The sequence below is a fragment of the Camellia sinensis genome, chromosome 6 (assembly GCF_055761805.1).
Source record: "Camellia sinensis isolate YWXY chromosome 6, ASM5576180v1, whole genome shotgun sequence".
NCBI lineage: Eukaryota > Viridiplantae > Streptophyta > Magnoliopsida > Ericales > Theaceae > Camellia > Camellia sinensis.
The window spans coordinates 36,834,900-36,906,988 of NC_138966.1; the positions used below are offsets into that span (position 1 = coordinate 36,834,900).

General features: G+C 37.5%; 2 protein-coding genes and 1 pseudogene across 14 annotated transcripts; 2 read left to right on the top strand and 1 right to left on the bottom strand.

Moving 5' to 3' along the window:
• The first annotated feature begins 25,455 nt into the window (after positions 1-25,455).
• On the top strand, positions 25,456-41,463 carry LOC114307428 (plasma membrane fusion protein). 13 transcript variants are annotated; one of them, XR_014332233.1, is made up of 11 exons: positions 25,500-25,843; positions 25,984-26,091; positions 27,159-27,289; positions 27,823-27,923; positions 28,215-28,353; positions 28,503-28,562; positions 34,869-35,043; positions 36,046-37,662; positions 39,373-39,490; positions 40,010-40,098; positions 40,339-41,463. XR_014332233.1 is itself a non-coding variant. In XM_028252838.2 (7 exons), the coding sequence occupies exons 1-7, from the start codon at positions 25,615-25,617 to the stop codon at positions 36,048-36,050; spliced, it is 693 nt and encodes a 230-aa protein (XP_028108639.2). In that variant the 5' UTR covers positions 25,461-25,614; the 3' UTR covers positions 36,051-36,311. The 13 variants fall into 13 exon arrangements, 3 of the variants coding, with proteins under 3 accessions (XP_028108639.2, XP_028108638.2, XP_028108640.2); XR_014332232.1 differs by having other exon boundaries at positions 39,373-39,451; XR_014332227.1 differs by lacking the exon at positions 28,215-28,353 and having other exon boundaries at positions 25,461-25,843.
• Positions 36,814-40,950, bottom strand: LOC114307427 (Leucine carboxyl methyltransferase). The gene is made up of 2 exons (XM_028252836.2): positions 40,569-40,950; positions 36,814-37,682 (listed from the first exon to the last, which is right to left on the bottom strand). The coding sequence occupies exons 1-2, from the start codon at positions 40,948-40,950 to the stop codon at positions 37,054-37,056; spliced, it is 1,011 nt and encodes a 336-aa protein (XP_028108637.2). The 3' UTR covers positions 36,814-37,053.
• A 12,610-nt stretch (positions 41,464-54,073) lies between the features above and the next one.
• On the top strand, positions 54,074-56,265 carry LOC145793270 (uncharacterized; annotated as a pseudogene).
• The last annotated feature ends 15,824 nt before the right edge of the window (positions 56,266-72,089 follow it).

Sequence of the window (72,089 nt, forward strand, 5' to 3'; positions counted from 1 at the left end):
GTAAAGGCTTTATGTGTTATGTGTGCATTCATTTCACATTAATTCGTGCAATCTTGGCTTCTCGACCATCATGCATCGAGATGCGTGATTGGTGGCCCGATGGTCGAGAACTACACTCCCTTGAGCTCATGAAATGATAGGGAGGGTGGTTGTGCACACATATGTTGCAAATACATTGCTATGCCCCTTCATGTTCTCTGTTGCAGCAAATTGGAGAAGTGCAGCAAAAAGTGGTCGGCAGACCAGTAAAAGTGGCTGGCCGACCACTTTTTCTGGCCTGCAACAAAGATAGGTGGTCGGCAGGTAGTTGGTAACACCAACAACTGGTCGGCAGCCCTCCTGAGGGTCCCCAAGGTGAGTTAGAAGCTACCTGGAGCTTAGTGCAGTGTTCTGAGAACAGTTGCAAACAGAGGCAAATCGGGGCATCGCGATGGATTTCCGAACGAGGCAACCAAGCATGCATGCACTCTTCTCCCTCTGAGGACATCTCTTTACTGCTTTACTAGACTGATTTGATTAGCTAGTTATGCTTTGGTTCTGTACTTAAGTAGTTAAGGCGTTTAGCTGCTTATTTGTGTTGTAATAACTAGTTAGTTAACTTGTTAGTTAATTAGTTTCGTTTTGTACTTAATTAGTTAGCTTGTTAGTTAATTAGTTTTGTGATGCAATAATTAGTTTAATTAGCTTAGATTAGCTAGTTAGCTTTTTATTCGGACCCTCCGTCGAGAGGGCCAACTGTTGTAATAAGCGTGTATGTGTGTGATGCATGTCTTCCAACCCCCATTTCTTTCTCCTTTTTACTTAACCGCTTACGATGTTTAGTTTTAGGGCATTTTTCAATTAGCATCCTTATGTTCGCATACGTGCATCATTCATCTGTTTTGCATGCACCGGGCTCGGCGCATCATACAAACTGCATTGTATTTCAATACATTTACTTGAATACGTGTTCAACAGCATGTTATCAAGTTGCATTCACATGACATCTTAAGAATAGCCGAGCCTATCTTAGTTGCATTTTTGCATGTGTTGCATTAGCCATTTTAACATGAACTAGGATCATGCATGATTTCTAACTAGTTCTTTGTTTTGGCTCGGAGTACACTGTGAGTGTTTATGCTTTAGCATCCTTGCATGTATGTAAGTGACTGCCATGTTAGCATGCTTGCCATGAGGCTATCTGCTTAACTGATATAACTGCATGAATGCCTGTGGATGAAGGTTGGATTGCTTAAATTGGAACAATTCATCGAAATGTGAGTTTTAAGCCCACTTGAGGGTGGCAAAATCTACGACTTAGCCTACTTGCGAGTAGCAAACTTCAAATCATTTTCACAAATGAACATGCAATGTTTTGTTCCAACTTAGGCGATCTAGTCTATACTTGTATGCTGCACGCATCACATAGTAATTCTAGGTTAATAACCGGAATAAGAACACATGTGTTTTCAAAAACAACATATCATGCTTAGTAAAGGCTGATCTTTTGATCGGGCGAGCAGGGGTGCTCATTGCATGACCTTCCCTTCTCGTACCCAAGTTCCCGAGCCGAGGCAACTTTGGTGATGACGGACATATGGCCTTAGGCACGAGTCAGGGTTTTCAAAATTTTCCAAAAACAAAACATTTAGGTGGCGACTCTGTATCTGGCAAAGAAGTTCATGTTTGGCACTTCTTTATTAAAAATCGATCTTCTAAAAACGATTTGCCGAATTTTGGACTCTTTGGTGATTTATCAGTCTTGCATTGCACTTTGTGAGATTAGATTCAGAACCGTAACACGAGTCTGAACTATAGTAGCTAAGAACAAAACGATTCGCGCCCTTCGCGTGTGGAGCAGATTTCCGGGTGGTCTACATCACCCCACAGCCAGTTCAGCAGGGTCTGTTTCAGTGGCCAAATCAAACTTCAGAACTAATTCCAGGGGCAACAACGGGAATGAAGCATTGAGGCAAGGGAGAGTATTCGCCTTAGTGCCTAGAGATGTGCAAAACACTGAATCAGTAGTGTCAGGTATCATTTCTATTTGTGCTTAGAATGCATATGTGCTGATTGATTCTAGTTCCACACATTCATTCGTATCACAAGCTTTTTCCCAGAAATTAACTAGACCGTTAGAACCTATGAAATGTTTGCTATCTGTATCTACACCATCTGGGGGTTCTATGATGTGTGCTTATGTTTATCCGGCATGTGATCTTATAATTGGAGAGATGACATTGTATGTTGATTTATTACCTTTGAACATCGATTATTTTGATTGTATTCTGGGTATGGATTGGTTGACTAAATACAGTGCCACCATTGATTTTGTGAATAAATCTGTCATATTTCGTCCACCCGATATGCCCGAGTTTAGTTTTACTGGAAATGGGGTAGTCCCTCCGCCATATTTGATTTCATTTATGAAAGCCAAAAGGTTGTTAAGAAAGGGGTGTTGGGGCTATTTGTGTAGCGTGTTGTCTGTGCCTTCGGACGGTGCTAGTGTCGAAACTATTCCTATGGTTTGTGATTTTCCTGATGTATTTCCCAATGATCTACCCGGGGATTTAACTGATACGGAAATAGAATTCACCATTGATGTATTACCTAGAACACAACCCATCTCCAAGACTCCGTATAGGATGTCGACTTCTAAATTGAAAGAACTAAAAGTCCAACTTCAGGAACTCTTAGACAAGAAATTCATTCGTCCGAGTACCTCACCTTGGGGTGCTCTAGTGTTATTTGTCAAAAAGAAAGACAGATCCTTGACACTCTGTATTGACTATCGGAAACTGAACAAGGTGACCATTAGAAATAAATATCCATTACCCCGAATAGATGATTTGTTTGATCAACTCCAAAGAGCTAAAGTGTTCTCTAAAATTGATCTTCGATCCGGTCATCATCAGTTAAAGGTTAAAGCAGAAGACGTGGAGAAAACCGCATTCAGAACTAGAGATGGACATTATGAATTTTTGGTAATGCCTTTTGGGGTAACAAATGCACCTGCAGCTTTTATGGACCTAATGAATAGGGTTTTCAAACAATATCTTGATGAATTCATTGTTGTGTTTATTGATGACATTCTGATTTATTCTAAAGACAGGGAAGAACATGGGAACCATCTGAGAACTACTTTACAGATTTTGAGAGAAAAGAAATTGTATGCTAAATTGTCCAAATGTGAATTCTGGCTTGACAATGTAACATTTTTGGGACATGTAATCAATGAGGATGGTGTTTCTGTTGACCCTCAGAAGATTGAAGCTGTTGTGGATTGGCCTAGACCGACGAATGTAACAGAAGTTAGAAGTTTTCTGGGACAGGCTGGTTATTACAGGAGATTTGTGAAAGACTTCTCAAAGCTTGCGATGCCATTAACACAATTGACACAGAAGAATGTACAGTTTGACTAGAACGATCAACGTGAATCAGCCTTCCAAGAATTGAAAACCAGGCTGGTGACTGCACCAATCCTAACCTTACCTAATGGTACTGATGGGTTTCAAATTTACAGTGATGCTTCGTATAAAGGGTTAGGCTGTGTACTGATGCAAAATGGGAAAGTAATTGCCTATGCTTCTCGACAACTTCGCCCTCATGAAAAGAATTACCCGACTCATGACCTTGAACTGGCAGTTATGGTGTTTGCCTTGAAAATCTGGCGTCATTACTTGTATGGGGTAACTTGTGAAGTGTATACCGATCATAAAAGCTTGAAATATTTCTTCACCCAAAAAGAATTGAACATGAGACAGAGGCGATGGTTAGAACTGATCAAAGATTATGATTTGCAAATTTTGTATCACCCAGGGAAAGCTAATACCGTAGCAGATGCTTTGAGCCAAAAATCAATGGGAAATTTGTCATGTCTGCTTACTAGCCAGAGAGAACTGTTATATGACTTGGAAAGGAACGAGATTGAGATTGTGATATGTGAACAGGGCGGAATACTAGCCGCTATTTCCGCTCAGCCTGCAATCATTGAAGAAATCAAAGAAAAGCAACTTGAAGATGAATACTTGAAAAAGGTTGTAGAAGAACTTGATTCCAAGCCAAGGCCAGGGTTTGTGTTTGAGAATAATGTGCTGAAATTTCAAAATCGTCTTTGTGTTCCTAATTGCTGTGACTTGAGAAAGCGTGTTATGTCTGAAGCCCACAATACTAAGTTTGTTATGCATCCAGGGAATACAAAGATGTACCATGATTTGAAACAAAATTTTTGGTGGCCCGGAATGAAAAAGTGTATCGCAAATTTTGTGGCTAGATGTCTACATTGTCAATAGGTCAAAGTTATACATCAACGACCCGCCGGTTTGTTACAGCCGCTTCCAATACCGGAATGAAAATGAGAGCATATCACCATGGATTTCATTGTGGGATTGCCTCGCTCTTCTCGAGGTATGGATTCTATTTGGGTTATAGTTGATCATTTGACTAAGTCTGCTCATTTCTGTCTATTAAGACTATTTATAATGCGGATAAATTGGCTAACATGTATGTGAATGAGATTGTGAAATTGCATGGCGTGCCAATGTCAATTGTATCTGACAGAGATTCAAAGATTGTGTCAAGATTTTGGCAGAGTTTGCAACAGGCTCTGGGAACTGAACTGAGGTTGAGTAGTGCCTATCACCCATAAAAAGATGGACAAACTGAACAGACCAACTAAACTTTGGAAGATATGCTCAGAATGTGTGTATTAGACTTTCAGGAGAGCTGGGAGACCTATTTGCCGTTGGCTAAATTTGTGTACAACAACAGTTACCATTCAAGCATTGGAATGGCTCCTTACGAAGCTTTGTATGGAAGGAAATGCCGATCTCCAATATGTTGGGCTAAAGTAGGTGATAGACCTTTGTTGGGACCGGAACTTGTGCAAGAGACAACTGAGAAAGTGAAACTAATCCAGCAACGTCTGAAAACTGCACAAAGCCATCAAAGAGCTATGCAGATGTCCGAAGATGAGACAGTGAGTATGAAGTTAGAGATCACGTGTTCATTAAAGTGACCCCTATGAAGGGTCAAACTCGGTTTGGTGTCAAGGGCAAGTTGGCGCCAAGGTATGTTGGACCTTATGAAATTCTCGAGAAGATCAATCTAGTATCGTATCGGGTAGCCTTACCACCAGTTATGGAGCATATGCATAATGTCTTTCATGTCTCTATACTTCGGGATTATCTGAGGGATCCGTAACACGTGATTGAGCCGACTCACGTCCTTTTGAAGGATGATTATACTTATGAGGAAAGGCCTATTCAGATTGTGAATCGAAGAATAAAAAGACTAAGAAACAAAGAAATCCCGTTAGTGACGGTGGATTGGCAGAATCATGGGGGAACTTATGCAACTTGGGAGAAAGAAGAAGACATGATGAAAAGATACCATGAACTGTTTCCTTTAAATTCAGTGTTCTTCCAGAATGAAGGTAACTCGAGTTTGGAGGACCAAACTCTTTAAGGGGGGAAGATTATAACAACCCCGACCCTTAATTAACGTTAATTCATGCTTAAGTGTGCCTAACAAGTGATTAAGAAGAAATCATGAGTTAATAACATGTGTATTGCATTATTAATGTGTCTCTATCTGTTTAGCATAGAAAGATATGTTCATGTTTTAGTTTTGATTTGCGAATTAAAGGCCTTATCAGCATCCGATACAGAAATTGATTTGATTTATGTGTTAATTAGAATTTTTAGGATTGTAGTAGGTTCAATTGAAAATTCATTTCGGAATGATTAAATAAGATTAAATTAATCCCACTTAATTGCATATGACTTTAGCCAATTAAACACCATTTCTTTTATGAGTCCACTCACCTCTTCTCATCCACTTACATACACCTTTGAGCCTATTCTACAAATGAAAAACGTGAGAGGGAGAGAGAGAGAGAGAAGGAGGATTGAAATCAAAAGCAAGAAGAAAGGAGAATTGCTAGGGAATTCAAGGAGATTGGGGAGGGACCTTAGAGAATTCACCAATTAGAGCTTCATTGAGAGGGTGAGGTATGAATTCAATACCTAGATTATGTAATTGTGTTGTTAAGACATGAATTCTTGAGGATTAAGTTGAGTAATTTAGGATGGACAAAAAGAATGAGAGAACATAGATCATGTCATGCATGCATGCATGTTTCATAGCATTTTGAAGTTGATTTTGAAGAATTCCCTCATGCATGTCTTGAATTCACCTCAATTTTGGGAAATCATTGAGTTTCATGTTGTTTTGTAACATTTGATCATGTTTTGAGGAGCTTTGATTCAAAGAATTGCATGCATGTTATGTTCATGGGTTATTCTTGAGTTTCAAGTAGAATTTTGTACAATTGGCATGCCTTTGGGCCATGGTTTCTTGAAAATATCTTTAATTCATGTTGCTTTAGGGTCTTCATGTATTTTCTCAAGTTTTGGCTTAGAAAAATTGAGTTTGAAGCTTTAAAGGTTGAGTTTTATGCTTGAGGATCAATCTGGAAATTCCAAATTTTTTATCCACGCTCGAGCGGAGGACTTCACGCTCGAGTGTATACTGTGAGTACATGCACTTCTGCTCGAGCGTCGAGAGTCACGCTCGAGCGTGAAAAGCATATGCCCAGAAGTTCATGTGTTTTGCAGTCCACTCGAGCGAGGGAATCCGCGGGCGAGCAAGGGTCTGAGTCTCACGCTCGAGCGTGGGTCGAGCGTCCATCGAGCGTGGAACACATGCAACCAATACTTTTTCAAAAGTTTGCAGTCCGCTCGAGCAAGGTAAGTCACGCTCGAGCGGAGCTTCATTGTCTGCATGTCCACTCGAGTGGGAAAAGTCACGCTCGAGCGTGGACCCTATTTTCAGCAAGTTTTAAAAAATGTTTTCCAACACATTTTAGCATCCTTATTCCATCATAGGCATTCCTAGGCCATGATTAAGACCCCATAATGAGGTTAAAGGCTAGAAACACACTAAGAGCAATGAATTAAGTTATGTTCAGTTTGAGTGTAGGAATTCAACGTATGTATCTATCATGTTATGTAGGTCACACGCCTTGAGATAAGTGAATTGCCCACTTTGTCATCTAATTGGAGTTACCTATTATCTGTGAGTAATAACTCTGTAAAGTTATGTTTAACTTTAATTATTTTCTGATGATACGAGATGATAAGTTTCTGAAATGCTATGTTCTGTATGAATGAATGATTGTCTAATTTTCTTTGAAATGTAATTGCGGCATCCTTAGCAGAGGCCCTCACCCAGGGGACATAATACTGTGGCTTATGGTCATGAGGCCCTCGCCCGGGAGAAAGAATAAGTGGCCCAGGCCCTTGCCCAAGGGAAATAATACCGAGGTCTAGGCCCTCGCCCGGGGGAAACAATACCGTGGCACAGGCCCTCGCCTGGGGAAAATAATACCGTGGCCCATGTATGAGATATGTTACCCGGTACCGGAGGTTCCTTTATGAAACTTGATATGCTTGACCAAAGAGACATGTTTAAGCTAATGGATGTACCACACATGATTGAACAAGGATAAGACTATGATTCTATTTCACTATCTGATTATGATCCTGAAATGTTGTGAGACAAGTTATGGACATCATTCATTAAAGTCTTTACTTTGTTATTATTCACTGGGCTGTCGCTCACTGTTTATATTATGTATGTAGGTGAGCAAGAACATGACTAGACCCAGAATTGACGGCCTAAGTTTCAGTTTTGTCAGCCAACCATTGTGCCTCCCAAGGAGGTTCCGAATGAAGTCAAGTTTCATGGCTGTTTTTGTAAACATGATAGGCTATGTTTATACTATGTTGTGTTTGGTCAAAATGTCTGATATTATAAGTTGGGAAATGATGTGTAAAGTTTGTAACACTGCTATGAAGTTTTAAGTTATTTGTTTCATGTATTTCCGCACAGCTCTATGAACTATGTATGTCTTGATTATTTGCTTCCGCAGCCCCTGCTATATGTTTTTATGCCAAGAGGCCTTTGGTAATCCAAAGATTACTAGCCGGTTACGATGCTAAACCCATAAGGGCAGGTTTGGGTCGTGACAGTCTCCCAATTTCCATGGAAGTCTAAGACACACATCCTTAACATGTCTTCCAAAGTTTGATTTGTTCGTTCAGTTTGGCCATCTGTCTGTGGTTGGTAGGCACTACTTAATCGCAATTCAGTCCCTAAAGCTTGTTGTAAACTCTGCCAGAATCTTGATGTAAACTTAGAATCTCTATCAGACACTATAGATACTGGTACACCATATAATCTCACGATTTCATTTATATATATGTTAGCTAACTTGTCTGCGTTATAAATAGATTTGACAGGTAGAAAATGAGCAGACTTAATTAAACGGTCAACAATGACCCAGATAGAATCCATACCTCGGGAGGAGCGAGGCAACCCACAATGAAATCCATGGTAATGTGCTCCTATTTCCATTCCGATATTGGAAGTGGTTGTAACAAACCAGCAGTTGTTGATGTTCAGTTTTAACTTATTGGCAGTGTAAATATCTAGCCGCAAAATCTCCAATACCCTTTTTCATTCCCAGCCACCAGAAATTTTGCTTCAAATCATGATACATTTTCGTATTTCCTGGATGCATAGCAAATTTGGAATTATGGGCCTCAGTTAGAATGCATTTCCTCAAATCATCATGGTCCGGCACACAAAGGCGACCCTGAAATTTTAACACATTGTTCTCAAGTACAAACCCGGGCCTTGGTTTTGAGTCAATTTCATCCATGATTTTTTTCAAGAATTCATCTTGCGGTTGTTTCTCCTTAATTTCTTCAATGATTGCAGGCTGAGCAGAAATAGTAGCTAAGATTCCACCTTGTTCACGCATCAGAATCTCAATTTCATTCTTTTCCAGGTCACATAACAATTCCTTCTGGCCAGTGAGCAAACATGACAAATTCCCAATGGATTTTCGGCTCAGTGCATTTGCAACAGTATTTGCCCTCCTTGGATGATACAAAATTTGCATGTCATAATCTTTAATCAATTCCAGCCACCTTTTTTGCCTCATGTTCAGTTCCTTTTGGGTAAAGAAGTATTTTAAGCTTTTATGATCTGTGTATACTTCACAAGTCACTCCGTACAAATAATGGCGCCAAATTTTTAAAGCTAAAATGACGGCGGCAAATTCAAGGTTATGGGTTGGATAGTTCTTTTCATGAGGGCGAAGTTACCGAGAAGCATAAGCAATCACTTTCCCATTTTGCATTAACACACACCCCAAACCTTTGTAGGAAGTATCACTGTAAATTTGAAATCCATCAGCACCATTAGGTAGAGTTAAAATTAGTGTAGTTACTAACCTGGTTTTTAACTCTTGGAAGGCAGACTCTCTTTGACCATTCTAGTGAAATAAGACATTTTTCTGGGTTAACTAGGTCAATGGCATAGCAAGTTTTGAAAAATCTTTCGCAAATCTTCTGTGATAACCAGCAAGTCCCAGAAAACTTCTAACTTTTGTCACGTTGGTTGGTCTTGGCCAGTCAACAATAGCTTCAATTTTCTGTGGGTCTACTGATACACCATTCTTGTTAATCACGTGTCCCAAAAATGCTACATTGTCGAGCCAAAATTCACATTTGGACAATTTTGCATATAGTTTCTTTTCCCTCAGAGTCTGTAACACGGTTCTCAAGTGATTCTCATGATATTTCCTACCTTTGGAGTAAATCAAGATATCATCAATAAATATAACAACAAATTCATCCAAATATGATTTAAACACCCTGTTCATAAGATCCATGAAAACAGCAGGTGCATTAGTCACCCCAAACGGCATTACCAAAAATTCATAGTGACCGTATCTAGTTCTGAACGCAGTTTTCTCTACATCTTCTGCCTTAACCTTTAACTGATGATACCCGGATCTAAGATCAATTTTAGAAAACAATTGGGCTCCCTGAAGTTGATCAAACTGGTCATCTATTCGGGGTAGTGGGTACTTGTTTTTGACGGTTACTTTGTTCAACTCACGGTAGTCAATACATAGCCTCAAAGACTAGTCTTTCTTTTTGACAAATAACACTGGAGCACCCTATAGTGAAGTACTCGGGCGAATAAACTTTTGTCTAACAGTTCTTAAAGTTGGACTTTTAACTCTTTCAGTTCAGATGTTGACATTTTATATGGGGTTTTAGAAATAGGTTGTGTTCCAGGTACTATGTCAATTGTAAACTCAATTTCTCTGTCAATTAAATCCTCAGGCAGGTCATTAGGAAACACATTGGGAAAGTCACAAACTACCAGAATAGTTCCCACACTAGTACTATCCGAAGACACAGTCAACACACTACACAAATAACCTCGACACCCTTTTCTCAACAATGTCTTGGCTTTCATAAATGAAATCAAGTATGGTGGAGGAACTACCCCATTTTGAATAAAAGTAAAGTCAGGTATACCAGGTGGTCTAAATATAACAGATTTACTTGCACAGTCAATGGTGGCACAGTATTTAGTTAACCAGTCCATACCCAGAATACAATCAAAATGATCAATGCTTAAAGGCAACAAATCAATATACAATGTCATATCACCAATCACAATATCACATGCCGGATAAACATAAGCACATATCATAGAATCCCCAGACTGTGAAGATATAGATAACACATATGGCATAGGTTCTAATGGTCTAGTTAATTTCTGAGAAAAAGCATGCGATACAAAAGAATGCGTAGAACTAGAATCTACCAGTACACATGCATTTTGAGAACATATAGGGAGTATACCTGACACCACAGCTTCGGTGTTCTGTACGTCACCAGGCATTAAGGCAAACACTCGACCTTGCCTTAGAGGTTCTTTCCCAGTATTAGTTCTAGCATTTGTTTTTGACCCAGAAGCAGATCCTGCTGAACTTGCCACAGGACGATTGGCATTTTCTGACCCGATTGGACAATCCCTTATCATGTGGTCCGTCTTGGCACACCGGAAACAAGCACCCGATACCCGATGGCAAACTCCTGCATGTCTCCTCCCACATTGAGTACAAATAGGCGTAGACCCACTGCTTTGACTTGAGCTACAATATGTCCCGCCAACCTGCTATACAATTGATCGGCCTCACACATTGTGTTTTTTACTTCTCTTTCCTGTTCAAACGCCAGTTTGGGCATGATCAGATTCATCCAGATAATTGGGTTGAATATCCTGCTCCATTTCCTATTCGTGCCTCGCACTTGGTTCGGTACCTCACCGCTTGGAGGACGAGAGAGCTACTAGCCCCTACTGCTAGCTTCAGTTATGCCCTTTCTGATGAGTACTTGGCTTGGCTTGAGGATGAGGCACAAGTTGGACCATCCTTGGCTACAGAGACTTCCGAGAGTGCGGGCAGGAGACAAAGGACTATCACCTGACTTATCTGTGCCCTTAGTTTATTGTTTTAACTTTTCTTCTCAAGTTTTTATGATGTAAAAGCAACTTTGATTTAATCTAAAAGTTGTAGGATGTATTTGTGCTGAAATGATGTAATTAAAGTTGTGAGTACTGAAAAATCCTTTTTGGTCCGAAGAATGGTCTGTGTTGCAAAAAAGTGAAATTTTGAAAAAATCAACTTCATTAAAACCCTTCAAAACAATTTTTGCAAGCGGTCATTACTTAACACACATAGAATCAATCCTCAAGACGTGCAACCCTGAATCAAGAAGATCATAATTGCCCACAATTGCATTCACCTTTGCCACTGCTCTATCTTGCAACTGGCCTTCTGCTAAATAGAGATAACACAACCAAGCTAACAGATAACGAAAAAAGATGGACCGATCAAACAAATAGATAGGACAATTGAGTTGAAAATGGTTATGGTTGAACTTCGAGATGAAGTTGCCTGCGTATCCTAAAGATGGGAATCAGGCCTTATGTAGTTCGGTTAGGTTCACTTGAGTATTAACTCTCTCTTTTTGCGCTTTAACTTTTGCCAAAACCGCCCTTTCGGGTTTTCAACCTTGCGAACTCTATTTTTCTTTATTTCTAATTTTTTTCATGCTCTAACGTTTGCCTAGGTCGCCCTTTCAGGTTTTTGGCCTAGCGAGCCTCTCAAAGATAATATTTCTTCAACTTGTCCATGTTGATTTGTTGCGAGAACTCCAAGCCATCCAAATCCATAAGGATGATTGCTTCTCCTGACCAGATAGATTTGATAATATAAGGACCAGTCCAATTGGATCGAAACTTGCCCCCAAGGTCATAGATGGGAGCTTGGTTGTCTTTGAGCACCATATCTCTTTCTTTAAGGTTTCTGGATTTGACTTTCTTGTTGAAGGCTCTGGTGTAGCTCGACTTTTCGTGCTCCCTTTCGGAAGACGAACAAGCCCTATAGTATCGAACTCCCGCGGTTCTGAATCTGATCTTATAAGTGCAATGTGAAATAGATAAACACCAAAGAGTTCAAATCCGGCAAATCTTTTAGAAAATTGATTTTGAATCAAAATGCCAAAAATGGACTGCTTTGCCAGATACAGAGTCGCTACCTAAATATTTTTGGAAAATTTGGGAAACCCATGACTCATGCTAAAGGCCACCGTCATCATCAAGATTGTTCCAGCTCGGGAACTTAGGTACGAGAGGGGAATGTTATGAATTGAGCACCCCTGCTTGCCTGATCAAAGATCGGCCTCTACTAATCATGATATGAATCTTATCTACATTATATGCTCTTGTTCTGATTTATTAGGCTAGCATTACTATGCGATGCGCACACACACAAGTATAGACTAATTTGCAAGGATTGGAACGCTTGATTTATGTTCGTTTACAAAATTATTTCCAATATGTACCACTTGAAAAAGTGATCGCATATGAACATTAGTTAACTTATTCCAATTCAAGCAACTAGCCTTCATCCACAGGCATTCAAGCAGATATATCATTTAAGCAATTAGCCTCATAGCAAGCATGCTAGACATGGCAACAATCACACACATGCAATATGCTAAAACACAAAAATGCTCACCTCGTACTCCAAGGCAAGCCAAAAGAAACAAAAGAGTTAGAAAACATACATGCCCCTAACTAATACAACATGACTAATACAACACATGCAATAATGCAATTACTAGGCTCGGCTACTAATATGGCATATGAAGCAATTTGATAGCATGCGGTCTAAGCACGTATTCAAAGAAGCGTTAAACTAACAATGCAAGTTAGAATGATGTACCGAGTTTCAGTGCATGCAAAACAAGTGAATGCAAATCATGAAGTATGCTAAACAAAACATGATGCCATAATCTAACCATCATAAGCAAGTAAATAAAAGGAAGAAAAACGTGGGGTTGAAAGACATACATATTATTACAACATTGTGCCCTCACGCAGGAAAGTCCAAATAAAGTAACTAGCTAAACTAATTAAAGCTAATTAACTAACTATTACAAAACGAAATCAATAAATTAGCTAAGCTACTTAACTAATTATTACAAGAAAAAATTAACTAGCTACAACTAATTAATTACAAAAAATATCTAAGCTAAGTAATTAGACTAAAACAATCCCAGGGAGTAAGGAGTGCTTATGCATGCACGGATTTCTACCCGAAAAAGCCATTGTTCTATTGACAAGAAAACCCTGTTGCACAGTAGAACACTTGCACTGTTTTTCTTCCTCAAAAACAACACTGTTTCATTTCAAAAAGCTACTGCTGGATTTTGCAAAGGTGGCCGACAAGCTAGAAGTGATGGCCTACCATCCACAGAAGGTGGCCTGTCGGCCACTGATGATTGGATTTTCCTGCTGCAACAGAGAACAAACAGAACAGGAACAGGGCATTCTTAAGTGTTTGTTTGCACAACTCACCACTCCTTATCATCAAACAGTTTAAAAGAGTGGAAAATTTTGATTCACAAACCATCAATGGATGCAAATTCATTGCATGATGGCTTATGAATCAAAAGTGTGCCAGTTCAATGAATGCAACAAAACAAGACTTTCAAAATTACCTCCCTATCATGATGATCAAAGGAAGTAGTTGACAATGAATCTTAAGTCGTTTGCATCACTCATGAGTATGAAACGACTCAAGACTCAAGGGTTCAATTAACGTCCAATTGAACCTTAACCAAGTTATTATCTTGCACATTTTTTTAGCCTCAATTTTATTACTCTATTTTAGTAACCTTTCAATCCTTTAATCGATTAAGTTCAAAAGTGAGTTTAAGTTCTCTAAAGCAGAGAAATGTCAAACCAAAGGTTGGCTTAAGGCATGAGAGAGATGTCATGCCGTTGATAATGAACCCCTAAAAGGGATTAAACCATTAAGCATGACAATCTCAATCTCAAGCTTAAAAGAACAAGAGGTTTGAAACAACTCTCAAAGAAAAACAAAAGCCAAAAAAGGAGGGAGGTTGTAGGAGTGATTAAAGGTGATCACAAGTAAGGAAATCATGAAACAAATGCTATCAACTCAAATAGGATAGTGGCTAAGACCTAAACCACCAAACCTATGAAAACAATGGCACTACAAGTATACAATACAAGGCTCAAATGCAATGAACACTTAAAAACAGTCCTAAAACAGTGCTAAATAAGTCCTGAAACATGCTGGAAGTAAGACAAAAATAGCTAGAACAATAAGCTAAAACATGGATCATGCTAGGCTAGTAAGCAAGACACAAGGATGAGAGGTTAACTCCTCCAATTTTGGACTTCAAAATAACATTTTAGCCACTAAAATAACTCTGAAAATCAGTGTTTAATAGCTCAAAAAAAGACACTGCAACTATGGAAAACACTAGGGAAAAGGCCTTGAAAGCAAGGTGTAAAGACAGGTGAACCACCCATCAACCCTTATTAGGTTTAAACCATAAGTTTCAATTCAAAAATACAGAGTTTATGAAGAAAAGAGTAAAAGAGAAATAAGGAAGAAGATGCAAAAGTTATACCTCTTGAAAGAGAGGATGCTTGTAGTTAAACAAACTTGATTCTAAATACCTTTAAGTTTCTGAAATTAGCTTTGAAAGTTCAACAAAAGGTTCAAGAACAAGCTCCAATGGTGTATGTATTGTATATGTATAGCTAAAGAAGGTTTGAAGGTCAAAAGATGAAGGAAGATGGAAGGTGGTCTTTTTAGCTCTTCCAAGCTTTTGGAAAATTTGCTGACCCCTAATTCTAAAGGGAGAGGTCGAATTTATAGAGTTTGAGCCAAATTGATTAAAAATATCTTCAAAAAACAACAGTTGGCCAATTCCCGCCAACTATCTGTTTGGTGCTATTGTGACCCGGTCAGGCCCAAAAACACACAGTCGGGCCTAAAAAGTAACTCTGGAAAAGTTTTCATTGAGACCCGGTCGGGTCTAAATGAAACATGGCCGGTTTTAAATGGACCTGGTCGGGTCCAAAAATCTACATTTCAGGTCCGATTTCAAACGGGCATATCTCCCTTATCCGTACTCAATTTTAGGTGATTATTGAGTCTAAATTGAAGCCCCGGAAGTCTAATTTCCAATGATGGTGGCCTCACATCTAAATTATAAGTGGTCAAAGAGATATACCTAATTTAGTGAAGACTGCTCATTCTATCTTAACTGACTAATGCCCAACCTTTTCCTAAACTAGTTTTTTCTCCTCTCCTCCTATTTCCTCCAACTCTAAACCTATAAATAAGATGTTTTTAAATATTTTTCAAACATTTCACCTCCCTTTCATGTATCTCCACTTTGTACTTACTCGATTTACCGAAAAGTGCAGTATTTTAAACGAAATGCGAGCCTCAGAACATCGTAGAAGCATTTGGAAATATATTTTGAAAGAAGGGTTTTAAGGTCTAAAATAGTTTGGCCAAAATGGGTTGAAAGATTTGGGATTAGAGCTTGAAGCCAAATTTCTTCACTGAGAATTCAAAAGATTGCACAATGTAACTTTCATCATTGGGTGTTTGGAATAAAGCGCCCAAGTCTTAAGGGCGGTCAAAAATGGGGTGTCTACAGTCTTCTAATGCATTTGATGAGCCTCAGAGGTAATTTGATTCTAGGTATTTGGAATCTTAGGCTTGCATCATAATCTCTGTTCTCCTATTTCATTTCCTTATTATCCTCTTCATCAGTGAGGAAATCATCATCAGATAGTTTATCTAGATCATTATCAAAAGCTTTTTCATTTGTCTTTATTACTGTGAGTGTGTTGGCTTTCTTGGCTTTCGAAGGTTGAAAATGTAATTAGAGCGTGCCAGCAAGGTTCAACAAGTCCTTACAAAAATAATAAATGCCAACCAATTAATCAAACAATTGCTTCGAAGTTTTTTTAGCCTCAATGAAGAGGACTTTTACTAGCGGCTTGTTTTAGAAGAAAATTCAGAAGAATTAATCACAAAAAGTAAAAGAAAGAGGGAGAGAATAGTGTCAAAAAATAAATTTCAGTAAGTAAATCAATGTTTATAAATGTACCTTCGCACTTCCATAGCCTCAAAGGGGACTATAGCATGAACATACTAACTTAGAACTACTCCTAGGAAACTGAAATGCAGTGCGGGAAAGTAAATGACTGGAATGTAAAGAACTAGAAAGTAAGTAACTAGGAAAATAAAGAACTGGAAAAAGTAAAGTAAAATAAATTGGTTTCTAGATCTGGTTCTAGTCTTGTAAATGTAGCCATCAATGGCTATTTATAGGGAAATAAACTTCTAGTAATAACTACCCCAACAACCACCTAAAACTATCCACTCTTCCATCTTTCTCCCACAATGCCACATATCCCTCCATATCTTCCACTAAGTCACTTTGTCCATCATATTCTTCACATGTGCTTTAACTTCTCCCACCTTGTCTTCCATGTTCCACCATGCAAGGCCACTAACTTTATAACTTCTCTTAACTCCTTATTGATCAAGAAAGTGCCACGTGTTCTGCAATAATAATAATAGTAATAATAATGATATTATTATTTATGGTGTCAACATTATCCCCCGCGGCCCTTTAAAAATAATGTTTATTTGAATTTTTAAAGAGCCAAACCAAGCACAAAACTGATATAAGTAATAAAGTGCTTTGAATACCACAACAGCACCAATGAAGTGCTTCGAAAAGACACTACACTGAAGGCATATGCTTTGAATTCAATATGAGTGCTTCAAAATGATCAAATCGAATCAATAAGCACCAATTTAATTTGGACACAATACATACCAATCATGTTTGGTATGAGTCATGAGTATGAGTCAAGAGTAGAAGCTTTGTACTTTCTTAGATGGCAAGTTCAAAATTTCAACACGAGATACCAATTTGTAATCAATGAATGCATGCACTCTGTATGGTGTTCAAAAATCCTGTCTAATACTTCAATGACATGGCAACACTACTATGTTCTTTGAAAAAATAAAAAAACCTCTTTGAAGCTCTTTCGGAATCCGTAAAGCTTCTTTGGCACCCTTCGAAGCTTACTAGAAGGTTCATTATAAAGAAGGACATATTAAAGCCTCCTTGGAGCTTCTTCAAAGCTAATTTAGAATGCTTAGAAGCCACTCTGAAATGATTTGAAGTTTACCGCCATGAAAAAGTAGCAAATGTCTGACTTGACAGTAACCAATATCATGGCAAAAAATTATGAGATGTCTCGAATTCTTGAAGAGTTGTAATTCAAAGGATGAAAGCCATCCTCTAAAGGTATTACTAGAGGGCCAAAATCATCCTTCAAAGGTTGAAGTTGCCAACAAAGGACTAATTACATCCATGGAAATATTCAACAAAGCTTCGAAGGTTCACAACCACCATTATTTATTTATTTTATTTCTTCGAAACTATTGTTGATGCAAGATGGAATGCTTCAAAGCTAAAAAATTATGGCAAAAAGGGCTTTTCAAGCACACACATTGACCAACAACAAAGCCAAAATGATAGTTGTTTACATATCCACTTCGAAGATATTCTGGAGTATAAAAACGTCATGTCTAATATATAGCAGAGACCAGCTTTTGGTCAAGAATGATGGTTTTCACATTGCATGGTAGAAAACAACAAACATGTGAACTTATTGTATTTTTTACAAAGCCTCTTCTTCCTTGGCCAACTGTAAATTTGTATTGGCCATTTTTTCACATATAACCATGAAAATAGCCAGGACCATTATTAGTGGCCATTTCCATGCTTCCCATTGTGAAAATGTAGGAAAAAAACTCAACAAATATATTTTCTAGACTTTGATATTTTGTTAACCACTTGATCAAAATTAAATTTTGATGTGAACGACAAATCCAAAATGGATTTTGAACAACGAAGATAGTGGTATATGGTGGTTTTGGAAATTCAAATATTTTGAGATTTTCCAAATCATCAAAAATTTTAAATCTACTAACTGTGAGTTGCTCATCATTTTTAACCAAACTTGGTTTAAAAACATGCTCCCTAACAAGCTTTTCATGACTTGGCTCTCTACAAATGGATGTATGAACCCCTCGAGCTATATATGGAACATCATTCTTAGCCATGTTTGACTCAAGAATATGCTCTTTCGTTATGTTAATTTTATAATTTGGCTCTTTAAAAATGGGCTCTTGAACTCCTCAAGCCATTGATGAAGTTATTTTTTCACATTTTGTAAAACCCCACAAAATTCAGGCATTAAAAACTTGACAAGAATGGTTGATAACTCATGTCTCCATTAGCAAATTTCCATATCAATTTGATGAATTACTCCAGTTAAATGGTGTATTTTTTCTTCTACCAAATAATATGATAATGAAGTAATAACTTGAAAATTTTCTTCATCAAGAAAATAAATCTCTTCTTGAGGATCCAAAATTTTTCTTTTACGCCAATATATTTCATATTAATAAATTTGAATGGAAAAATCCAATTCGTTTGTCATTTCTTCTTCTGTGCCTTCTTCAAGGCGCTTATTTTCTCTTTGTCATCTTTGTCTAACCATTATAATGATAGTCCCACTGGGCGTACCAAAAATATATGTTGGCTTTTTTAACTTTCGAAGGTTGAAAATGTAATTAGAGCATGCCAGCAAGGATCAATAAGTCCTTACAGAGATATATTAAATTCCAACCAATTAATCAGACAATTACTTCGAAGTTCTTTTTGCCTCAATGAATAGGACTTTTTCTGGTGGTTGGTTTTAGGAGAAAATTCAGAAGAACTAATCACAAAAAGTAAAAGAAAGAGGGAGAGAACAGGGTCAGAAAATAAATTTCATTAAGTAAACCAATGTTCACAAATGTACTTTCGCACTTCCATAGCCTCGAAGGGGACTACAGCATGAACAAACTAACTTAGAACTACTCTTCGGAAACCAAAATATAGTGCGGGTAAGTAAAGGACTGGAATGTAAAGAACTGGAAATTAAGTAACTGGGAAAATAAAGAACTGGAAAAAGTAAAGTAAAATAAACTGGTTTTTGGATCTGGTTCAGGTCCTGTAAATGTAGCCATTAATGGTTATTTATAGGGAAAAAAAATTCCAACAATAACTACTCGATAACTATCTAAAACTACCCACTCTTCCACCCTCACTTCCACAATGCCACATATCCCTCCATGTCTTCCACTAAGTCACTTTGTCCATCATATTCTTCACATGTGCTTTAACTTCTTCCACTTTGTCTTCCATGTTCCACCATGCAAGATCACTAACCTTGTAACTTCTTTTAACTCCTGATTGATCAAGAAAGTGCCATGTGTCCTGCAATAATAATAATAATAATAATAATAATAATAATAATAATAATATTACTATTTATGGTGTCAACAGAGTGCTTGCTTGAAAGATCTCATAGGATGATCTTCTTGAGAAGGAGATGGTGTTCTTTCATTCATCTCTTGATCTACAATTTCTGTTGAGGTGCTTTTGATCTTCTTGGTGTTGTGCATTGTAACGCCCAGAAATAAATACTATAACCCATCCATAACATTAATAATAACAACAATAATAAAGTAATTATCTTCCATTAGTTTCCAATTAAGTTTACAAAAAAGTAACATATGTAGATATACATTCACAAGCCAATCCCTGAATCTATAGCATATGTTACATAATAGAAATGAACATCAAGCAATTAAGAAATTCCCTAAGGACTTACAGTTTTTCCAAAATAGTGCTTAGCTACAACAAAATGGATTTAAATCCCATGCAATTAAAGCCCTAGGCTTGTACAAGTGAATACAATAAAATGAAGCCTTTGCTTCCAAGTCCTCTCAAGCTATTGCCTTGGTAGATGCATATCATCGCACCTGAAAATGGTTTTCCCACATAGGGTGAGTCAAAGCCCAGTAGAAATAATCTAATACAGTATATGAATCTTAACAAAGATATAAGGGTAAAATGCATATGCAATGCTCGCAACAAAACATTTTATATCCTTTTTCGAAACCATGCACTTCCAGGTTCATGCCACAATTCAAGAACCATTTCCTTTACATTAGAAATAGGGTGTGAATCACAACTCTGGTCATCTCTAGACAAGCGTCACATTTCACGAAAATTTCGTCTACGGGAACTGTAAACCGGCATTCATGTAAACGTAGGCTATACAAGCACTGCTGTTGCCATTTTACGGATATTTCATCCACAAGATCGACACCCATGTATACGCGCGGTTTTTAAGACTTTCATCGTGGACACATAAGCCAACTTATTTGATGTAACAACAACTTTCTCCCAGATTCACCCCTTTCTCTCAAGACAATATACATTTTCCATGTGTAAAATGTGAAACAATGCCAATGCAAATGGATGAGAAAATAGTTTCAATTTACCTAATCCTCATGCAATTTCTATAACAGTCATAGCTATCCTCTACCGATAGCCCCAAAACAAATATCTCTAAACAATTAGATAATTTCAATAAAGACAAACTTTTAAAATTTCAAGATGTGAGTGATAATACATATCCAACTCCACCATTCTCATTCATAACAACTCAATTGCACTATTTCAATATCAATTTCATTTATGACTACAAAATCAACATTTGAAATTTCTAGGGCAAAATCCCTCTTTCCTTTATAAACCATTTCTCAATAAACCATTTGAAAACCCATCCTTTTGATTTTGAACCAAAACCTAAGATTTGTTCAAAAATCCACTCTTTTACAATGTTGCGTTATAAAAACAAATAAACAAGTTAAAACTCATAAGGAAGTGCAGAGAATGCCTATCTCAAGCTTAGATGGTGGAAAAGAAGAACTCGGAAAAACTCAACGTCAACGAAATCACAAACCACTCGAATCAAAAGAAAGCCCTTGGCACGATCTACATTCTATCTCAGAGGATTATAATGAAAGGATACCTCCAAGTGAGTAGATCTAAGGATCTAAGTGGGAAAAATAGAGTTTAAAGAGAGAAAAGGGTGGTTTACGGTTAAAGAGGGAGAAAAAGGAGTAACAAATGGAGGAAATGTGCTTTTGGTTCTATTTATAGGGACTAGGTATTAATAGAATAATAGCTCCAAAGTCAAATGAAAAGAACAAGTCAAAAATTACCAAAAAGTAGGGCCCAAGCCGAACAAAAATCAAGAAAAGACTCACAGAGGTCAACCCTCAGGACAGTGGTGTTGGCCCTCAAGAAGAAAAGCTGAGATATAAATGTTGGCTACAAACAAGGGTTGACCCTAACCATGGTGTCGACCCTATTTTTCATTAGACAACCTAGAACAAAACAACAAGGAAATGTTCGACCCTAGGAACCCATGGTGTCGACCCTATTTTTCAGTAGAAATTTCCAAGATTGAGCATCAAGATAGTGTCGACACCACCCAGACTGATGTCAACCCAGAGGCCAACAACAGGACAAGTGTCGACACCTAAGACTGGTGTCGACCCCAGAAGTAGAACAAAACAAAGAAAATGAGGCAATGTCGACACCACCAATGATGGCGTCAACCCTCGAAGCCAAAACCCAACATGAAGAGATAAAAGGACGACCGCTACGGATATGGTTTTCCAGATTCAAAAGTAATAAATGGGTCGGGTCTAAGCCTGGATCGCTATATGCACTGGATGATCTTCTTCCTTTAGTGATTTGCCATTTTGGTTATCATCTGTTAGTACGATGGCTTCTTGTGCAGCCATGGTGTCACGACCCAAATCTAACCCTAAAAGTTTAGGCCATGACCGACTTGTATTTAGGCCTCAAAAAAGAGAAAAAAAAATCACAAAATTCAATAATGGGGCCTAAAGCAGAAGCAAATAAATAACAGAACATCCATTGAGCAATGCTTATATGCCAGGATTAAGCATGTCATATAAAGAGTTCACATTCACAGTTCTTTTGTATACAAGTCCAAGTCAGACAGGTACATACAAAAAGTTCATGACCCAAAATTACATATTGACCAAGTGTTCAATAAAAACTACCAAAGACTTAACAAAAATATGGTATCAAGGAACTCCTCTGTTAAAAAAAAAAAAAAAAAGGTTCCAATTTATGGAGGCATAACAAAACAGGTGCATCAAAAGTTTCCTGAAGCTGACCTAGGGCTGGCCTCCAAGCTGATCACCTACATAAACTTATATAATTACGTAGTGAGCAAGGCTCAGTGAGTAATAATAATGTAAGGAGGTTTATAAATATGAGCATATGGCTTGAAGAATAAATATACAACATACACATGTCTGAACCATAATCATATTCCAAAATGGCCTCGGGCCCACATAAGACGGAGCGACCTTAGGCCCAACATAATACGGAATGGCCTTAGGCCCAACATAATACGGAACGACCTTAAGCCCAACATATCAACAGCTATTTCGAACATTATAGGGTAGATGGAACATCGGCATGTCTCCATCTCCCTTGGCCTTAGGGCCTTTAATCATAAACAATCCATATCAGACATAACAGCCTCAGGCCCGTCATACATAACGAAAACAGAACGACGTCGGGTCCATTTCATGTGCCCTTGTAGTCCAATGTTCAATCATTCCCAGTAAAACATAACTTGTATAAAACATGTTAAAATACATAAGCGTAACATATCGCTACACTACTATTACTCACAGTGATTTGGTCGAGCAACGGTCCCTTCCGGCAAGTGACCTTGAGCTAAATCTTTGAATTAATCTTGTAATTTCTTCAATCTCCAAGCTCTTGGTTGAATTCTCATTTCTCTCTCTCTCTTTTCTCTTCTTCCTTTCTCTAGAAACTCTTCCCAGGAGATATTTTTGTTTTATTTAGTCTAAATGTTAACTCTAAGGCGCATATATATCTATACTAACCAAGGTTAAGCTTATTTGAGCCTAAGTTGGGCTTAATTAAAAGGTTTAGCCAAATAATTCCAATTAATTCATTACGAATCAAATTTTTACAAAATTTCATATTAAGTCTTACAAATCATGCTAATCATAACTATCAAGTCAATTTCGGTTAATCATGCCTTTAAAGCTTTCAATTTTCAATCCAAATGTTGTAATTTCAACATATTTCCTCATAACCAACAGATACAAATTGATAAACATGTAATTCACAAATTAAACACATGGAATTTTACATCAAACACAGCCACACATATAATCTCACAAATAATGAGGGAATTAAAGCATATGAGAGGGTCGAATTATTACACATGGTCTGGCTGAGATACTTTTTGAGAGAGAAATAGCTTAGTGCACAAGAAGACTACGATGGTTGGCCTAATATCACTTATGTGATTTTTCAAAAAACCAAATTAAGGGCTCACTTTATATAATAGTAAGTGTGGATAGTATAGATAGATATTGTAAATATAGGGGTTTAGCATGTGCTAAAATATTATCCTATTTTAGTTATAATTGTCTTATTTGGATTACATCATCTCAAATTCAATTCATATTTTATATTTTTTTTATAAAAAATTAAAAAATATATTTATTTAAATCATTCTAAATATTCCAATAGTTTGTAAGCTAGGGAGGGTGGGGGGAGTTGGGCTTAAAACATTCTTCTCAAGCCTGACTCATATAATATTTGAACTTAAAAAATTTGTCCAAGCCTCGCTTATGGGCTTAAGCCATAATCCCAAAATGAACGAACTTAGCGGGCTATCGAGTCCATATCTACCGCTAGTAGGTAATTAGTAGAATTTTAATTAATTTATTGTATGTCTCTATTATTATTATTATTATTATTATTATTTTTTGTGCTTGTTAAAACATTTTCAACCCTTTATTCCCCTCTTCCCCCTCTAAAATTTGTTAAAAATTTATATAGTTTTTTTTTTTAATTTTTTTTTATATAATTTACTCAAAGAGTGTAAATCAAGTTACTCATCAAATTTTTAAAATACTTAATCTATTTCAAAAATCTCATTTAATTAATTCAAGTATAATTCTTCATATTTTAACAATTTTATTACAAATAAAAAACAATAATTCAGTGTGTTTGGTTTGAAATTTTTGAATTAAGTTTTTTAAAAACTGAGTTTTTTTAATTTTTGCCTTTTTTTTGTTTTTAGTAAATATTTTTAAAATTTTAAACATTTTTTTAACTTTTTTAGATGCACCTTACTTAGATGTATCTAAAAAGTAAAAAATTTGTGAAAAAATATTTTAAAAAATTAATAAATACATAAAAATACAAAAAATGTACTGAATTCTTTTTTTTTTTGTATTTTTGGTATTTAGTGAATTTTTAAAAGATTTTTTTCACATATTTTTTACTTTTTAGGTATATTTATGTCAGGTATGTCTAAAAATTAAAAAAAAATTACTTAAAATATTAAAAAAATTCAATAAAAACAAAAAAATACGTAAAACAAAAAAAATAGAATTTTCTGAAATATAATTTGACAAAACATAATAAAAACCTGAATCATACAAGTTTAACGAAAAATTGAATCTCATAACTAGGAGTGTTCGCGATTCGGTTGTGATTAAGGAACTTTAATCCGCCATTCGTTCGCCGAATTAGCTGATTGGAAAAAATCAATCCGCATTCTTCTGCCGGATTGACAGATGCGGATTGACGGATAGTTACAAATCGATTTGGCGATTTAAATTTTTACAATTTTTAAACATAATACAACAACTTGTTAACATTTTTTTTGAATAACAATCCAACTCAACATAACCAACAGATTATCAAGTAAATTGTTAAATATCAATAATAAATACGTATAAGAAAATCATGTATTATCAAAACTATTTCATTAATTTTTTTTATTCAAAAACTATTTAATTTGATTTTTTAAAAATGACAAAATTAAACCTTATATTTTTCACACAAAAATATCAAATATCAACACTTACCATTTGATAAAAGGACTTCTAAATTGAAAATAAATTGAAAACACAATAGAATATTTAAATTATTTTTCAATTGAAAACACAAACAGAATATTTAAACAAATTAAAAACACAAAATCTTACAAATTATTAGGAGTGCTCGCTGTTTGACGGTTCAATTGTAATCAAAAGAACCTCTAATCTACCATCTGTCCAAAATTAGGCAGATTGAAAAAAATCAATCTGTCACCATTCTCTTATCCTCACACATCTATCTAAAATGCAACAAATCAAATCAATTTAATCAATTTAAATAAATCAAAATATTCGCGGTTCAACCCTACCCACAACCATCAAAATTTTCCCTTCCAAAAAAAACCACCAAAATTTTAAATTGGATGTAGGTTTTGGTGTAGAATTGGGGGAGAGGCCTAATTTCAATTTCAATAGTAATTGAGAATTTTAAATGAATTGGGCGTGACCAAGAAAGAATCCTACCCACCATGTCACCGCCGCCAAGTGCCTGCCTTATCGCCTCTTCCTCCGCCGTCGCCACCGCATTCCCGCCAAAACCCCTCATTTCACCACCACCACCATCGAACGATCAAAACCATAAACTTCGTCGTTTTAGAATCAATATCTTCCGCAGAGAAGCCATTGCAGTCTCATTCCTAGCTCTCGTCCCTTCCCTCCATCAACCTTCCCCTGCAGTCGCATTCTCTATCGGCATCTGTACGCAGTCTCTCTCTCTCTCTCTCTCTTCACTTTCTTCTGCAACAATTATTTTCGTTTTTGTGTTTCTTTGTTGAAAACCTAAACCTAATTTTTTTGTTTTTAAAATGTGTGTCGATTCTTTTATTCAAATTGCTCAGCAGGACCAAAAGATTGGCTGAGAGAGCAAAAGAAGAAGTCTTCCAGGTTCGTCTTGGCTCCCATCGACGCTTCCCGCAACACTCTCCGTGCTGCTTATCTCTTACTAAGTTCCTCTCTCTCTCTCTCTCTCTCTCTATATATATATATATATATAATATACATACTATCAACACTATTATATAAAACACACAACACTGTTGTGTGAACATCTGTTTTCTCCATTTTCAATTGGTGATTCTATTTGCACACTACACTTGGTCTCAGTACACACCTATTTCTGCTGTTTGAATATCAACTTCGGAGCAAAATACAAATGTTCAGATTTCTACTTCCAATCTAAATACAAATGTTCGGATATCAACTATTGAATGCGATTTTTGTTCGAACAATTGATTTTTTATATTCAAACATTTTGATTTTGTTCAGAAGTTGATATTCAAACAGCATAAATAGTGTGTATTGAGATAAAGTATGGTGTACGGATACAATTACCCTGTTCAATTGGTGTAAACTGAAACACTTTTTTCTCCTTCCCAAATTACCATTTACAACTGCTTAGGTTTTGATTTTGAATTTTAAATTTTAATAAATTTTCATTTTTTTTAATTTTTTTTTTTTTTTTTATCGTACATTCAATTGGGTGAACATGTCTTTTGGTGTCTTGAAGATTTTGCTTCTCCTCATGTCACATGGCACGCATTTCTCTATTATCAAGAAAAATTTAGATAGCTAAGTGCATGGGATTTGAAACCAAGACCTTGATCTTGGAAAAGAAAATTTTTACCACTTGAACCACACACATACTATGATATTAATTGATTTATCATTTATTTTTTTTTGTACTTACTTGAATTGCACATGTATCGTGTGTGCCAACTGCTAGTATTATATAAAGCATACACCTCAATTACTTTTTCACAGATGCCCTTTCACCTAAAAAGTGCCACTTCTTCCCATTCAGTAACTGTGACATTCAATAACCCTTTTAATGATTTTCCTCCTTCATCAAATTGTTCAAAATTGCTAATTAGTTTTCTTTGATCATCAAACTATCCAAAAGTTAAATATAAAATTATCACATCGTGTTTGCACCACTGCTAGTGTATATATATATATATATTTATAATCTATGTATGTGTTGTGTAATATGATTAATTTGGATTGCAATTGACAGCAAAGGGCGATTCTGATTATGGAGACAAAGACTTGGAAGAAGTTCAGAGGTTGCTCAGATCTGCTACTATGGATTGCGTTCCGCAAGAGAGGAATTCTTTTGTTACCTTTCAAGCTAAAACAGGAGTTGAGGTTTCACATTCTTTCTGTAGTACTACTCTTCTGGTTTTCTTATGGTTTGGAATTTAAACCACAATCTCAGATGTATATGGAAAAAATTTTAAGCTCATCTTCACAATTGGGTTTTAAAAATTCTATTTGTCAAGAATGCAATAATATTCCTCTAGACATGACATGTAAGAGGGACAATTTCATGGTTTTATGATTGTTTGGGTTATTGTTACATGAACTTGAAGAAGATGATTTCTTGAGGTTGTCTCTTTCATGGTTTTTGCAATCCAATTGGATATTGGAGAACTGGAGAGAAAGGAAACCATTTCTTACTTACCGCAAAAAAAGGGGAGAGAGTGAGAGAGAGAACACTTGAAATGCATCAAACTAGGTCATGGAAGATTATGAGATATGGGGAATGCCAATTTTACATGCACCTAATTACATAAATAGTTTAGTGGAGCATCTATAAATAACTAGAAATAGGAGGAGAGAAAAAATGCTTATTTTATTGTCTTAAACTCAATTATCAGGTTAATTTGTGCAATTCACAGGTTTGTACATTCCGCTTGGTTGTGAAGAATGCATCATCATTACTTGATGACAATGATCCAATAAAATTGGAAGCTGAAGCTAGTCTTAGGGATCTCGTAAGGTATGCTAGTGATGTCTCGTATTTTCCTAGCCCTATTACTTGGATCTTTAGGCATGCCAAGATGCACAGGTCATTGTAGAGGGCTTTTAACTTGTCTTCGATGCTTTCCAATACATGAATGTTGTTTGCATTTCCGGCCAAGTGATAGTTACTAATTAAATTGTATGGCATATCAACTTACTCATTAATAATATTATGGCTTTGTTCGGTGTGAGTTGAGTTTCATATTACTTATACTAAATATTTATGAATTTAGGCTTTTGATTTGGTCATTTCCTGTCTCTTCTACAGGCATCAGCACTTAATAATGTGCAGTGTCTTACAATAGTCATGGTCAATTTGATTGAAAAAATAGTTAATGATTTTCCTAAGTTGATTTATTCAATTGCTGCTGATGCAGAGCTATTTCAGTGGCATAAACCATGAATATGTGAGTGTCACGGAACAAACATTTTTCAATGTACCAACTTGTGTGAAAAGAATCCATATATTTCAAAGCTTTTGCCTGTATATTAAGTGACTAATCTTATTTTTGAGTTGTTTCCAAATGTGTATAATTTTTTTTAAACATGATTGCAGGTCATTTACCTCTCTCAATGCTGTGGCAAATGATGCTGATATCCAATTACCTTCCAGTAGGTCTGTGTATTATATGAAATTCAGAAATTGTTACAGAAGTTTTCAGTCATTTTGGAATTATTTCATATGGGTGATGGTGTATGGAGGTGTTTTTCTTTGTTGCCACTTAAACTACCTTGTTAATCTCATTACAGTTGTCATAGAATATGCCGACTTACAAATGGTTGCCACTCACCTCAACTCTGGGTTGAAACGTGATTTCGTCTTTTAGTTTGTCGAATCAGTCAACATCATCACAACCACAAACCACCTTTGTCATCAGCTTCATTACAATTAATTAACATAGGAAATGCCAGTAGAAGTAATTCTAGTAGCAATTGATGTTATCATTATACAAACCTTAAAATGATCACATACAATTGAAGTTAAAAAATTTCGTTTTAGGCAAAAACCCTGTTTTCTTCTCCTCACTGATATAAAAAGAAAAATTGTTCTGGAGTGGAGTTTCGGCTTGATCTGGTAAGGGAAATGCTTGGAGTAGTGAATGGAACTGGTATATTCCCTTGCTAGCTGATGTAAAATTAGCTGTTTAGAAATAGTACAGAGGTTGAGCTTTATTATGTTGGAGTCGAAGAAGGATTATGGTGTTTCACATTAGCTAGTGGATGATTTTTGTGACTTTTTCTGGTGTAACTGGCAGTTATCAGCTCATAGTTGGTTAAACCTTGAAAACAACCTTTCGAGAGGCACAAATATAGGTTTTGGCTAGTAGCATATGTTATTCAAAGTGGAAAGTGCAGGAACCATCATTTGATCATACATACCATTCCATTTTATGGTCTTTTTTATGTGTGCCATAAATTATAAGGGAAATACATGCGACTGACTAATCCATTAGATGTTGGCAGGGTGGAAGAGATAGCACTTGTCTAAGGATGGTCAACTTACTCTTATGAAGGATATTTTATTGAGCTTACTTGCGTACTTTATATCCTTGTATACCATTCCTCTTTTGATGGCAAGGAGATTAGAGAAGTTGCAGTTGGATTTTTTGTGGGGGTGTTACGGAGCTGCTTAAATAACATCTTATGGTTTGGGACACAATCTGTACTTTGACAAGGGAGGGTCGGTTGGGATTTGGGAATTAGGAGGTTGTATATCTTTAATGCGTGCTTTGAAAATTTGCAAGTGAAAGAGATATATGTTGGAGGAGGGTGTTGACATTTGAGAATGGTATTTTTTTTTGGTCATTGAACCACTTTGGAGGTAACTATGTCTCATGGGAGAGGCTCTTGGACCGGTGTTCATCAATTTTGGGATGATTTTTTGAAATTTGTGAATTTCAAGGTGGGGATGGGAGATAGTGTGGAGTTTTGGGGCCAAAGGTGGTGTGGAGAGGATGTGTAAGAAAGAGCATTTCCTTTTGTTTTCCTCCATGCCATTGATAAAGAAATTCGAATGGCTAAATTATCTTTCGGTGCGGGTATTCAATCTTTTACTTATTTTTTTTTTTTTTTTTGGGGGGGGGGGGGGGGGTTGATGTTGGGTTGAGAAGGAATGTGCAAGACTTGGAAATGGATAAAATGTTCAACCTTCACAACATGCTTTGGCTTCGTTTGGGAAGAAGGGTTGGGTTGGGTTTGGGGCTATTTTAGCCACAAAAAGATAAAATAGGTTTTTTAGCCCAGTAAGACAAAACATCACATCTAACCTATAATCATTACATTCTTTCTTTCACAAAAAATCAAAAAAGTCAAAAAATCCTTTCCAAATGAGACTTTTTATCCGTAGGCTAAAATAGCCAAAAAGCCAACCTACTTCCCAAACAAACCCTTTATGGGCTTAGAGGCGTTTGTAAGGAATTATTAGTATGGATTGTTGTTAAGACAGAGATTTGAGGTTAAATCCTTTTAGGGGCTTTGATGACAAATAGAGGGGTGTCTTGCCTTTGGAGAGGCATTTTGATGGTTGGAACTCCATCTAAGGTTGTTTTCTTTGTGGAACAAAAAGATCTTGACTATAGATTAATTTGATTAGGAGGCAATAAAATATTATAAATTATTGTTGCCTTTGCGAGTGTGATAGTGAATATCTTTTGTGGGAGCCGAATAATTTCAATTAGGAAGCGGCCGACTTTGTTCAACGTTTGGCTAAAGTAATTCGGCCTTGACCAAGGACAAAGCCGAATAAAGAGCCGATCAGGGCTTAACATTCAATAGGAAGGCTGAATAGGTAACCACATGCGAGAGATCGAGAGTGGGCCTAACCCTCAGGCCCAGAGGTAATATAAAAAGAGAGGAATGCCAACTAAAGCAGGTATGTGAGAATAGACAAAATAACTTGAGACAGAAGCAAATTTGAGAGAATACTAACTTGTTTGTCGGAGTGCTAATTCTAGCAACTCTGACCGGAGTGTTCATCCCTTTTTCAGGTAGCAATCAGAGGATCAAGGACGTCTAGCTGGATCTTGGGGTATTTCCATACCACTTCTCTACAATTGGCGCCGTCTGTGGAAATATTCAAGCGCATCCATGGCTGGCGTAACAGATGATCCTCCGGTAGTTGCTGACGACGTTACACCAAGAGATGACATCACTCCAAGAAACATGCTTGGACCGAAGAATATCACCGTGCTACGGGCCTTGAACTTCGACTCAATAGCTCAGACCTCACCCTCAACTTCGGTGCAAGAGACTATGCAGACAATCATGGATCAAGCAAAGCGAAATGAACAGCGTCTAAAAGATATGATGGTTGAAAACAAGCGGCTGTGCCAGGAATTGGCCCTAGAGTTAGCCAAATCCCAGCAGGTCACATGCCATGATCGGGGTTGATCCCCAGAAAAGAAGGATGATCGACGACGTCGACTTCGGAAACATGATAATGGCAGTGATTTTGACTCACCATCTCAAGAACCCAAAAAGAAGGGACGAGTTGATGTATCTAGTTCATCTGAAGGAAGTCTGTACGTACGGCATAAGCGAGGGAAAAGAAGTGATGATTCGGATGAAGAAGACATGCATGACCCTTTCGTGCGACGCATCACAAGGGTTGTGCTGCCCAAGAAGTTCAAAGCACCGTCGTTCACCCTATATGACGGAAAATCAGATCCCATTAACCATATTCGTTATTATAAACAAGCGATGACGTTGCATGCTGATGATGAAGCCCTCATGTGTCGAATGTTTCCAAGTAGCTTGGGACCTTTGGCCGTCAGATGGTACTATAAACTGGAGCTAGCGTCAATAAGAAGCTTTCATCAATTCCAAAAATCCTTCAGGGTAAGATTTATCACCAACGAAGTTCAGCCGAAGCAGACCGACTCTCTTTGGGCCATGCAAATTAAACCAAAAGACTCTCCGTGAGTATTCGGCGCGTTATTGGGAATGTTTCAACTTGATGGATGATGCCTGCAATGATTCCATGGCCATTACCGCCTTTAAGATGGGATTACATCCTGATAGCCCCCTACGCAGCTCATTGACTAGAAGGCCTCCCAAAACAGCTTAGGCGTTAATGAAAAAAGTTGAAGAATATTGTAAGGTGGAAGATGATGCCCTGCGTGTCAACGCTAGGCAAAAAGTTGCTAAATCAGCTTCGTCTGGTCCAGTTCAACTGATAAGCGCCGTGCTATCAAGGATCCCCGAACCTCGGACTTGGGCTAAACGAGACAAAAGGTGTGATGCGCTGTTCAAGCGATCAGTGTTCGCACCGATCAAATGAACAGTATCAAGTGGATAGCAGGCGCACAAGACGTTCAGATAAGAAATACACGAAATTGGCAGAGCTGATCGGTAAGATCTTACCCAAAGTCCAACACCTTCCATTCTTGGCAACTCCGACCGGAGTGTTTATCCCTTTTTTAGGTAGCAATCAGAGGATCAAGGACGTCTATTTGGACCATGGAGTATTTCCAAACCACTTCTCCACATCTTTCTACATGCTAATTGCATGCACCCTAGAGATGCGGTGGGGATCTTGCATGGCTGGTGGGGAGGAAGGGTGAAAAAGCATAGACGAGGAGTGGTTGTTACATATGTGCCTATATGGGGTGAGCGAAACAAGAGGACCACTCAAGGAGTGAAGGAGACTCTTTGCATAAATTTAAGGGTTTCTTTTTGGATAAATTGTATAGTTAACTGCGGAAAGGATTTCTCAAATATTAATATTCTTATAGATTTTGTCGACTCCCTTGACTAGTAAGCATTGATAGGCTTTTTTGTCTTTTGATTGTATAGGCCTTCTTTTGTTTGGGCGGTGAAAGTTTATGGCTTAACTAGTTTTCTTACATGGGTAGCACCCCTTTTGATGCTTTTAAAAATAATTTGCTTTACTTATGAAAAGAAAAAGCTCTCTCCACTTGAACCATGTCAACTCGGTATTATTGTTGATGAGCAACTTTGTTTAACACTAATTTTGTAGTAGATAGACTTAGTGAGTAGATCTTAATCAGTTATGGGTTCTAGTTTGGGTGGCCGATGATTGGAATGTGACGGGCCAGTGAAAACATTAATTGCTGAAGCTATGGTGGTTTGATCTTGTGTGCTTTGGTTATAATTTGTTGCTGTGAGGAGAAGGGTAGTGACCATGGGTGCTCAGCTGGTGTTTTCATAACTGGAGGTGTTGCCGGTGCTGCTATCGTGAGATAGAGGGTGACGGCAGCATCATACACGTTAGAGAGAGGACTAGACTGGGTTGACTGCCTCACCTTCACGTGTATGATCTATTTGTTGTCTCTATGGGCTAGTTGATGCCACATGGGCTTGATTTCAATGGGTTGTACTTGTATACGGATGTCAATGGAGCAGATTTTCTTTGGATTTGGCAATCCCAACCCCACACAACCTTGCCGCCCCCTGTTTCTGCCCCGACCACGGGGCAAAGTTTTTCCCTTGCTCTCACACATTGGGTATTCGAACCCGCCCTGATCACCTGACTAAACCAGACTAGTATGCTCTTATCATAATAGAGAAGTTAAACAATGGTTGAAGCAAAAGTGATATTTTTAGTTGTCTTACATAGATTTTATTACATTATACAGACTTCTTATAGAGTATTCGTTTCTTTTCTTTTTAGATTCAAGACATCTTATAAACCTGTCTTTTAGACGTTTAGCACATATTTTTATTAGAAATTGATACTTCTTATATCCAAGTCTTATAATCTTTAATTTTTTTTTTTTTATTCCAGGCAACTTGTAAACCTGTCTCTTAGACTTTTGGCACTTTTTTATTAGAAATTGATATTTCTTATATCCAAGTCTTCTAGTCTCTAATTTTTATTTTCTTTTTAGTCTTCTAGTCTTTAATTATGGTACATACTTCTGTAGTTTTTAACACTTAGCACAATACTAGTCTTTTAGACTTCCAGAGCTAGAATATATATTATCACTTAAATATATAATATAAAAATATAATGTTTACTTACATATATGGGTTAGGGTCGGATCAAATGATGCATCCCCTCCCCCATTTCAGAAGGAGAAAAATGCACATGCTTTCGCTCCATTTTTTTATTTATTATTGGATAGGGTAAAATCTGCCCCATTCGCATTAGGTGGGGTCAGGTCCTCACGGGGCCCGGGCAAAATGGCCATCCCTATACTTCTACGGTTATTTTTATTTTTATTTTTGTTTTATCCATGTATTTGTGTTAGGTCTAGCCAGTTTGAGCTTTGAGAGGGTTATGTTAAATGGCTAGGTTTGGGTCATTTTATCTCTTGCTTAGAGAAGTGTACCCCATTGTGGTATTTATCAAAAAAAAAAAAAAAAAAAAAAAAAGAAAGTGCATCCCATTGTAGGTTGTATGTACTTGCAGGTATGTGTTCTTAGCTTCGTTGTAATATCTTGTTTTTTTGGACACGTCACTTATCCAAAAAAAAAAAAAAGAAAAGGGTTTGACATTTGCAACAAAATAAACTCGATTTTAATTTTGTTAATTTAAATCCCAAACTTTTGATTTATCTAAACCATTTGCCTCAATGAAAAATGGTATTTTAGACATTTTATGTATAGATACATTGAGTTAAAATACTAAAATATCATTTTTCTGTCGATGTTACTTAATGGAAATATGCTAATGGTTTGAATTGAAAACAAATCAAAAGAATAGGGTTTAAATTGATAAAATTAAAAATCCAGGGTTTATTTTGTTACAAGGGTCATTTTGGGAATTTTATTTATTTATTTTTTATTTTTTTGTAATTTTCTCGCCCCAAAAAAGATTTTGTAGATCTTCACTGTGAAGTTGAATTCTGTAATAGTTAAATCTCCCATCCATAGAAGTTTAAGTGAAACTATGAGCCTCTCAAATGTTCCATTTACTATTCTTTGCTAATACCAAGTTTATTTGTCTCCTTTGATACAGGCAGAAGGTGGCAGATGCACTCATGGACACAATTTCTTCCCTAAACAAATTCGAGCAGGGTGTCATGGATTGCCTTGAAATTTGATCGTTTTATTTCCTCCAGAGTTAAGATATTGTGGTTCATGTTCTGGGTGAAGGTTTCTAAAAGTTGCTTCTATCTATAGAGTTGAAGACAGTGAGTCGGCCCTTAGTCACCTGTTCAAATTTTCCGTGTAGCTTAGGATTTTGGTTGAACTTCTCTTCTTTGCTAGCCAGTTTTGTTTTTCTCAGTAGATTGTCTATTATTTTATATATGCATGGTATCTGCAGACTCATTTTCTATACCGGCCTTTAGGTCTCCACTTGCTGTTTCTCATATTGAGTTATTGAAATGACCCTTGTAGTTGTGAAATTTAGTTTGCCTCAAGCCACATTGATCCACATATTTGGTAGTTGCTCTTGACTTCCTCTTTGACAAGGTTCTGGAAGCACTTGTCAAGGATGTTTCATTCTTTAGTAGTATTATTTGGGACTGTTGCTGTTGTCTATGATTAGTTATTCATCGTCTGGTTCTGTGACACATTTTGTCAATTTTTTGAAGTCCTTGCTGGTGTATGGTAGATATAACCACACAAAGCTCTCTTTCTCTCTCTCTCTCTCTCTCTCTCTCTCTCTCTCTCTCTCTCTCCACTTAAATTTCTGGCTGAATTCAAGCCTTCCAGGTGTCTGTTTTATTGTTCCACATGAAAAGATGGGACATTGGTGAAAGAAGATTGCATTACTATACCCTTTTGGGAAATGTGGCTTAAATATAATTGTGCTGGTTAACTATAGATGAATATATATACATTGGACCAGATCGAGAGACTGGTCTGGGTCTCCTGCTATATTAACTATTAAGAATATTTATCACTGCTCTAGCTTTGTTTAATCAATGAAGGTTATATGAATCATTTAATTTGTGTCCTACATAACATGTTAAAAAAGAAAACTAGTGATTTTCATTGAGCCGTTATGTACTTGGCAAAATTCACAATAATTTCCAATTATTTGTCATCACTGCATTATAGGAGATGACCAGTTATAAATTTTCTGACATGATATCAATTATTGTCTAGTCTAATATTTTATGAAGTTATGATGATTTCCTGAAGCTAAGTACCAAGTTTTACTTATTGTACTCTCTCTCTCTCCACAGGATAATTGGGCTGAATGATCCAATCGTTCACACAAGGAGTTCATATGCTGCTCTAACTATCTCTTAATAGCGTCATATGATGTACCCATGCTACATTTTGGTGGCCTGTTAAATTGGTAAATGTTCTTTCATATGAAATCTGACAGAATGACACATGACAAGAAAAGGGAATGATGTCATACCTGATGTCATACTTGTAAATGAAATTGTAATGCTGTCATACCTGATGTCATGCTTTTGGTAGCCAGTTTTATTTATTTTTTGAATCGTGAATGTTGATATGTGGTAAAAATAGATGATAATATCTGACAAAAAAAAACAGCATGAGGCAGTTGTAAGATGTATTTGCAACAAGGAATGTCCCAATGTGCACCTTCTTACTAAAATATGGTGGGAATTGACTTCTCTAGGTGGAGGACGTGTAAACTACTGTTGTCTCCAAAACACTTAAAAGAACCTTAGCCGGGATAAATATAAATGATCTGCCATGACTTGGTTCATAATTTACGTCCATATTATTTAGAGAGGAAGTGAAAGCCTTTGTACCAATCCAAAACTTCTTCTGCTGTAGTTTGGCCTCTAGATATTTAGTGGAAAGAAACCTCCATCAAATAAGAAAGTGCAGAGGATATAAATTATTCTCTCTTGGAAGTATATGATTTATCGGTTATTTTTTTATTTTTTATTTTTTTTGGTTTTATATAATTGTTATAGTTTTTTTTCTTTGAGAGTAGTTTTTATCATTTGAACAATTGACAACGTGGGATATGTTTTTGCTGAAAATGGTCGTAATAATGCTATCAGAGAGAATGTCTACAAGTTCAAAATATCCCACAGTTTATTTCTCTGACTTGCTTAGAGAATCATCAAACAGCGACATCTTGCAGTTTTGTTGTCCAAATGCAATTTGTATTATTGAGGCAACACTAGCAAAGAATGATGCCCACTCCTAAACTACAATTTGGAGTTAGAAATGTATAGCATCGAAACTTGTAGAGAGTCCGTTCTTTATGGAATGGCTTGATTGGGTGAACCAGAAGCCTGTACCAGATACAAGCGACAACATGGTGTTCCATCATCAGGGTGGGTTTGTAGTGACCTGGGCAAGCTGCGAAGCTTGTTGAACAGATTTAGTGGATCATGCAACAGACCAAAATGGGCATCTGGATCTCCAATTTGTGAGAGACTAACATCAGAAAACCCTAGAGATGGCAGGAGATGATCAGGCCAATCACTATAGAAATGGAAAATGGAGCTGGAGAGCGTGGTTGAAGGCTTGTTCATGAAATCTGCTAAGAGGACTGTGTGGGTAAGAGTACAATTGGCAGCTATGATCTTCAGTACTTCCATGGCATGTGAGTGGGAGAGGTAGTAAAGGATGCCTTCTAGAACCCACACTGTATTCTTCTCTGGGACAAATCCTGATATCTGAAGCTTTTGGAGCCAGTCATTGTCTCTGATATCAGCTTCTACTCTGTTTAGAGATTTTGCTGTCATCTTCGCATGCTGGCAATCATTTGTTGATTCTGTTGCTGCCTGTAGAATAGTGGTTTTCATTTGCAAGACTTCAGGAAAGTCAACCTCAAAAACATCGGTTTCTTTCAAGCAACTTAATCGGTACGCCCTTGCATCCATTCCTGCAATGTAAGAAATTATATTTTGCTCAAAATTTGGTTTACACTTTGAATTTTACTTGGGAATTTGAATAATGAATTTGCTGAATTCTGTTTTGAGTGAAATATGAATGTTCTAAATGGGGGAGGCCAGGGTTCTTGGAAGAAAGCATACTCATTTAATACAACTGCCCAAAATTTAGGTTGATTAAACCAAGTTTTGGCTGAGCACATGCATGAAGCAATAGTTCCCAACTTGTAATGCATATTTTTGCTGCATTTCAATGTTTATGTTGTATGACAATAGCCTTTGTAGAGGTGACATGGTTATATTGATTAAGAAATAGACAAGGATTTCTTGCTAATATACATGATTTGTTGTTTTGGAGGAGTAACCCTTGTTATATATACCCAATATTGTTTCTATATGTTTTGCTAAGTGAGATGAACTATAAGTTTGTGCTGTGAAAATGATATTGTGCCTTATAAACTATGATAAGTGCTTTTGTGCCTTTTTGCCTTAGGTGTTTTAAACTGGTGACGTTCCTTGTGTTAAGGCATAATGGATGAAACACTGATCCAGAAAGAGGAGGTCAATCTGTCAAAAATGACTAAACATGTATTTTGAATTTGGCACTTATTTTTTTGGACACGTTTTATGTTGGAAGCATTTGTTCGCTACAGGAAAACTTGCACATGACGGCGCTTAGAAGGACGTTTTCCAAAACTCTGCAAATAACCTGACTTTTGTTGCATTTATTGGTAAACGTCATTTAATATGCAGCCTTCAACGTCGTTTCAAATAACATTGTTTAGTCGTAAACCAAAATGATGTCATTCAGCTACATCAAAATTTTAAATGGGTAAATACAACATTGACAAAACAAATTTCAAACCAATATAAGTTAAAAGAAACATAGTTCTAACTTATATTTGTGTATGTCAATACTCAAACCAATCCCTTCATCATGAAACCTCCATTTCTCCTCCGTTTACCACACAGAGATATACTTCTAGACTCTCCCTATCAAACATACAAAAATAGCGAACACAACTGTTGATCGATATGAAATCAAGTGCAGCTTTCACGTTCAAGCTTTCCAATGGAAAGCTATATGTGTGATTCATAGATCTTATTTTCTGTTTTGTTGCTGGGTTGATTTCGATTTATTGGTTTTTATGTATAATCTCAGAGGACATCTTGTCCTCTCTTGGACTCTCATTCTTTTTATTTTAATAAATCCTTTTTGTTTCCAATCAAAAAGAAAAATAAAAAAAAGGTGCCGGCTCCGTCTTCTTCACTCTCTCTCTCTCTCTCTCTCTATATATATATACATATATTTCAATTAGGGTTTCACTTTTGGCTCCTATGAAGTTAATTGATTTAAAGATCCCTTGAGCCGCAGTTAGATCAGATCAGTAAAAAAGTAGAGGATCACTGATCTCTTGTTCTTGATTTTGCTTCATATGATCAGAAGCTAAAGCTCAAGAACTCAAAACTCGTTGGGGTTTTCTCTGGTCTCTCTTGGAACTACACAGATCTAATCTCCAATCACACCTGGAAACATCTTTTGATGTTTGTGTCCATGTGACACCTTGTTTTGTTTTTATTGGGTTTTGCATTTCGATATATGCTATATGTTGTGTTATACAAGTTTGTTGTGTTGAATTGTTATTCTCTCTCCTTCATCTACCTCATGTTTTTTGGTGACAGAAATGGATCAGTACCAGAGGGTCGAGAAGCCAGCAGCATAGGTACTCATGGATGGCAATGAGATTGGATTACGAGTCAGGTCAGGATGCGAAGCTGTATGTTAGTGAATTCTGATGAGGTTTTGTCTCTGTGTCTAATCACCTTTATTTTGTTAAATATGTATATTGTCTGATAATTAAATTTGTCTATTGGTGTGTTCAAAGTAACTTCATCCCGAGGTTGGGAATAGTTAGCTCACAACGATCTTTTGTCCCAATTTTTGTTTTTATTGCTTTCCCATGGTCAATTCAATGAAAGTAAATGTTCCCAGTGTCGCACATGCATGCATGATTATCTTTTTTGTTAACAAGAGGTCATTCGCAATCTGATTTTTGGTGATATCAAAATTGGCTTTTTATCGACTTCTAAACCCATTGACATAGAATTGGGGTATGGGTTCAGTCCAAAGTTTCAGTAAAAGTTCACAGCATTGACTTTCTAGACAAATAGGGTCCTCTGTATGAGTGCATGTGTTCTATTTTTAAAAATAAAGCCTTTTTAAATCACTTTGGTTAAGAGGTTGGCTCTGTGTCTGTTGTGTTTTTTCACTATTCTCAATTTGCCATGAGTAGCTTATTGACACTAATCTTTATTGCAGGTTGCAAATACAGTGCAAGAACCAATGAATTTGTGAACAATGAGGATATGTTGATGTATAATATCAAAGCTCTAGTTATTTTAATCCAGGTATTGAGTTTTATGTACTGTTAGCTAGAATGCAGTTCATATATTAGGCAATTTATTGAGTTACAAAGAGAGATGCCTATGTGATTATTTATACTGCCTGGATAAAGAAAACATGACTTATATTTTAACTCATGTTTTAGCATTAGTATATTATTCTTGTGTGTGTTCCTTATCATAGTTTCGTTTATTTCTACATTTCCTTTTGATTCTTTTCATTTTTTCCTGATTGCGATTCTACAGATTGATGGATATCAGACAGTTCGTAGGAGGAAACATGTTTGCTACTTCTTTAAGACAAATAGCCACTGTTTAAGAAGCAAGCTTCAAGAAGAGACACAAGTTGTATGATTTAGGAATTCGTACAGGTTAATTTTTTAAAATTCTGACTCGGGTTGTAGCCCAAGTGATCTTGTGCCCAAAAAAATAATTAAAAAATACTGAAATTGACGAGTGCTATTGTATTCACCAACCTGCACCGAGAAGAACAACCTGGGCTGCTCCACCGTAGAAGGAATTGAGTGCGGCTTCAATTTTTGAATCAAACCACATGGTCCTAACAGCAAGAATCACTCCGGAGACTTCCCTAGCATTGGTGAGCCGATCTTTCTTTATCTTTTCATAAAGACTTCTCAGGTACGTCTCTCCTGCGAATAACTCTGCTAGTGGATCATGAACCACATGATTCCATAATGCTCTTCCGGCAGCTGTCTGGCACGCTGACTGCCGAAGCGAATCCCACTCATTTTCAATACTAGCATGGATCTGTTGGACTGTGTCGGTATATAACAAGTCCGGTAGCTTTAGTTCTGGCCATGACTGGTCTTCAAGCTTGCCATTTTGTTCTTCTGACATGGTTTTTTCTTGTTTGTTTCTTAACAGGTAAGTTGAGAGAGAATGTATGGAATATATAGCAGAAATGGTGTTTGAGGAGGGAAGACATTGGAGGGAAGGGATAAGGAAAAAGAGAGCCACACACAAAACTAATGTCTCACAAAAAAAGCTGAATCGTATCCAGCTTCTTTACCTTAATGAAAAGGGAAGGTATTGAGGAGTCCACGACTACCACACCCACCAATTTCATTCATTCATTCATGTGCTTTCAGCTTTCAGCTTTCTCTCTCTAAACCTGTCTATTTTGAGTGGAAAAAGAGTAAATAAGTAATGGGCTCCCACTTGAAGTGACCTATCATCACAAGTAAGTGGTTCCCACTCGAGCCTAATCAATTTGAAAGTGTTATAGCATTGTCCTTAACAAACAAACAAACAAAAAAACAAAGCTGTTATGGACGTGTTTGTAAATTTTTTATTGTATAAATTTGCATCAGAGTAGTTGGTACAATTTTTTTCTTACATTATAAGGCAAAATAGTTTGTAGTCTTGCTTGGAGTTTGACTTTTTTAGTGACTTTTTGGTTTTTTTAGAAGGTGAAAAAAGTTAATGTGTTTGGAAATATTTTTATTAGTTTTATGGAAAAAAATGATTGGCTCTTTTGGTAGGTTTTTTTTTATTTTTTTATTTGAAATTACTTTTTGGCTTTTTTAGTGGATTTATTTATTAGTTTATTATTTTTTATATTTTAAATGAGACTTAAATAAGTTGAAAAAAGCTTATTATTGAGAAGTTGGGAGGTCTATTTAGTTTTTAATTTCTAATTGTCAATTTTTAACTTGTTAGAGTGTCCGCATCAGTTCAACAAATTTTGAGTCAAATTATATTTCAAAATTTACTTTTGCTATTTTAGGCCAAGTTTGGCATGATTGAAAAAAGATAAAAAGTCAAAAAATCACTATTCTATTTAAGTCACATCATCTTATTTAAGTTATATCACCTCTCTAATACATTACTTCAAACTCAATCCAAACTCAACCCATATTTTATAAAAAGTTAAAAAGTGTACTTATTTAGGTCAAGTTTGAGAAGACTAAATAAGTTTACTTTTTGACTTTTTTATGAAATATGGGTTGGATTTAGGTTGAGTTTGAAGTGATGTGTTAAAGAAGTGATGTGATTTAAATAAGATGATGTGACTTAAATAGGATAGCGACTTTTTGACTTTCAAAAGATGCCAAACTTGGCCTTCTCAAACTAGGCCTTAATTAGTCACTTTTTTAGTACTTGTTTTATTAAACTCTCTATTCTAATTCAATTCTATTAAAATATTTTTCTTATTGTATTTGTTATTTTATTATTATTATTATTATTATTTTATTAAATTGATAGGAGCCACCCAAACAATTCTTAAAAAAAAAAAAAATGCCATTAATTGGTTGACTAGTTTGTCGACTGGTTAGACTAATTTTGGTCATTTTTCTTCTTCTATTATAGGCACTCACGAGACATCCTGTAGGATATCCAAGAAGATATCTAGGTGGACGACTGGTTTAAAGATTTTGACTCAGTTTTGTTTCAGAAAATATAATAAAAAATAGAATAGCCAATGAACAATGGTTCAATAAAGTTGTTGAGTTATTGTAACAAATATAAATAATAACTAGCCATAGAATTAGTTGAGTATAGAATTAGTTGAGTTTGATGGAGCACAAATTCTTGATTTTGCTCTCTACAGCTATTGTAGAGGGCTTGATACTGATGCCTCTTAGAAGTTGTATCAAATAGGTTTTAGGTACTCTTGTAAATTGTAGGAGCCATCTAGTTTGTATACGTAGAAATATTGGGTTGTATACGGAGAAATATTGTGCGTCCTTGTCGGATCTAATATTATCCATTGTAGGTAGTGAATAATTGCTCCTTATCCACTCATTTGGGGTAAGTTTTATTTTCTTTTTTTTTTTTAAGGAAGGGGGTAAGTTGTCTACAATGGGTGATGGGAAGGGTTCAGTTGGGGGCTGGTTCACTGCTGCAGAGTTCATTTGTTTTTGTATTCTTCTTCCTAGCAAGCTAGACAATGATTGAGCCCTAGATTGGTGTTTTGCACCCACTTGAAAAATTAGAGCAAAAATCAATTTAAGGGAACTGGTTGTCCTGTAGAAATGAATATGAAGTTGTCTATATCTCAAAATTCCCATTGCATACTAGTACATTAACTAAAGCATGAAAGCACAAAAGTGTAATGCTATATTTGGTAGGAGATAAGAGATGGAAAGAAAGGAGAAAATGAGAGACAAAATGAATTATTTACTCTCTTTTTGGTACATACTTTCTCTTGTTTGGTTGGGAAGAAAGTAGAGAGAAAGTAAAGGAAAAAGTTTTTGTATTTGGGGCACAGTAAGAATTAAACGTTGCCATTAATTAATTAATTATTTTTTGGGCTTATGTATTGAAGATTTTTTTTTTTTTTTTTTTTTTTGTAAGGATATAAATTTTTTAAAATGTTTCTTAGTTGGATTCTTTTCTTTTTCTTCCTACTAATGTTGTCTTTAGATCATATATTAAGATAAGAATTTGAAAAAAGAAAGAAAAATGGAGAAAAACTTTAGTTTATATTTTCTTCACATTGCCTAAACCTTTTTCCTTTGCAAAATATGCCTCAAATTCATGATTTAAACAAACTAAATCTACCACAAAAGAGAAATAAAATTAGAATTCTCTCTTCATTCATTTTCCCTCCTACCAAACTTACCATATTAATGAATATGAAAAGGAAAATGATTGGTGATGTGTTAGCTTTGGGTGCTTACAAATGGGAAGAGTATAAGCATAATTAAATTATCAACATTGTTTACTTCGTTAATGAGCTTGTTTGTTTTCATTTTTTAGAAAACACTTTTTAGAAAATTTTAAGTTCTTATTTTCCGTGTTTTTTTGTTTTTACTAAATTTTTTTTAATATTTTAAGCAATTTTTTTACTTTTTAGAGACACCTAACATCAATACACCTAAAAAGCAAAAAAATTGTAAAAAAAATCTTTTAAAAATTCACTAAATACAAAAAATATAAAAAAAAAAAATATAAGAATTCAGTACTTTTTTTGTATTTTTATGTATTTATTAATTTTTTAAAATATTTTTTCACAAATTTTTTACTTTTTAGATACATCTAACTAAGGTGCATCTAAAAAAGTAAAAAAAATGTTTAAAATTTAAAAAATATTCACTAAAAACAAAAGAATACGAAAACTAAAAAACTCAGTTTTCAAAAAACTTAATCCAGAAAACTCAAACCAAATACACTAAATATGATTATAGTTTTTTTTACTAGGGTTATGTGGTCCAATTCGCAACGATCTATTCACTAATCACGAGATAGTTTAATCTATGGTTTGAAATTTATAATTCATCTTTGAAATTGTCCCATTATGCTATAGTCAATACATTTTTTTTTCATTTTTAATGAAATACCAAAGTAAAAATTAATGTGAGAGAGAGTTAAGATATGAAATTTATTTCAAATGAGTGATATATATTTATTCTATTATTAAAAGGGAACAACAATTTTGGTGTCATAAAGCCACTCCTCAGAAATTTTTTTCAATTTTTCCTAAAATGACCTTAACTTCTTACCCTTACATCAGTTTTAATTAAGGGTAAAATGATAAATTAAAACAACCAATTTCACTTTCCCACTTCCCACTCCACGTCTCGTTATTGAAAAGTTCTGAACATCTTCATTGCATTTTGCATTTGTTTTGATTGAACAACTTCACTGTATTTTGCATACAAAAGTTCTGAAAGTTCTCTTCTAAAAGCATCCTATTGATATGTGATTGGTTGTATGTTTTTATGGTTGTACCTATTGTGTGATTAAATACAAATAGATTCATAAATAATTCAGATTGCAGAACAAAAAACATGTTGAATATACCAGTTGAACATAATTACATAACAAACTAAAATGACAAAAAAAAAAAAAAAAAAAAAAAGGAGAAGAAGAAGAAGAAGAAGAAGCAAGCTGAATCCTGCACTAGACAGTGTCCTTAAAACAAATTTGCCACTTCACCGGTTGGATGCTAGAGATTGTTCGACGTTTGTCTCCCAAGATACGATGGTTGGACTAGCTACAGCAATGCACTGACTGAGTAGTTTCGGCGAACAGAACTTTGACAAAACTCTCTCACTAGGAAGAATATAAACTCTAGAGAAAACTTTGGAAGACAGAGAGGAGAAAATTTTCTAGGTAGAAAATTGAAGGAGAAGGGTCTCCTTTTATACACATGGAGGGAGAAAGGAAGAGGCTCCAGCCATCAAGGCTCCTCATAAATGCAGAAAGGAATTCTGTATTAAACCTGCAAAACTGCTGGAATAATTCACCATCACTATAGACGAGTTACACACATATTATATATCTGTGTAATGTATATAATTTTGCAACCTACAATATTAGCTTGGCCCAAAGAGATTAAGATGGATGGGCCAAGCCCAACCCTTACACTCAATCCATTCCAGCAAGCCTTAAGCCTCAAGCCTCAAGCCCAAGCCCAAGTTCCAAGATCCACAATCCACGACCCACGGATTACGGACCACAGACCCGGTCCGGGCATGTGTGGCAATTTTTTCATAACCAACTTAGACCATAGTCTTGGCCCAAGCGCATTCTTAAAGCATCTATAACTTCCTTCCTTCGGAAAATTTGGATACCCCAAAGAGCTCACACCCTTAGGCAAAAAATAGGATTTAAATACCCATCAATGCTCTTCTCTACAATCAATGTGGGATACAAGGTTTTACACATTTCCCAACTCCTCTTTCATGAAGCCAACTTATTGAGTTAATTTTTCGTCTAAATCTTAATGGTTTTTGGTCATTCTTTTTGTGGTGTAAAGATTTCATTACAAAGAATCTAAATTCACTTTAATCCACCTCAATTGAAGATTGGCACCCACTTTAATATTGCATTAAAGTCACCAAAAAATCATTATTTTTCAACAATCCCCCACATGAATAAAAATCGACCGAATAACAACAAATGAACAACGCTTAACAACAAAGACTCGGAGAGAGTGCAACGGAATAACCTTGGCATCGGAAAGGGTAGCTTTTGGTTTTGAACCCCTCATAGTGAAGTTTATCGGATTTACTGGCTGCCCAGTTAATACGAAGTTTTGAACTGTTTTTCCGTTTATGTAAACCAAGACAACAAACCTCACACAGGAATTACTCCAACCATCGTTCTATTCTCACTGTTATGTCCGGTTTGGCCCTAGAACACTAGCCTTGTTTAGTGAGTGGTTTAAAGATTTAGGCCCTGTCAATTCTTATAGAAGCGACCCCATTTCTTACTCACATAGTTGACTCTACTTAAGTATCCTGCTATACTCAACTCAACACACTAGTGTCATTAAAAGCTCAGCTTAACCTTTACATTTGCAAGTATCCCTAATAAAAGGAATGGCTAGAGGTTTTAACCTCCTCAATGACATACCACTGTTATACGCAATTAGGTTGTCCTATTGAACCTAGATCTTGGGATCTCCAATCAACTAGGTTGGGTTTCCATTTCGGTAACAGCTTACACTAAAGGCCTTAAACTCATTCCTTCTGACGAATTCTATACTAATACTCAATTTAACCCTTTGGTTAGCGGATCCGTAATGTTGTCCTTAGACTTTACATAGTCTAAAGTGACAACTCCGTTCGAGAGTAGTTGTCGTATGGAATTATGTTTACGCCAAATATGTCTAGACTTTTCATTATACATACTACTCTGTGTCGTCCAATCGCCGATTGGCTGTTATAGTTAGGGGTGTGCCCGGTGCGGTTCGGGCGGTTTGAGGGTAAAATTACAAACCAAATGGCGGGTTGGCGGATTAGCAGATTGACAAATTGCGGTTTGAGCGGTTTTTGGCAGATTGGCGGATTGAAAAATATTCTAACTAATTATCATATATTTTCATAATATATAGTACTAATTTGTATAATATTGTTTAGATATATAACACAAAGTGATTTTATATAATATGTTTCATATATATAACTACTAATTTGTAACAAATTTCATATCTTAAATATCTCTTACACTCATTTTTACATTGATATTTCATTGGAGGTTAAAAAATATATATGTATTAACTATAGCGGAGCAGAGCGGTTCGGTTGGCGGATTATAAATTTTAAACTTTAAACCGCAGTTAGCGGTTAGAGCGGTGTGGATTGATGCGGATCAGTGCGGTTTTAGCAGATTGGACGGTATTTTGCACAGCCCTAGTCATAATGAATACAGATGGCTGTCACAGGTTTCGACCAACGTGGAATATCCTCAACAAACTGGCGAAGCCATTCAGCTTCTTCAGTTGCTTTATCCAAAGAGATTCCATCATTGATCTCGATATACACGTTTGCTTGGAAGATTTCCAAAACACGGCTGTCCCTCCGAGGGTAAACACATAACCACTAGTGAATTTGGAGTCCTTTATATCATATATCCAATTAGCGTCACTATACCCTTCTAATACTGCTAGGTATCGGGTATAATGCAGCCCATAACTCCAGGTGTAGCGTAAATAACCTAACACCCGCATAATGCTTCTTCAATGAGTAGCATTCGGATTACTCGTATATCTACTAAGCCTGATAACAAAGTAGGCTATATTCGGCCTTGTACAACTCATCAGATACATTAAACTTTCAATGACCAGAGAATGTTCTAGCTGAGAGACACTCTCACCATTATTCTTAGTCAAGTGTAGACTCAAGTCTACCGGTGTGCTAGACACACTTGTATCTGATTTACCAAATTTCTCAAGTATTTTTTCAACATAATGAGATTGAGAAAGTATAATACCATCAGATGTTCTAGTAATCTTAACACCCATAATTACATTTGCAAGGCTCATATCTTTCATGTCAAACTTGGAGTTTAACAATCTCTTGGTAGTTTTAATCATTTCATCATTACTACCAACAATGAGTATGTCATCTACGTATAGACACAAAATGACATAACCTCTGTTAGTGTCTTTGACATATATGCATTTGTCACACTCATTGATTTTGAACCCATTTGACAAAATAGCATTGTCAAACTTCTCATGCCATTGTTTAGGAGTTTGCTTCAAACCATACAATGATTTGACAAGCTTACAGACTCTTATTTTGTCCTAAAGTTGAAAACCCCTTGGGTTGCTCCATGTAGATTTCGTCATCTAAATCTCCATTTAAGAAAACTGTCTTTACATCCATCTGATGTATTGCCAGACCACGTAAAACTGCTATCGCAATCATAATGTGAATGGATGTAATCCTTGTCACAGGTGAATACGTATCAAAGTAATCTAGGCCTTCTCGCTTCCTGTATCCTTTGATAACTAGCCTAGCTTTATACTTATCAATTGATCCATCCGCTTTCATCTTTTTTCTAAAGATCCACTTATTCCCCAAGGCCTTATTGTCTGGGGGTAGATCAACCAACTCCCAAGTATAGTTTTGTAAGATGGAATCAATCTCACTCTTAATTGCGTCTTTTCATAAAGGACCTTTAGGTGAAGTCACAACTTTCATGGAAAGTTTGAGGTTCTCTCTCTAACATATAAGTCAAGAAGTTCGGACCAAAGGACTCTGCAGTCTTAACCCTCTTACTCTTTCTTGGCTTATCTACTTCCTCAACTTGATCATTGTCTTGATCATTGACTTGATTATCCATGTGATCATCTATGTGATTATAGTCATCTTCAACTTCTTTCATGGAACTCAAAACCCCTTCTCGGAGACGATGAGGAAATACATCCTCAAAGAAATATGCCTTTCTTGATTCCATGATAGTATTCTTGTGTATATCTAGAGTAGCAGATTTAAACACAAGAAATCAATATGCACTGCTATTATGTACATAGCCAATGAATATACAATCCACTGACTTCAGTCCTATCCAAACCCGCTTGGGTGTAGGCACCGCCACTTTTGCAAGACACCACATTCGTAGGTATTTATATGAAGGCTTGTGGCCTTTCCACAACTCATATGGAGTCTTGTCTACATTCTTTCGACGTATTCTATTAAGAATGTAATTCGCGGAGAGAATTGTTTCCTCTCACAAGTTCTGTGGCAACCCAGAACTTATCAACATTGCATTCATCATTTCTTTTAACGTTCTATTTTTCCACTCAACAACACCATTTGACTGAGGGGAATAAGGCGCTATGATTTGGTGAATAATCCTAAATTGAGCACAAAGCTCAGCAAACGGGGATTCATACTCACCGCCACAATCACTTCTTAAAGCCTTAATCTTTCGGCTTAGTTGATTCTCAACTTCATTATTGAAAAGAATAAATTTATCAATTGCCTCATCTTTGCTTTTAAGCAAATATACATAATAGTATTTAGTGTAATCATCAACAAAAGTGATGAAGTTCTTGTTGCCACCACATGATTGTACGACTTTCAAGTCACACACATCACTATGCACTAAATCTAAAGGCTCAGTACTTCTTTCAATAGAATGAAAAGAAGTTCTTGTCAATTTTGTTTCTAAACAAGTTTCACACTTGTGATTTAGATTAATCTTGAAAGATGGTATGTGATCTAATTTGATTAATCTACGCAAAGAGTCAAAATTTACATGACCCAATCTACCATGCCATAAATTATGGGACTTAAGCATATAAGCATAAATTTGGGACGTAAGCATATACCCTTTCTTACATCATTCAGAGTCAGCTTTTTTATTGAAGTCATCTTCAGGACCACCTTGCCCTTTCCCTCAACAGTTGAGGTGGCAGAATTCCCCATGAACAACTTTTCACTGTTTGAAACTGGTTCGAAGGTCGTGAACATCTTCTTCTCCACATAGGTGTGGCGAGTGGCCCCAGAGTCCACCCACCATTCCTTCGGGTTAGACCCCACCATTCACTTCGGTCACGGCAGCTGCTAGATGCATGTCATCTACATCTTGTGAGAGATCCTCCATCTTAGTCATGTGAGCCCGGCTTTTATTCTGTGGAGGATACTTCTTGTAAGGCTTCTTCTTCTTACGACAATCAACTGCCCAATGCCCATCGCTTCCACAGTTGAAGCACTTTCCATTGAACTTAAAAATAGGTTCCTGCGGCTTGTAGACCGGCCTCTTAGAGACACCGCCTCTCACCCCCAACTTCGAGCTTTTGCCTGCTGGTGGTTTTTTCTTCATCCCCAAGGACTGGTCATGCTCAACCACATTTGCTTTCACTGTGGACGTACTCCCACATTTCTTCCTGTTGTCTTCCTCAATCTGGATTCTGACAACGAGCTCTTCGACTGTCATCTCCTTTCGTTTGTGCTTCAAGTAGTTCTTGAAGTATTTCTAACCGTTAGGTAGCTTCTCAATCAGCGCAGCTACCTGGAATGATTCGCTCAGAAACATTCCCTCTGCATGAATCTCATGCAGAATTACTTGGAACTCTTGGACTTGACTGATGATGATGTTTGAGTCCACCATCTTGAAGTCTAGAAACCAGCCAATGACAAATTTCTTTGCCCCAGCATCCTCAGTTTTGTACTTCTTGTCCAAAGCGTCACACAGCTCCTTTGCCAACTTCTTGACATAAAACACGTTGAATAGTGAATCTGCCAAGCCATTCAGAACATAGCTTCAGAAAAGGAAGTCTGACTGCTTCCAAGCATCTAGAGCTATAAGCTTCTGCTTGTCTTGCTCATTCTCTTCCACACTTGGTGGATCTTCACTCAAAAATCTCACAAGGCTTAAAGTAGTCTGGTAGAACAGCATTTCTATTGCCACCTTTTGAAATTCACTCCTGTGAACTTCTCTGGGTGCTCGTGATGGTTGAGTGGGCCTTCCGAAATAGCAAGAGCAACAACAGGATTGACCATAGAGGTCACAACAGTAGGGGTTGGCAAGCTAGTTGCCCCAGGGTTCTGATCCCCACCAACATTAGCAGCAGCAGCAGTAGCATTGGTGACAGTTGTCATTTTTGAAAAATATAACATAATTTCACTTTTTGTGTTTCCAGAAATTAAACTTATCACTAGAAAATCCCACAGTTGAAAATTTAATTCAAAACTAGTCTCACCACGTAACTTAGAATCAAACATGATCAGGAATGTTCCCAAGAAAACTGAAGGGGTTACATTGATCCCACTTAAAACCCAGTTATCTTTTTGACAAAACTTCTAAGAACATGTTGACTCTTAGTCCATAGGAAACAATTTTTAGAATTAAGGTTTCCAAGGGGAACTAGGTTAAAACAAACCAAGGTCCAAACTTGCAACTAATTTAAAAATTGCTAACCAAATTACAAGCAATGTAAAACAATTGTTACAACCATTACAAGCAAATAAGACTTGATTTTACGTATTGGTAAATAACCATAACTAAAGTCCAACCAAAAAATTACTTCAATTTTATAAAGACAGCAACCAATCCATAAGGATTTCAATTAGTCCAAAATTGCTTTCCATGCTTAGGTATTCCTGTTCAACACAAAGGTTAGTAGTCCAAACATTTTTGTTTTGACATCCCAAATACTATTCGTTTGGTTTTGTATTTTTTTTTCCAATCCCTTTCGTATAGGCATTCCTGTAAAGAAAATTAGTAGAAAAACACAAGAAAATACACACCAAACAATCTACAAAAACTGTAAATATAATAAATTACTTAAAACCATCTAGCAAACTATTTAATAATAAAATTAATTAATCAATTAAAATACTAGATGAGTTACAGAAATAAATCTATAACTTTAGGAATTAAATTAAAAGTTAATAGTCAAGTGTTACATATAAATTTAATTCACAATGAACATGGAAATAAATATAGACAAGGTACATAATTAAAATTTATAACTCCACAATTAAATTAAAATATGAATAGGCAAGAGTTAAAAAATAAACCTTTTAACTGGCAAGAGTTTTATATGACCTTATTGCATATTAAACATGTACATAATAATAGACAAGTTACAAAACTTTATAACTCCAAAACCTTCAATTAAAATTTTAAGCACCATGAGTTATGTAAAATTGTTACAAAACAATGATCATGTAATAATTCTAGCAATTAACATGCAAATAATTCTAGAGATTAAATCATGTAAGAAAACTAAAAGGTAGAAAATAGTTAACATGTCAAACTTGCATAATTTACAATCATTGAATTTCCAAGAAAGAAAAAAAAAATAGTGGACTTAATAGATATAAAATTGAATATCTACAGGCATGCGAATTGTATTGAAGATAAACAAGATATATAAAAAAATGAAATAATGGGCATAGTGGTCAAAAGGAGCATGCAAATTATAGCGATCCCGGTTTTAACCCGACTCTTGTGGTACTTTGGCCTCGGGTTTAATATTTTCATATTATTGCTTACCTCTTTCTTCCCTCGTATCTCTTTGAAATTGGCTTTGGGGTTATAGCGATTCCGGTTTTGACTCGTCACTTGTTGTGTTCCGGACTCAGATTTCATGATTCAATGTTGTTGTTTATCTCTTTTTCCTTTGTTATTCCTTGGATTGGTCATTTGGATTATAGTTGTGTGTTTGGAACATGTTTGTTACTTGGTTTTCAAACCTTGTGTTGCTCAGAATTTTAGTCATCCGCTCGAGTGGCCCTTCTTGCACTCGAGCGGGATTTACAAACTCTCAGTACTTTGCACATCTGCAAAAGTATTAGAGGGGTGTTTCCCATGCTCGAGTGGCGTTTCATATGCTCAAGTGGGTGGGCACTTGAGCGGCCATTTCATGTGCTCAAGCGTTGGTTTGTTGTCTGTAAAACTTCTAGATGTGTGTTTTCTACGCTTGAGGGGCGAATTCTTACGCTCGAGCGGTGAGCGTTCATTGTATCTTGGCACTCGAGCACCCTTTATTATACTCAAGCAGAACCAGGGTTGGCCCTGACCTAAGGTAGGTAAGGCTTGTGCCTTAGGCCCCAAATTTTGACCCAAAAATAGGGCCCTCAAATTTAAAAAATTGTTATAGGCGCAACCTTTTTTTTTATTATTTTTTTTTGTTTTAGGATCAATTTAAAGGGCCCCAAAATGTTTTATTGGGCCCATGTATAATTTAGCTCATATTTATTTATAAATGTGTTTGGCTCATATTTATTAAAATGAAAAAAACAAAAAACAAAAAACAAAAACAGAAAAAATATTTGTGCCCAACCCAAACCATACATACAATATACAACATCACTTTAGTGCACTGCTAGTTTGCTTCTGCTTTCAATCTCTCTCTTTAACGAAGTGATGAAATGAAGATGGAAGTATGTACACCAAGTTGAAGGCAGACACAGAGCACAGCATTGTGAGTGACTCACTCTCTCTCTTTCACACACTCCTCCGGCAACTTACTCTTTCTCACATACACTCTTTCTCATGGTAAGTCCTCTCTCTCACTATCAAATTTTATTAAATAAAGTTGCCCTAATTTTTTTTTACCTTTTTTACCTTGTTTTTTTTTAACCTTTTTTTTACCTAGGTATTTATCAGTTTTAATTGAATAATTTTTTTTCCCTAATTTTGTTTCATTAAATTATTTTTTTATAATTTATTTGCTATCAGATCAGTGGATTGTGATTTGTAGATTGAAGTATTTGTGGTTTGTGGATTGATTTGAAGTGTTTGTGATTTGTGGATTGAAGTGTTTGTGATTATAGCCATGTTTCCTAGGAAGTATAGTTCTGGAAATGAAAAGAGAAAGAAGAGGATGAAAGTAGAACAATTAATTCAATCTCTATCGGGAGCACTTGATAAATATTTTGGTACCAAGAAACAAGTAGATATTTCGGGTTCAAATGACAATGATGATGAAGATTTGGTAATTAAAGAACCTACTCATTGTGTGAATAATAATGAGAATGATGATTTGGTGATTGAACAACCTAGTGAACATATGAATGGGAACGAGAATGAGAATGAAGATTTGGGGAATGTAGAATCCAGTGAAAGTGAAGATGCCAATGTTGAATGTGGACCTCTAAACATTTATGACCCTAGTAATTGGGACAAGATTGATCAAAATTTAAGGGATTTATTAGTTGAAAGAGGTCTTATAAGAGGTAATGGTGTGAATTTTCCCCTAGATGACAAAGATAGGCATTTTCCTTCTACATTTTACATGCGACAGTTACAAAATTGAGAGAAGTAGGATATGAAGTGGCTGGTATATTCAGATGCTTCAGACAAAGTGTTTTGCTTTTGTTGCAAGTTGTTTAAGCAAGATGGGAACAATATTCATTTGGCCACTGATGGATTGAAAGATTGGAAAAATATGGGCAACAGGCTTAGAAGTCATGAAACTAGTAATGACCACTTTATTTGGATGAGCAAATGGATTGAATTGAAAAGTAGATTGAAGAAGAATGAAACAATTGATAGAAGTGTTCAAGAACAAATCAACAAAGAGAGAGAACACTGGAGACAAGTGTTACTAAGGATAATTGCTATTGTGATCACTCTTGCTAAAAATAATTTAGCTTTTCGTGGAGACAATAAGAAGATTTATCAAGAAAGAAATAGAATCTTTTTAAGCTTAATTAAAATGCTTGCCAAATTTGATCCGGTAATGCAAGAGCACATTCAACATATTCAAAGGAGTGAAATTCATTACCATTATCTTGGTCACAAAATCCAAAATGAATTGATATAGATGTTAGCGAGTGAGATCAAGAGTACGATTGTGGCAAGAATCAAAGAAGCGAAATATTTTTCAATTATTCTTGATTGTACTCTAGATGTTAGTCATGAAGAACAAATGTCTCTTGTGATAAGATGTGTAGATGTTTCAACTAGTCTGGTAAAGGTAGAAGAATTCTTTTTAAAATTTTTGAAGGTGGATGATACATCGGGGCTGAGACTTTTTAATGTACTTAGAGAGGCATTGCACACACTCCAACTTGATATTGGTGATATAAGAGGGCAAGGATATGATAATGACTCTAATATGAAATGGAGACACAAAGGTGTACAAAAAAGAGTACTTGAAATAAATCCAAGAGCATTCTACACGCCATGTGGGTGTCATAGTCTTAATCTTGCCCTTTGTGATATGACTACCTCTTGTTCCAAAGCTATCTATTTCTTTAGAGTGGTACAACGCATATTTGTGTTGTTTTCATCTTTTACACGGAGGTGGAAAATTTTGAAAGACAATGTGAAGGTCTCACACTTAAGCCATTATCACAAACTCGTTGGGAAAGTCGCATTGAAAGTGTTAAAGCTATACGATACCAAGCTCCACAAATTAGAGATACTTTAATTCGGTTGGAAAAAGAATCTGATGAGCTCAATACAAAGTGTGAAGCTCAATCCTTAGTTATATCTGAAATTGAGAACTTTGAGTTTTTGCTTGGCATGATTATCTGGCACAAGTTGTTGTTTGCTGTCAATTTTGTTAGCAAGATATTTCAAGCTGAAGACATGCATATTGATGTTGCTATACATCAATTAAAAGGATTCATTACATTTCTTGAAAAGTATAGAGAAACTGGATTTTTGGAGGCCATGATTGAAGCTAAAGAAGTTGCAATTGAAATGGAGATTGAACCTACATTTCGTGAAAGACGTGTCATTCATAGAAAGAAACATTTTGATGAGAATGTTAGTGAAAAGGTTGCACAATCAGCTAAAGAAGCCTTTAGAGTTAATTACTTCATATATATAATAGATCAAGCTCTTTCTTTACTTAAGAGTAGATTTGAACAATTTCAAATATATGAAGAAAATTTTGGATTTTTGTTTGATTTGAAGAAGTTAAATTCTACCGATGATGAGTGCTTGAAGACTTATTGTGCTAATCTTGAAGACTTTTTGAAACATGATGGACTTATGGATGTTGATGGGAGAGATTTATTTTCTGAGTTGAAAGTCTTCAAAGAAGTTTTGCCAAAAGAAATCAATAGGCCAATTGAGGTGATGAATTATTTGAAATTGATGGATGGTTGTTTTCCAAATGCCTGGATTGCGTATAGAATATTATTGACTATTCCAGTTACCATTGCCTCTGGAGAAAGAAGTTTTTCAAAGTTTAAATTGATCAAATCCTACCTTCGATCAACAATGTCACAAGAAAGATTGAATGGATTAGCTATGTTGTCTATTGAAAAGGATTTGGTAGATAAATTAGATTATACAAACTTAATTAGTGATTTTGCAGCTAAAAATGCAAGAAGAGTAGTATTTAAGTGATCGTTGGGTTAATTGTAAACTGGATATTGCTAAACTATAAAGCAACAAAACCAGTTTTTAATGTTTTTGAGTCATTGTACTGATTTCTTCCTATCTTAATATATGAAAGTAAATTTTAGTTTATAATTTTAATGATTATATGTTCAAGTATACTTAAATAAAAAATTTGTGGATACTTATCATATTATGCACAAATTTTTTATTAAAAAAAATATATATTAGTAGGGGCCCCATTTTCATAGTTCACCTTAGGCCCTACAAATCTCAAGGCCGGCCTTGAGCGGAACAACTTTTTTGTGTCTAACACTTGAGCGTCAACTCTTTCGCTCGAGCGGACTGTGCATATATCAGATTGCGAAAATGACATTTTATATCACTTTTTCATTATTCTCTCTCTCCAAAACTTTCCAAAATCCTAGATCTTGACTCTCTCTCTCTCTAAAACACTCTATCTCTTTCTACATTTTGGCCTAGATCCCTTGGGTTCTCTACCCTAGTTTCTTTGAGAAAAAGTTAGAGCATTCCAAGAGCTTCATTTTGATCCAATTGGAACTTGGTCTCGTCGTTATTGAGGGTTTTACTTTGCTTTGTTTGGTCTTCTCTTCTTGAGGTAGGGATTTTCTACACTTTAATATGGTTTTTAACTTAGTTATTTTTCATTGTATAATAATGGTGAGATTTGGGGGAAATGTAAACAAACCTAGGGTTTGGGTGTAAAAAGGAAAGAGGGGTTTTAGTGAATGAGAGGTAAATGATTGTGGGATTTGAAAATGATGTTGTGTGGTGTCAAGATTGTTGATTTTGGTACTTGGTTGAAACTTGGGAAGAGAGGGAGTTTGCCTTAAAATGATTATGATATTTATTTTGTATAAATAAATGAAATTGGTGTTGTAAACATGAAATTGGATGAGTATTGAAGTACATGGTGGAATTGAGTAGATGGTACGTCTCATCTTTGGAAATTTTTGAATAAATTATATATCTTGAGATTGTATATCTGTTTAGAAATAGCTATATTGGGCTATCGATGGAGGATAGCTATGATTGTTGTAGAAATTGCATGAGGATTAGGTGAATTAAAACTAATCCATGGTTGGTTATCATTGAATATGATCATGTTGTAAATATATTGTATATGTATGATTGTTTGGGAGGAGAAAGGGGATATACTCCATTGTTTGGGAGGAGAAAATGGATGAACTCCATTATAATTAAGTTGGCCGGAGTGTCCTGGGTGAAAGTCCCGAAATTTATTCATGGATGCCGATCCCACGAACAAAATTTTCATAAAATGGCAGATTGAAGTGTTTGTGTGTTAATAGTGTGATTGTAGAACCATTGAGTTGTAGCCTCATTTAGGTTGTTGAAAAATAATGAAATTGGCTCATGTATTGAAATGAATTGCAGGGAATGAAATGAAATATGGACTTGGTATTCTATGACTATATAAAAATGTGAATGTTTTATCCCTGGCATTGTATGTGCACATTGCACTTATATCTTCGTTAAATCTCATATATTATATTAGATTATTCCTACTGAGCTGTGACTCACCCTATTTGGGAAAAACCATTTTCAGGTGCTGGTGACATGCCTCCACCAAGGCAATAGCATTGGAGGGACTCTCGGGAAGCAAGGGCTTCTTTGTTTTGTTTCACTTTTTGTATAGCCTAGAGCTTTAATTGTATGAGCTAGTCTCGCTTTTGTTATAACCAAGCGAAGGCTTGGAAAGGTGTAAGCTTAAAAGGCATTTATTTATGTTAAACTCTTTTGTACTATTAATATTATGAAATGAAAGAACTTTACACTCTGATCTATGCCGTTATACATATATATTTGGGTTAAACTTATGGTTATTGTGGGGATATATTTTCTGAGTACAAACACATGGCCAAGGTGACGCCGACGTGTCAGCCGAGGTGCCACGTGTCTTGGTCATGACGCCGAGGTGATCTCAGTTAGGCCGAGGTTATCTCCGAAGATATCAGAATCCGAGATAAGCGGATAAGGAACAAGAGTCCTAGAATGAGGAAGGACTTTAGCATAGATAAGGATAACACTCTTAAGGAGTTTATCTTTATCTCTTGTAGAGTCCAGGATAAGCACTAAGCAGAAGTCCGTTGAAGCTAGGCTTTTATGGGGATTAGGATTGAGTTAACTATAAAAGAAAGGCACCCCCGATGGGTCTAAGGTACGCAATTTATATTCTGAACAGTGAGTTTAGCACTATTGATTATCTTTGAGAGATATACTGACTTGATCGTCGGAGTGCCCTCAGGTGGACGAACCACCGCCGGAATCTTCTCTTTCTATTGCAGGTCAGACAGGTGCCATCTATTCTGCCAGTGCTCTCCAGCTGAATACTGAGTTGGCAGTGTGATCGGAAATTCACTCACACAATTTGGCGCCGTCTGTGGAAAATAAAGGAGAATAGATGGCTAGCGACGGACAAAAGGATAAGGTTGGGGACGAAATCCCTGCTGGGAGTGGAAAACACGTTGACCCAAACGTGGAAGAAGATGGTCGCAATAAGGAGACTCAGAACCAGAATCACGGCAAGAAAGACGTCGGCCAGGATGGCGACGTGCCAAAGAAACCAGATCGAAGCGGATATTACAACGAGGACGACCTCCAGGTATGGAAGGATAGATGCCTGCGGAGGGACGAAGATGTGAAAGAGATGGCAAACAAGTTGGCAGACCTGCAATCGGTCGTCATTTTGATAATGCAAAGTAATGTCATGCAGCCACCATACCCGCTGCAGGACACGCCGATTCCAGCGGCCAATGCCTAGAAGGGGGGGCAGAAGCCAATCCCAATAGCCCCTCAGCACAACCGAAGTGAAAAACACTCTCACCGGCCTTCCAGGGAGGTCGGGTGAGGAGAGTCGAGGAAAGAAGAGTCACAAAGGACACATTAAACTAAAGAAGCAAACCCCAAAGAACATCGGCATGTTCAAAGGCAGGAGCTGTGCTTCGACACAACTCATGGAGAAAGGTCGAAAAGGGCCCACAACGAAGCTGAGAGTTGTATGCCAAAAAGATTGAAGTCCGGAGATAGCCAAGCTCCTGGGCGAAGCAAAGAAGACCTGAGAGATTACCTCAAGAGGAAACAACATAATGCCGATGCCAAAGTAACTTCACCTGTCAAGCTGAGAACACCATTCTCGGTAGAATTGGACAAATTTGCGGCGCCGAAGAGATTCAGTATGCCGAGGTTCCAAATATACGATGGTAAGTCAGACCCCAACTTCCACGTTGGATTATACTTGAACTCAATGGCATTGTATAGTGGGAACGAGCCGTTGCTCTGCAAAGTGTTCCCCTCATCGTTCGGGGAGATTGCATCAGATTGGTTTCACAAACTACTGAAGGGAAGCGTAAAGACCTGGGAAGGCCTGGCCGAGATGTTTGTGGCCAGGTTCGTGACAAACAAGCTGTCGCCATTAAGGGTGGATGCATTGATGGCTCTGAAGATCAGTAAGGATGAAAGCCTTAGGGCCTATGCAAAAAGGTACTATGAGGTGTTCAACCGAATACCAGAGTGTAATCAAGAGGTGGCGGTCGTATCTTTCAAGAACGGCCTAAAAGACGACTGTCCACTATGAAAATCTTTGGCAAAGACATTGCCAAAAAGCATGGAAGAGCTCATGGCTAGAATCGAGAAATATGCCAGAGCTGAGGAAGATACATCGGGGACTAAGGAGACAAAGCAAGAGGAAACGGCTCGCCGAAGCGAGGCCGAGGTAACAACGGATCCAACAAGCAAGAGATAGGACTGAGGGCTACACAGGCAGTTATGACTGTGTTCCGAATCCCAATTCACAAAGTCCTGGACAAAATTCGGAACCAACCCTATTTCAGAGCACCAGCAAGGGCACCAGGAGAGTTTATGGGAAGAAACCTTGGCAGACATTGTGCTTACCACAATGAAGATGGGCACATGGCTCAGGGTTGTAGAGCCCTGAAAACACACTTAGAAGACCTGGTGAGGTAAGGCCATCTGAAAGACCTTGTCGATAAGGCCAGGACAAGGGAAGAACAGACAAGATTGCCTCAGGCGACAACAGCTCCAACTCCCCTAGCACAGTAACCTCAAGCAGGAGGACCTCGGGTAATTAATGTAATTCACTTAAAGGTCAACGAAAACGAGATTCGGGGGGAGACCCAGAAGGTAAAACATCTACAGCATGTCTACCAAGTCAGGGAGAAGAGACATCGGGCAAAAGAGTGCCAAGGACTAGTAGTGTCCTTTACTAAAGCTGACCTTAAGATGGTGCAGCATCCACACAACAATGCCTTGGTAGTATCCCTCCAGGTTGGAAAATGCCAAGTGAAGCGCATCTTAATCGACCAAGGCAGCTCTTGTGACATCATGTATGTCAGATGTTACAAGGAGCTTGGCGTTCACCCAAACGATATGGAGCAATCCAATAGCCCAATGGTTGAGTTCAATGGAACGCCGACATGGCCACTGGGAACGACGAGCTTGGAGGTGCAGGCTGGCACCAAGAAGATAAAGACAGAGTTCACCGTAATTGACACACCCTCCCCTTATAATATCATCTTCGGAAGGCCGTGGTTGCATACGATGGGGGCTGTTCCCTCAACATTGCATCAACTATTGCGGTTCCCAACAGAACATGGGATAGAGAAGATTAGAGGAGATCAGCTGCAGGTAAAGAATTGTTCCATGGCGGCAATGAAATCCGCCTACAGCATACGAGAACCAGAGAAGGCAGAGATCGAAGGCGAGGACGCAGAGGTCCTTGAGGATGTCGGCAAGGATCCAGCCGAGAAGAGTGAAGAAACACTGAAGAAAATCCTCGTCCAAGAGGGGGATGAAGAACGCTTCTTTCTTCTCCGCTCGGGCTTAGTTGAAGAAGAGGAAAAAGAGTTAGAAGCTTTTTTGAGAGCAAATATTAAGGTGTTTGCTTGGACGCCTTACGAAATGCCTGGCATTGACCCCGAGGTCACTTGCCATAAACTGAATGTTGATAGGTCGGCAAAACCCGTAATCCAACGAGCAAGAAGACCGACGTTGATACACGTTGAAGCAGTGGAAGAGGAAGTAGACAGACTTCTGGAGGCCAGGGCCATTCGAGAGGTAAATTACCCGACATGGCTATCAAACACAGTTGTGGTGAAGAAAAAGAATGGTAAATAGAGGGTCTGCGTGGACTTTACCAGCCTGAACAAGGCCTGTCCCAAAGACAGTTTTCCTCTACCCAAGATTGACCAGCTGGTAGATGCCACTTCGGAGCATGGAAGGATGAGCTTCCTGGATGCCTATAGGGGATACCATCAGATAGCCATGTATCCCCCAGATAAGGAGAAGACTGAGTTTATCACCCCAAAAGGTCTGTATTGCTACAGAGTGATGCCTTTTGGGTTGAAAAACGTAAGAGTAACTTACCAAAGACTGGTAACCAAGATGTTCAAACACCTGATTGGCGGAACGGTGGAAGTTTACATCGATGACATGGTCGTGAAGACCAAGGAACCAAAAAGTCATCTGGCTGACCTGAAAGCAGTCTTTGACATCCTTAAAACATATCGGCTCTGACTCAATGCAGCGAAGTGTGCATTTGGAGTGGGATCTGGTAAGTTTTTGGGATACATGGTGACTAAAAGGGGCATTGGGGCCAGCCCAGATCAGATTAAGGCCATTCTGGAATTGAAGAGCCCAACGTTGGCAAAACAGGTACAAATGTTGACTGGAAGGGCCACAGCCCTGAATAGGTTCATAAGCAGAAGCTCAGACAAGTGCAAACCTTTCTTCAACTTAGTGAAGAAAGCCACAGCTTTTTTATGGACAGAAGAATGCGAGGTCGCCCTTGCTGACTTGAAGAAGTATTTAACCACAGCTCCAGTTCTTTCAAATCCAGAACCTGTGGAGGAGTTGTTTTTGTACTTAGCAGTCTCAGAACATGCAGTAAGCGCAGTGGTAATCCGAGAAGAAAAAAGGGAGCAAAGGGCTGTTTCCTATGTAAGCAAAACCCTGGCCGATGCAGAAACAAGGTATCTACCCTTAGAGAAATTGGCACTGGCTTTAGTAATGGCTTCAAAGAAACTGAACCATTACTTCCAGACCCATAAAATTATGGTGCTAACTGAACACCCCTTGAAGTCCTTGCTGCAACAAGGAGACCTGACAGGAAGAATAGCCAGATGGGCAGTGGCCTTGGGACAGTATGACTTGAAGTACAGACCGAGAACAGCAATCAAAAGCCAAGTTTTGGCCGAGTTCACACCAGAATCCATCGTACATCGGGCTCCATTAAGCCGAGGTGAACGATGTCCAAACAAGCAAGGAGAAGCCCAGCCGAATGCAACAGAACAAAGGAAAAAGGAAAAACTCAGACCCTGCAGCATTTACATCGGCGACTCCTTTTGACTGTTTGTTGATGGAAGCTCAAACCGACAAGGAGCAGGGGCAGGAGTAGTACTGGTATCTCTAGATGGACAGATAGTGGAACAGTCCATTCGTTTGGGGTTCAAGGCGTCAAACAATGAAGTAGAGTATAAAGCATTGATTGCAGGACTGAAGCTAGCAGTAGCAGCTGAAGCAGATGAAATAATAGTCTTCTGCGACTCCCAACTCATAGTCAACCAGACAACGGGCGAGTTTGCAGCCCATGATGAAAGGATGTCGGCCTACGCAAAAGAAGTCAATAGGCTGGTGGCCTTGTTTCAAAATTGCCGACTACATCATACAACCTGGAAAAGCAAGGATAACAATGGTCAACTACTTGTCGGGCCCGAGCATTGAACCACTAACCACAAAGCGTGAAGCAATGTGTGTGGATATGGGACCAAGCTGGATGGATGCAATTATTGCTTTCCTGAAAGAAGAAAAGCTGCCAGATAACCACAAGGAGGCACACAAGATCAGATTGAAGTCGGCAAGATTCAGTCTGACAGCAAAAGGACATCTTTACAGAAGATCCTTCACTGGACCCCTTTTAAGGTGTGTACATCCTTCACAAGTTGAAGATTTTTTATATGAAATACATGAAGGCGTTTGTGGAAGCCACGCTGGGGGCAGATCACTTGGCCATAGGGCTATTACACAGGGGTATTGGTGGCCCTACGTGCAGAGAGATGCAGAAGCCTATGTGAAGAAGTGTGAAAAGTGCCAAAGGTTTACACCTCTGATACACCAACCAGCAGCAGACCTAAACCCAGTATCCAGTCCTTGGTTGTTTGCCCAATGGGGCATGGATCTCGTTAGGCAACTGCCCCAAGCAACTGGACAAAGGAAGTACCTGCTGGTAGCAACAGATTACTTCACCAAGTGGATAGAAACTGAGCCCCTAGCCAAGAGCCGAGATGTGGACGTGAAGAACTTCATATAGAGGAACATCATCACCAGATTTGGGACTGCAAGAGCAATAGTTGCCGATAATGGAACACAATTTGACAGTAAACTAATCAAGAGCTTCTGTGCAAAGTTCAAAATCAAGAATTACTTTTCTACCCCGAGTTTTCCTCAGAGCAATGGACAAGCAGAAGCATCTAACAAAGTCATCTTGGATGGGATTAAGAAGAGGTTGCAAGCAGCAAAGGGAAAATGAGTGGATGAACTGCCAAGTGTACTTTGGGCATATCGGACTACGCCGAGAAGATCAACAGGGGAATCCCCCTTTGCCATGGCCTATGGCACAGAAGCTGTCATTTCACTGGAGGTCGACATACTAGGGATCAGAACCCAGGGAGTAGAGAACGGGACTAATGATGTACTCTTAACCCGAGACCTGGATCTACTAGAAGAAAGAAGGGAGAGAGCTGCAATTCAGCTAGCAGCATACCAGCAGTAGCTTGCCAGGGCTTATAATAAAAGAGTCAACCCAAGGGAGTTCCAAGTCGGCGACCTAGTCTTGAGAAAAGTCGTCGGCAACAAGAAGGATCCCAGGGAGGGCAAGCTTGGCCCAAATTGGGAAGGACCCTACAGAATCACTTCGATATTGGGCAATAGGGCATATCGGCTTGAAGATAATGGGAGCAAAGAGTTGCCAAGACCTTGGAATACTTGTAATCTGAAATTTTTCTATCATTAGATTTTCCTTGTTTTTTGCCGACGTAATGAATAAAATTTTAGCAGAATTCTTCTACATTTATGACTGATAAGACACTTGTCGATGTTTCTAGAATACATGCGTAATGAGAACCCAAGTAGAACTTAAGTTCACATTAGGGGGCAGAGAGCTGGAAAACGGTTCTAACACTTGTTGAAACTTGAGAAAAGTTTACAAGTTGAAGTTAAACCGAGATGATATTTAACACTTGTTGAAACTTGTGAAAAGTTTACAAGTTGAAGTTAAACCGAGATTATATTTAACACTTGTTGAAACTTAAAAAGTTTACAAGTTGAAGTTAAACCGAGATTATGTTTAACACTTGTTGAAACTTAAAAAGTTTACAAGTTGAAGTTAAACCGAGATTATGTTTAACACTTGTTGAAACTTGAGAAAAGTTTACAAGTTGAAGTTAAACCGAAATTATGTTTAACACTTGTTGAAACTTAAAAATTTTACGAGTCGAAGTTAAACCGAGATTATGTTTAACACTTGTTGAAACTTAATTATGTTTAACACTCGTTGAAACTTAAAAAAGTTTACAAGTCGAAGTTAAACCGAGATTATGTTTAACACTTGTTGAAACTTAAAAAGTTTACAAGTTGAAGTTAAACCGAGATTATGTTTAACACTTGTTGAAACTTGAGAAAAGTTTACAAGTTGAAGTTAAACCGAGAACATGTTTAACACTTGTTGAAACTTAAAAAGTTTACAAATAAAACCGAGATTATGTTTAACACTTGTTGAAACTTGAAAAAGTTTACAAGTTGAAGTTAAGCCGAGATTATGATTAACACTTGTTGAAACTTAACAAGTTTACAAGTTGAAGTTAAACCAAGGTTAAACACTTGTTGAAATTTTATGAAGAAAATTTACAAGTGAAACCAAGGTTGTACCAAGAAAGATACTTGGGTACTTGCCGAGGTAAATCATCAGTTTGTATAACCGAGGTGTGTCACCCCGAGAAAGTTGCACAAGATTGAAGTATATATTAAACATATGCAAAATATTCTAAGTATGGAATCATACAAGAGCAATAAAGGAAAGACAAACATGCAAGCATCCAAGAAAGAAGGAAGTTGTATTCATAAGAAGGCACATCGGCCATATGAAGAGTTTACGCTGTCCCAAAAACAAAGAAGTACAAAGGGCAAAAAACAAAGGAAAAAAACGCCAAAATTAAGATTCTTCAGCATCATTAGCAGGCTGGGTCTGGATCTCGGAAGACTGCTGGGAGGACATCTCGGCTACGTTCTCGGCCGCAAGCTCAGCATCAATTTCTTGAAGGGTTTGATCAACGCTCTTGTCGGCGAGAGGCACGTCCAATAATGCCTACTAAGGGGTAGCTTCCTTGGGAACCTCATCACCCTCCTCATCTTGAGTCAAGCCCAGGATTTGTTCGTTCAAAGAAGGGGACTTGGTCCCAACAGCCTCCTTTGATTTCATCACCAAGGTCTCCTCCTTAGACTCAGATTCGTCACCAGATTGAGTTGGAGTCGGAGGGAATGGAAGAGGAATGACGTCGGCGTTCCTAAGGGGCGAGTCCTCAGGGACTTCAATCTTTTTTAGAAGAGACATCCAACCTAGGGTGAAACCCTTGTTGCATGCCTGCTTCACTTGCTTTTCATAATCTGCCGTGACATCAGCCACCCCCTCGTTATAGCCCTTCTCATCGGCGGCCTTGACTTCGGCCTCTTTTGTGGCCAGGGCTTCTTGAAGTTCCTTCTGGGCCTGGGTTATCTTTTCTTCGGCCTCTCTCTTTTCAGACTCAAGAACCTTCTTAATGGCCTCGGCGGATTGTGTTTTTTCTTCGGCGACATTTTGGGCCTTGATGGCAGCCTCGGCCTGGTCTTCCAACTTCTTTATTTTTGATTGTAAGCTTTTGTTGGCCTTTTGCAGACTGACAACTTCTCTCTTCTTATCGGCTAGTTTTTTTCGGTTCTCAAAGGATTGCATTGAGAAGGAATGAGTATGCTGGATGGCCTGAAAGCGAACAAGACAAAAGTTATTAGAAAATTTTCTAAGTACAAGAAAGAAAGAAAAATGACCAAATAAAGACACTCACTTGGACAGAGCGCTGGAGCATCAGAGCATAGTTTTCGTATTCGCTCAGCTCGGCGTTCCGGTCGAGATCGCCAAGAAGAAGCAGAGCGGTACTAAAGGCAACGCCAACGTTTATGTCGTCGGCACTATCGCTAGCCCTAACTGGCTTATCCTCCAGTGTGATTTGGGGGGCCCAGGGGGCATCGTGCTTCAGAGACCCCAAGGTGGTTGTATCGGATGACCTCGGCCTCTTTGATCGGGTAGATTCGGATGGTTGGCCCTCGGCTGGCCTCTTCTCGGCAGCAGAATGGGACTTGTCGCTCTCAGCTAACTTGGAGATTGGCAAGGTATCCTCAGTATCAACCTGAGTCACTTTTGCCTTTGGCTGGGCCTTCTTAATTCTTTTTTGCTTTTGCCTTGGCTGAGGCTGGGTTTGTGCTGGCTGAACGTCAATGTCGGTAGGGATGCTGGCTAAGAGGTTTTTGGCAACTGCTTTCTGGCGGCCCATTTTAGCAGCAAAAACTGGTCAATGTCGTCGACGGCGCTGGGATATCAGGATTAGATTTGGAGCCGAGGTAGACGGCTGCTCAGTTGGATCAGAGGTCGATCCTTGATCTGGCCGAGATGAAGATGCAGCTTGAGGAGTTGCGGCAGAAGGCAGAAACAGACTCTTCTTATTCTTCTTCTTGGGGACGTCGGGAAGAGCTGACTTGTAGGTAGGAATGAAATTGAGTAGAAGAGGGGCCTTTCATTTGTGAACTGGCAGATCCAATAACTTCTTCAAGTCTTTACTGGGAAAGAAAGACTAGCGGAAGCCCTATGGTGGCTTAGGAAGAGCTGCAAGAAAAACAGACATTAGAGAGAACAAAGTATTGAAGACTTTAAAACAAACAAGTTAATATGAACACAGGGCTCTTACCATTGCCCTCTACAAAAACTGTTCGAGAAAGAGGGTAAAGACGGAGGTCCTCATTTGGAGCGAACTCCCAGTTCCCCGAGGTAATGAAGTAATCGTCTCCAGCTCCCTTGTTGGAGCCTGGGAGGTCGGTTACGATTTTGTACTTTGTGGATCTTGGCTTGAGGTAGTAAACGTAACCCGTGTCTTTTTTGAGGCCACACATAATGTAACAAAACTGGATATCGGCTAAGGTAACCCTAACATTTTCTTGTTTGGCTAAGGCTATGATGCCGTTAATGACTCGGTAGGAGTTAATGGCAAGTTGTATTGGGTTCAACTTATAATAATGAATGATCTCACGAAAAAGGATATTGAGTGGGAGCCGAAGTCCGCACTCGATGAAAGCTACAACAGGAAGGGGCATGGAATCAACTGTGGGCATGATAGAGTCATCCCCCCTAGCCAACCTCAGATGAACATCGGCCGGGATGTCAAACTCCTGCCTAAAGTGCTCTAATTTGCTCGGGGTATCTACCCTATGCTTCCACATACCCATAACGACGGCCTGAATTAGAAGAGCTGGACTTCAGAAAAAAGGAGCTTTAAAAAAGGGTTATTAGGACTTCGGCAAAAACCTAAAGTATGTGCTGGGTAAGAATTTGTGGAAATAAGATTCAGTTTTTCCTAAAAATCATGGGTTCTACAAGCAAATCCCAAACCTAGATCTATGGAAACGAAGATCAAAGGCGCGAATCTAGAAAAGTCACAAGAAAACAGAAACAGGTAATGCGATTCAGAGTCAAGAACAGTGAAGGATCACCAAGAAACACAAGACAGGTGTAATAGGCCAAGAACAGTGGCAACAGTCAACAAATGTGCGAACAGTATGTATTCGAGAATGAATAAGGCAAAAACAGAATCACAGAACAAACATGTGGTGGAAAACAAGATACAAGATGAAGCATCAAAGATATGAACAAGATTGCAGAGGCAGAAGAGTAGAGTTCAACAGAGCAAAACAAAAAACTGAAAATCAAGAGGGAATGGTGACTTACCAGAAAAAAGGAAGCCGATGTTGAGTTCGCCGAAGTCAGACAAACGGCAACAGCGGGGAAGAGTAGCAAAAGTCTCACCGGAGGAGGTGAACAACGATGGTAGCAGAGCTTGAAAGCTTGGAACAATGGAAGATTTGAAAAGGCTAGAGAGAGAGAGAGCTTCTGAAACGATGTAAAATGGAAAAACGGGAGAAAGAAACAAGTTTTGTTAAAACTTGAAACGGCGGCAAAAAGGTCAATTAATGCGCCCGGAACAACGAATGCGTCAGACGGTGCATGTAGGCGCAAGACGACTTGCAAACGCGTCCAGAGTACGATGCAGTAAGGGGAAGACGTGTGGTTGAAACGATTGAGTTATTTTGCATGACAGCTCATACGCGTGAAGGAGATCTTGGAATCTTTAAACTTTAAAGAGACATGTCGGCCTATATGATGATCTCGGTTGAGAGACTTTAAACCGATGTATTGACAGGAAGTTCTGGTATAGGTTCCATCACCTCAGAATGCCGAGGTAATAGAACCTAGGGGGCAGTTGTGGGGATATATTTTCTAAGTACCAACACGTGGCCAAGGTGACGCCAACGTGTCAGCCGAGGTGCCACGTGTCCTGGTCATGACGCCGAGGTGATCTCGATTAGGTCGAGGTTATCTCCGAAGATATCAGAATCCGAGATAAGCAGATAAAGCACAAGAATCCTAGAATGAGGAAGGACTTTAGCATGGATAAGGATAACACTCTTAGGAAGTTTATCTTTATCTCTTGGAGAGTCCAGGATAAGCACTGAGCAGAAGTCCGTTGAATCTAAGCTTCTATGGGGATTAGGATTGAGTTAACTATAAAAAAAGGCACCCCCGATGGGTCTAAGGTACGCAATTTATATTCTGAACAGTGAGTTTAGCACTATTGATTATCTTTGAGAGATATACTGACTTGATCGTCGGAGTGCCCCCGGGTAGACGAACCACCGCCGAAATCTTCTCTTTCTATTGCAGGTCAGACAGGTGCCATCTATTCCGCCAGTGCTCTCCAGCTGAATACTGAGTTGGCAGTGTGATCGGAAATTCACTTACACAGTTATATTTTGGAGGCGTGATAGGGGTTGTTATGGTTGTGTTTGGGTAGGTTGGTCACTTGTTTTTCAAACCTTGTGTTGCCCAAAATTGTGGTCCTCTACTTGAGTGGCACTTTTTTGCGCTCGAGTGGGCTTTGCAAACACTTAGTACTTTTGCAGGTCTGCAAAACTATTGGGAGAGTGATTTCTACGCTCAAGCGGCGTTTCCAATGCTCGAGCGGGTGGGTGCTCGAGCGGCATTTCTTATGCTCGAGCGTTGGTTTGTTGTCTACAAAACTACTGGATGCATGTTTTCTATGCTCGAGCATCAATTCTTGCACTCGAACGGTGAGCGTCTTGTTCATTGTGTCTTGGCGCTCGAGCGGAACAACTTTTTGTGTCTGGCGCTCGAGCGGCACTTCTTGCGCTTGAGCGGACTGTGCATATATCAAATCGTGAAAATGACTTTTTACATCATTTTTTCACATCTTTTCTCCCAAAAACCTAAAGTTGAGACCATCTCTTTCTAAAACACTCTCTCTCTTTATATTTTCACCTGCTTCTAGTGATTTCCTCACCCTAATCCCTTCGATAAAAAGGTAGACTATCACAAGATCTCCATTTTGATTCGAATAGAGTTGGATTCAGACATCTTTGAAGTTTCACTTTTGCTTGACTCGTCTTCTCTCTTTAGCTTAGTTATTTGTCATTGTCTAACAATGGTGGGATTTGGGGAATAGTTTGAGAAAACCTAGGGTTTGGGTGTGAAATAAAAAAGGGATTTCTAAGTGCATTTGAAATAAATGGTTATGGGGTTGAATGTGAGGTTGTATTGTGGCCAAATACTTGATTTGGGCAATTTGGGTTGATATTTGGAAAAATGAGAGTTTTACCCTAAATGGGTCAAATTGTTATTTTGCATAAATAATTGAAATTGATGATGGTAATGTGAAATTGGATGATTGCTGATGTAAATGGTGGAGCTGGACACGTGTTGTCTCTCATCCATGGAAATTTGAATAATATATCTGTTGAGAAAATTTTATATCTGTTTAGAAATATCTGTATTATGCTATCGGTGGAGGATATCTATGATTGTTGTAGAAATTGCATGAGGATTAGGTAAATTGAAACTAATATATTGTTGGTTGTCATTGAATATGACTATGATTTATATACATTGTATATGTATGATTGTTTGAGAGGAGAAATGGGATGTATTCCATTGTTTATGAGGAGATAGATGATGGACTCCATTGAAATTAAGTTGGCTGGAGTGTCCAGGGTGAAAGTCCCGAAATCTTGTGTATACATGGGTGCCAATCCCGCGAACGAAATTTCTGTAAAATGACAGATTTGAAGTGTTTGTGTTGTAGTGTATTAAATTGAAAAACCACTGAGTTGTGGTCTCAAATGGGTTGTTGAAAGATAATGGAATCGACTCACGAATTGAGAATACCAAATGAACTCGAAATTAATTGAAATATGAACCTTGATGTTTTACGGTTATATAAAATGTGGAGATTTTGTCATCGGCGTTGTTTATGCACATTGTACTTATATCTTTGTTAGATCTCATATATTGTGTTAGATTATTTCTATTGGGCTTTGGCTCACCCTATTTGGGGAAAACCATTTTCAAGTGATGGTGACATGCCTCCGCCAGGACAATAGCTTGGAGGGACTTTGGGAGCAAAAGCTTCTTTATTTTGTTGTATTCTTTTGTATAGCCAATGGCTTAAATTGTATTGAGCTAAACTCATTTTTGTGTAACCAAGTCATAACTTGGAAAGATGTAAACCTATATGTAACGCCCCCAAGATAACAAGCATAAATACATCCACAAATATATATTAAACGATAGCGTAAATCAGAGTGAATGATCCTTTCATTTCATGAAGTTAATAATTACAAAAGAGTTTAATAAAATTAAATGTCCTATTGGCTTACATTTTTCCAAGCCTTGGCTTGGTTACACAAAAGAAAACTAGCTCAAACATCTTTAGCCCTAGGCTTTACAAAAATATATAAATCAAATAAAGAAGCGTGTGCTCCCAAAATGTTCCTCCAAACTATTGCCTTGATGGAGGTAAGTCACCAACACCTGAAAATATTATTCCCAAATAGGGTGAGCCACAGCTTAGTAAAAATCATCTAATACAGTATATGAAATTTAGCAAATGTATAAGTACAAATGAGATAACAATGTTCGTGATAAAACATTTTACAACTTTATGTGCTCACAAGATAACGATATCGAGTCTTAGTCTATTTACTTTCAATTCACATTTCGGTCACTTATGTTTCTCAATTCATGAGTCAATTTCATTATTTCACAATAGTCGTTCCGAGATTACAACTCAATTACTTTCATTTCACACAACATATGCATAAACACTTCAAACTTCCATTTCACGGATATTTCGTCTGCGGGCAACCGTTAAACGAGACCCATATAAACGTAGGCTATACAAGCACTACAATTGCTATTTCATGGATATTTCGTCCACGGGCTAGGCACCCATGTATAATTTCAGGACTTTCACCCAAGACACTCCGGCCAACTTGGTTATAGTGGAGTCCAACCCCTTTCTCCTTCCAAACAAATATCCATACATATGCAATGTATTTAAAAAGATAATCAAACATGAAACACATCCCCTTTCTACTTCCAAATAAACATACATATACAATGTATATAACCACAGTCATATTCAATGACAACAATCAAAAGATTAGTTTCAACTTACCTAATCCACATACAATTTCTATAACAATCAAACCTATCCTCCACCGATAGCCTAATACAGATATCTCTAAACAGATATTCAATCTCAACAGATAGTTTATTCAAA

Excerpts from the sequence above, each read along its gene's own strand:
- LOC114307428 (XM_028252837.2), top strand. The coding sequence starts at position 25,615 with ATGTCACCGCCGCCAAGTGCCTGCCTTATCGCCTCTTCCTCCGCCGTC. Across the intron at positions 27,924-28,502 it reads AGTCTTAGGGATCTCGTAAG|GTCATTTACCTCTCTCAATG; the intron begins GTATGCTAGTGA and ends ACATGATTGCAG. Across the intron at positions 28,563-34,868 it reads ATCCAATTACCTTCCAGTAG|GCAGAAGGTGGCAGATGCAC; the intron begins GTCTGTGTATTA and ends CCTTTGATACAG.
- LOC114307427 (XM_028252836.2), bottom strand. The coding sequence starts at position 40,950 with ATGTCAGAAGAACAAAATGGCAAGCTTGAAGACCAGTCATGGCCAGAA. Across the intron at positions 37,683-40,568 it reads GGTTGTTCTTCTCGGTGCAG|GAATGGATGCAAGGGCGTAC; the intron begins GTTGGTGAATAC and ends CTTACATTGCAG.